This window comes from Callorhinus ursinus, unplaced genomic scaffold, assembly GCF_003265705.2.
Source record: "Callorhinus ursinus isolate GAN/ISIS: 27379988/994484 unplaced genomic scaffold, GSC_fseal_2.0 scaffold6, whole genome shotgun sequence".
Classification (NCBI taxonomy): Eukaryota; Metazoa; Chordata; class Mammalia; order Carnivora; family Otariidae; genus Callorhinus; species Callorhinus ursinus.
Genome location: NW_027397068.1, coordinates 7197078 through 7258983, shown reverse-complemented (window position 1 = coordinate 7258983; position 61906 = coordinate 7197078). Strand labels below are relative to the sequence as shown.

At 39.9% G+C, this 61906-nt stretch overlaps 1 protein-coding gene across 1 annotated transcript; it reads left to right on the top strand.

The window, feature by feature from the left end:
• The first annotated feature begins 3221 nt into the window (after positions 1-3221).
• TBX18 (T-box transcription factor 18) lies at positions 3222-32592 on the top strand. Its single transcript, XM_025862107.2, has 8 exons — positions 3222-3907; positions 5046-5250; positions 7435-7536; positions 10593-10764; positions 18384-18551; positions 22033-22097; positions 27939-28033; positions 29586-32592. Exons 1-8 carry the CDS (start codon positions 3601-3603, stop codon positions 30308-30310), a joined length of 1839 nt encoding a protein of 612 aa, XP_025717892.1. The 5' UTR covers positions 3222-3600; the 3' UTR covers positions 30311-32592.
• The last annotated feature ends 29314 nt before the right edge of the window (positions 32593-61906 follow it).

Below are 61906 nucleotides of genomic sequence, written 5' to 3'. Positions count from 1 at the left end.
ACAAAAGAAAGACGAGAAAGAAAAGAGAGACAAGAACCAGGAGGAACCAGAAATGCTTTTTAATCCCCCCCCCGCCCGCCCCCCCCCCCCCCCCCCGTTAATTTTGCTATCTGTTTGGATACAGATCCCACTAGGTACCATTCTCCCAGACCTGGATATGCAAGGCTCATATTATGCCCTTTCCCCTCTCTCCAAGTCTCTGAGACAGACCCACTCTGATAATGTTCTTCCCTGGGTGGCTTTTATTTGAAATAGAGCTTGGCTAGTCTTGCCAGAGGGCTGAGAGTTTAATTCAGTTTTAATCATTTCCTTAATGTAGCACAACCTGGGAAAAGACATTTTCTCTTAAAGTGACAGGAGGCGCACGCTCCCTGTACATACGCTCTCCTCCACGTTTGCACGTGCGCAGGTGCACACACGCGCATCCGCGCACACAAGCCCATACAGACAAGTGCACACATAGACAAGTGCGCACGATCGTACTCACGTGCACACAAGCACAGACATGTGCACACGCGCACACGTATCCCACCGAGCTTTTCTTCTGCCAATTCGCGTCCTGTCCCGTTTCTTTTGCTCTCTCGACAAGCAAAGTGCAAGGCCCTGGCTTGGCCCTGGCACGCGCAAGCCACGCTTTTGAGAAAACGCCTTGTAAGGGCGTTGGCTTCGCCTTCACTCCGAAGGCCGAGAATCCTCCCCGCCAGCGGACTCTGCCTTTCCTTCCCTCCCGCGCCTGGGGGGGGGGGGTGGTTGGTGGTGAGGCGCCCCCCTCTCCTAGAGCTAAGGTCCTGGTGCTGTGAGGTCTGCGACTAGCTGCTTAGCGGGGTCGAGTACAGCTGGTCCTGTTAGGTCCGGAAGCCTGAGCCAGATGCAGCGCGAATCCCAGGCGGCAAGCGGCGATGCGGCTTTATACCTATGGTTCCCAAAGCCTAGGCTGGACCTGTACTAAAAGGGACCAACGCTTCCTCCTGCCCTGGGCACCTAGCGCACACCTGGATTATTTGTAAGGGCCACGTTCAATCTGACATCCTGGGTGTCTGCGAGGCTCAGCTTTCCAGCTTGTAGTCTATGTGGACACAAGTACTCCGGTGTCTGTGGGTTCCGGGGTCTGCGCCCCTTTCTGCTCTGGGTAAAGGTGAAAGAGGAGGGAAAGAGGAGGCCTTTGAGTTGCATGATCCTGAGCGCGCCGTTGCAGGCTGTCTAGCCCCTTCTATATCAGTTTGAGCTGCAGAGCATGTAAATGGACAAGAACCCATCTACAAGGCAAGCTTCACGTCTGGAAAATGCGTTCGTCCCTGGCGGCCTCAGGTTTCTCAGGATGAGCCGCTCCTCGTCGGGCCCCTGGGCAGGTATAGACCTGAGGGTCCTGGTGACTCCACCCATAGCCCTCGCAGCCTTCTCCAAGGTCTCAAGGGCTGCCTGAAGGAGCTTCGCGTCACTGAGTCTGGGCCTGCAGCGAGGCGCTGGGACCTCGAAGGCTGCTGATGCGGGCTTCAGACGCCCAGCGCGCGGAGCTCGGGGAGCAGCCTCCAGGCCCGTTTGCACACACCCCCCCACCCCCACCTCCTTCCACTCCCACTCCCAGCCCAAGCCCTCCAGGTGGCCTCCTCTGCTCTCCTAGGCCTGCTTCCCCTTCCGCTAGGCTTCAAAAACCGGGTTTGCGCTTACATTTTAGGCTGTATTACCCGCCTGGGGCGCCCTCCGGGGTCTGCACAACTCCAGACTGTTTGCAAAGCCTTCTTTTACAAATGCAAAACATCTCCTTCCAGTTGAATCTGTTTCTCAAGAGTTTAAAAAGAGCCCTCTTCCTCGAGGGTGTTACCTAGGCGTTTTTGACTCAGGCAGCTGGGGCCCCGCGGGAGGCGAGTTCGTGGATGCCCGGGGCACCGCCTGCTCAGGTTCCGGCTCTTCTAGTTACCTCTCAGGAACGGCGCGTTCCCCCCGAGCAACGGTAAAAGGAACTCAGTCGCGAAGCTACTGCCTATCACTCTACTGAAAGCTTAGAGGGAAGTCAGAGGTAACAAGGAAGACTGCAGTTGTGGGGGTTGAATTGAGCGCGAGAAAAAAACAACCCTTTGTCGTGTCTTTTATACCAAAGATTTAAGAGTAATATGTATCAAAGTTTCTTCTACACTAGATTTGCTCTATTTACATCAAAACCATTTTGGGGGTTAATCCTGACCAAAAAAGTCGAGTTGAAACTATAAACTGTATGGATGCATGACTGGTGTTATTCAATTAAAACGCGTTTTTTTTTTTTAATTTTGCTGTAAAGAAACAAGTTGGCTCTTTAAAAGCCTGAGGAAAGAAGTGGCAAATTGTTTAAAGCAGGACAAATATGGAGCTAGGTTAAATCATAGAGATATTTTTTAAAAACCGCAATGGAAATTTTATTGTATCTTAAAACATTTCACCTTGCGAAGTTTTTAGGAGATTTAAAAGCTAAATCTTAATCACTGAAGACATGCAGGATTAAAATCCCACGATTTAACGTTTTAAAATTATCATGCTTTGAAAGGAAAGGGAGGCTCTGAAAAGGGCGTACTTTTACAGACTAGTAAATATGGGGGACTGAGCGATAATGTAAAATTTTGCTCCCCTAAATATAAAGGATTTAAATATGCCTTGATTTCCCACACCCTCCCCAAGAAAAAGCGACTAAGTAAAACATAAGCATAAATAAATAAGCAAGTCTAACGCCATTCGTGGCAGAGTGGGCGCTACTAAATACAGGGATGTTTAAATGAGAAAAGACGGGCCTGGTGGCTGTGACTTGTCCCCACTCAAAAATGTTCGGAGTTGTAGCAATATTAAGTGATAAGGGAGTGGGACTGGAGTTTAAAGTTTCTTGGAAGATTCTTGATATTCTAACTTGGTGATACCTCGCTTTAAGGCCAGGAGCCTCACCCTTTCCTGGCCTGGGTGAGGAAAACTAGAGACGGGGATGTGGCAGCCAGAGAGACTGACCGGGTTCAGCGCCCGGGCTGGCACTTCCAAGCCAGACGGCGGCGCTTTTCTCTCTCTCTCCCTCTCTCACTTTTTCTGAGACCTTGTAAGGAAGTGGGCGTGGATTGCGCTCAGTCGGCGCCACCTGATTGGCTGGACTTCCCGGTGATTGACAGGGCCCCAGACTCCACCCCCGCCGCTTTATTGACACTAATGAGCAAGTTCTTCCCACCGCTCTCCTGCCTGTAAGTGCTGACAGATCAAGGCAACAAATTTCAATTACAATCCCTAATTTGTGTCCGCAGAGTGTTTTTTACCCATGTTAGTCCTCTCTGGCGCATCAGTCGAAGCAGATCTTGGAGCAGCAGGAGGAGGTGGAGGGGGTGGGAACGAAGGAGTGCATCAGTGAGAGAGCGCGCGCGAGAGACTGAGGGAAGGAAACTTGGCGGGCGCGTCGCTGGTTCCTCGGATCCCAACACAAGCGAGAAAGAGGAAACGCCAAATTTGTTTTTGCCCGCGGCAGGGAAGGGGCCAGATCGGCCTGCGGGAGGCCCTGAGAGTCGTTCAAATTTTGGTGGGGGAGTAGAGCGAGTGTGTGTGTGTGCCCGCTTGAGTGTATGTGCGTGAGGGGCGGGCGGGCGCCAGGCGGCGGGGATGGCCGAGAAGCGGAGGGGCTCGCCGTGCAGCATGCTAAGCCTTAAGGCGCACGCCTTCTCGGTGGAGGCGCTGATAGGCGCCGAGAAGCAGCAACAGCTTCAGAAGAAGCGACGAAAGCTGGGCGCGGAAGAGGCAGCCGGGGCCGTAGATGACGGAAGCTGCAGCCGCGCCGGTGGCGCGGGTGAAAAGGGCTCCTCCGAGGGAGACGAAGGCGCTGCACTCCCGCCACCGGCTGGGGCGGCATCTGGACCCGGCCGGAGCTGCGCAGACCTGGAACGGAGCTGCGGCTCCCGCGGAGCCGCGGGTGAGTCGGCCCTTTCCCGCCCAACTTCCCGGCGCGTCCCTCCGGGTCCGCGGGGAACCTGAACTGCGAGTTAAGGGCGCGCGCGCGCGCGGTGCCCCTCCGTGCCTGAGGCAATTCAGCCACCAGCGCTTTGGCCTTGGGTGTCGGGGCGCGAAGCTCGCAGCCGCCCTGGCCGCTCTCGCCGCTCAACTCAGGTCGCCCTCCAGACGGTTAAAATGCAGCTCCTAGCCCCGCTTCTCAGGCTGCCGCCGCCCACTTGGCGACCCGCGTCTTCGGCCGCAGCTCTTTGCGGCTCTCCGCGGTGCAGGTCTGTGCCTTCCGCATCTGCCTCCCTTGGGGTTCCAGCCAATGGGTGCTCTTTTTTCTTTCCTAACTTTTAAAAGCAAGGGGGTGGGGGGAGCGACGGCATAACCCCCCCGAAACCGGAACGAATGCCCTAAACAGTTTGGGCAAACCAGGAAGAGGGCGGCGTATTTGCAAACGTGGTTTCGCGAGGGGTAGCTGAGCCCTTCCCTTCCCCTCTGGATTCCCTCTGCCGAGGCCGTCGGCCACCGTGAGCTTGCTTTTCGCGCTCTTCTCGTCCCTTCGCTGCTTGGCTAAGGGAGCTCAGGGCGGTCGGGGAGTTTGGCGGGAGCCGAGGCTGAAGAGCTTTCTTAGAGGATGCCTCCGCCTGGGCCCAAAGCGAGGGGCCTCGGACCCCTAACGCTAAAGGAGGCCCAGGCACTTCGGACCAGGGACACCGACGCCAGGCGGTTTTGCTGCGTGCGTTTTGGGTCGCGGGTGTGTCGGGGTCTGCAGAGGGACTCTGGACTCGGGAACCTATCTCAGGCTCAGTCGGGCACGTATCCTAGACCCCCGCGGCGGCGCGAAACTTATTTGGGGCCTTGACCTGGCGGAGGCCGGGAGGGAGGGGTGAACGCGGCCCTCTTGCCTCTGCGGGACTCGGTCCTTGGAGGCCTCGCTCCGTCGAGTCCCTTTGGCGGGCAGAGCGGGTGTTAAAAGAATCCGAAGGCACGAAACTTCCCCCTTTTCTCCTGGACCTTTTCGTCTCCCCAGCCGCCCTCCGGGGGTCAGTCTCCCCATCCGACTTCCTCTCTCAAGCCCTCACCGTTACCCCTCTTTGCCCTTTGCTGCCCAGGCGGCTGTGAGGACGGCTTCCTGCAGGGCGCTTCCCCGCTGGCGTCCCCGGGAGGATCCCCGAAGGGGTCCCCGTCGCCCTCCCTGGCACGGCCGGGAACCCCGCTGCCCTCGCCGCAGGCCCCGCGGGTGGATCTGCAGGGAGCAGAGCTCTGGAAGCGCTTTCACGAGATCGGCACAGAGATGATCATCACCAAGGCGGGCAGGTAAAGGGCGATCTGTCGCCAACGCCCGGGCCCTGGCCTCACCCTACCCCTTGATGGGTTAGGAAGGAGAAGGGCCTGCAGAGCTGTGGAGTCTCTGGTTAGCATTTTTGTGCAGACAAGACAAGGCCCGGGTTGTGGTTCACTTTTGAGACTGGCTTTGCCTGCCTATACCGGAGTGCGGTCGGTGAGGGACACAGCCCCGCCGCCCTCTTGGATGTTAGGGAAAAATCCCCGTCGCCGCCTATGCGGCTGCGGCAGCGGCTGCGGGTGATACTCTGTGTGCTGGGTAGTTAGAGATTCGTGGTTATGTATACATCTGTCCAGGCATGTTTTTAGGCTCTAGTTATCGTTTCTGGAACTACTGAACAGATGACTTCCCTTAACCCCCCTTAAAAAAAAAAAAAGACAACGCAGTTTACTCTTTAGAAAACTATGATTTGTTTTTTTTTTAGATTCCAGACTTCCAGGCTGGTTCTTTATCAAAAGATTTCCTAGCAATGTAAGAACGTGATGTTTTGTACTATTTTGATATTATACTAGAATGAAAAGTTACTGGAATCATCAGTAATACATGTATAATCCCTGAAAAAATAATTACCCGTTTTTTAAAAACCATTCTGATTGTAGATCCAGTTACGTGGTTATATATATATATATATTTTTTCTAAATGAAATCCAACACATTCATCTAAATTTGCTGAAGAATACTAAAAAAAATTGTAAGAAGTTACATGTATTTTTTGAAAGTGTGAAATTTGCACATCCATTAGTTAGTAAAATAAATAGATTTGTTGGCCAGATACTGTTAATTTGAAGGAAGCACAGAAATATTTGCATTTTAAAGTTTTCAGTTCATTTAGTGCAATGAAATCTATCAATAATATCTTCCTTAAAAGGAACTTTAAAAAAGCACAGAAACTCTTTCAGGGAATACACATGGCAAAAACCTGGATAGCATAAAAGTATCCAAACTTATTAGAAATTACAAAAACATATTTTATTGAATCCATATGCTACCTTCTACATTTTCACAGAGCTTTTATTAATGATCCAAATTCAGTCTTCAACAACACAAAGCAACAGTTGTCTTATAAAGGATGTAGTTAAAGACCTTTACTCTTTATCTTACAGGTGCACTGAAATAACACTAAAACAGCAGCATATTAAACTGTTCTCATGCCTAGTTAGGAATAATGGACTTTCTTTTCTCTGGAAGTGGTCTTTAATGGCATTATTGTTAAAGAAAAAATTTTTGGTAAATAACAGTGCTAAAATTTGTGTTACAAGGTTAAATTAGCAAAAATTAGATTAACTGGAAGGGTCCTAGACATAAATCATTAGATGAAAGTTAAAAAAAAAAAGAACTGCTCTATTTGTTTTTCATCTACAATAATTTGCTGTTATATTCTTGCTACTGTGTCCTTTTTTTAAAAGATAGCCTAGTGTACTTCAGTATCTCCTTTGATATGCATCTCTGGGAAGCCTAAAGAAATGCAGATTTTCATTTGTTTTAATTAGTGAAGTTTTGAGTAAGTGTGGTTAAATAAGAGTATTTCCAGTGTATAGTGGGGGAAGGAATGATTTGGTAAATATACATTGTGTTTAGTTTCTGCTTTCAATAAAGAAGTTTTACTATACCTTTCAAATTTAGAGCAACTTTTGCACTTCACCTTTACCATGCTGCAGACAGGAAGTCCTGTCTCAATAAAGAACATATTGTTTGGTTATAGCATGGCACATTGGCTCCTTGTGGTTTTTTATAACCCTTTTAAAATTTCACATTATAATATATTTTATCACTTGTACAAATTCAAATTTTCTCTTTCTACCTTCGGAACATTTTTGTCATTTGCATTATTAAAGTAAATATGCTCATTGATTGTTATTTAAAAAATAAACTGCTTTTTTTAGTGCTATTACTCCTTCAGTGTACAATTCTTTTCCTTTTAGCTGTAGTGACATTTCAGTAAACAACAGTGCACGACAGGGTACAACAAATTACATTTAAAAGCCTCAGTTTTGCTATGTCCTGTATTCTGATTCTTTGAATTAATGTTATCAAAGTGAACGCTATAAATTTGTCCATATGAAAAACAGAGAGGTTTCTTCGCTTATTCGTTCTCCATGCTTAATTACAAACAAAAACAAAACCCATACCCTGTTTCCTCCCCTCCATATGCATAGGCGCATGTTTCCAGCAATGAGAGTGAAGATCTCAGGACTGGATCCTCACCAGCAGTATTACATTGCCATGGATATTGTGCCAGTGGACAACAAAAGATACAGGTACCGTGATCAGATGGATACAGCAGGATTAAGAATACACTAGGATTTTACAGGCTGTGCCTGTTTCATCTGTGAGGACTGTGATGTTTGTTTCCAGAAGCCTGTAGAATTTCTAGATCTATAACCCAACTCCCCGACAGTTCCAGGAGACCGGGCGGTGCCTTCTCTTGCAGTAAATGTGGAAACTTAATTTTTGTTTTGCTTTTAGCAGAAACAGAAATGTCCTTTAAGTATTGAGAACTTAAAATAGGGACGAGTTTAGGGTTGCTAAACTGTGTCTTTTATAATGATTCCCTTTTCAATTAGAATTTGAGAGGAAATGTTAAGTTTGTAGGTATAGGTAATATTCAACGAAATGTTTCATTTCCTTTGTGATTATTTTGAGCTTTACATAAATTCCCTTTTTCTTGTTGTACTCAAAATCATAACTGTTGGCAGGCTTTTTCCCTTTAATTTTAGGAAATTATTGAATTTAGAAAAATAAAATCTCATAATTCATTAGGATGTTAGGACATCTTTAAACTGGTAATGAATTTGTTAATTTACTGTTGTTTTTGGTTAGTAGTTAACACAGTAGATTAAAAAAATATTGTAAGATTTAGATTTTGAAAGAGGGTATAATACCTGGATATCAAGTAAGGTTGGAAAAAATACATTCTTCAGTTTCAAACCAACCTTTGCTCTTTTTCTTTGGCAAATCAGCAGTTTTCAGTGGACAATGCTTTCTACTTTCCTGAGGAGTTAAAAATGCTAACATTTGAAAAAGGAAATTTTGAGTAGAAGACCAGAAGATGCTTGCTTTAAAATTTTGGTCTTGTTTCTATTTTTTTTTTTTTACTTTTTATAAACAGCTAGAGTACTTAGTAAGTTTTTAAATGAAGTCAGATTTGGTTTTTATCGCTTTTTAAAACTTAGGGAAGTACTTTTTTGAAACAGGCTTACCAGTGTCAGAAGTATTCAGATTTAATTAGTACAGGCACATACGGATTACTAAAAAAATGGGTAATAAAAAAGACAGTTTTATTGTTTTGTTTTGTATTACATTGCTTATTTTAATTAAATAACTCATTAGAGAGTTTGCTAAAATTATCTACTACATGGTAGAAACTAGAAGGCACTGTTTATTCTTTAAATATACTTGGTTAAAAATCCATATTCTAATTTGGGTTTTGTGTTGAGAAAGATAGTGTAATTCTTAATGGGCTTAGAAATTATTCCTTTTTCTTCCAAATTTCTCTCCTATTTCTCCAAATATCTTTCATGTATTTTGGGTGGTTTATTTTACTTAGTTGATTCTTATTCTCACATAAAGCAAGAAAAATTTCAAGTATTGGTATTAAGATGTCAAATTTTAAAAGATCAAACTGTTAATCATAAATTTGTTTTTCACTTATAATGCTTCCCAAGAAATTTGGTTTTCGTAATTATATTTAGAATGTTTCACAGAGAATATGTAACATGTAACATTTATTATCTTGGTGGGTGTGGATTTTTGAACTATTGGATATGCGTACTTTTCTAGGTTTTAATAGAGCATATTACTGTTTATTTTGGGAGTAACTATAGTGCAGTTTTTTTCTTGCATTTCTAAGGTTTGCATTTTATTTTCTAACTTTTAGCAGTAGTAGAAAAAGATTTTGGCTTATTCTCTGCTGTCAAAGAGTGGTTATTTGGTCAAATTCAAAATGCTTGTGATTTATTGTGATGCAAATTTAATATTCACAGAAGCCCATGCACTTAGGAACTTATTTACTGAAATTACGCTATACCAATTCAGGGAAGTTTTGAAAAAATTATTCTTAATTTTGTGATTATGTATTTTTTCCCCAAGGAAAGGAATTAAAGAATAGAAGGCATATTGAGCTCAAAAGAGAATGAAATATGTGACGTTAGTTGAAACAGAGGGCCTCACCAGAGATGTTATGAAAATGTTTCATGCTATTTTTAAAAGAAATTTGCATACTCCACAGGTAGAATTCTCTGAGACTATCCACAAATTATTGCTTTAAATTGTATGTCATATTTTAAGAAACTAATGGAAGGAAAACACCTAAGTATATAATTTCATTTTATACCCTTTTCTAAGTGAATCATGATATACTAGTTTCTAGTTTTTGGATTAGTGAATTTTAAATTAACAATTAATAAATGATAACCTGAATATAGGATGAAATATTATGATATTACCTGAAACATTGTTATTTAAATGTATCATTCTTATAGAGTCAGTGTATCTGACATATATAAGCAAACAGAAGAGGACGCTTGGTCCCTTAATTAGAAAAATAATATTAATTAGATATACGCTCATTTTCAAAATTTGATAAATATTTTCATTAGCGGTGTTTGCAAACTAAGGAATTTTCTTATAAAGTTTGGAAAAGAAAAATTAGGAGATAAAGACTTTTTTTATTATACAAAAATTTTAAGTTAAACTTAATACATTATCTGTAATTTTTAGTTTAATAGAATTAGAAAAATATTCTAAATGATCATAGCTAAAACTCTTTTTCTAAGAAAATAAAAGTTATGGAACTTTTGACAATTTCCCCTTGCCTTTCTACCATCTACGTAATCCGTCTCTACATTGCCTAAAATGGGAAATGGTCTTAAAGGAAGTGGGATACTTTAAGTTATAACTCTCAAGTATTTTTGAGATTTACTTAAAGGTGAGCTTGACAACTTTAAGCTTGACAACAGTAGTTTCTTCATGTCAATTGAATATCCAGATGTAAAATGGAAAATATCAGAATACAGATGGAATGTCTAATGTGAATAAATGTGATTCATAAGAATTAAGATACTTGAATTTAGGGGGGTGATAATGTGCATAAATCCTTAACACATCACTTACTCTGAGAGGTCAATAGGCCACTGCTGCCTCAGAGAGTTTTTGAAAAGTGCTTGAAATCTTATTTTATGTGTATTGGATGTAAAGAGTAAATTGTTGTTTTTTAGACTTAAAAATGAAAGATACACAGTTTGTCTGATTCGACGGACTTGGAAATTCCAAGAAAACAATAGTCTGTATACTGAGCCTTGTCATTGCCTTCTAGGTATGTTTACCACAGCTCTAAATGGATGGTGGCGGGTAATGCTGACTCCCCTGTGCCCCCACGGGTGTACATCCATCCAGACTCACCTGCCTCAGGAGAGACTTGGATGAGACAAGTGATCAGCTTTGACAAGCTGAAGCTCACCAACAATGAACTGGATGACCAAGGCCATGTGAGTAGATGGCTTCCCTAATGGGCCACCATGGGGTGGTGTAGCCACATCTATACTGTGTCTGACTGAAGGGCATGAATTTCTCTCCAAAGCTGATCAGCATGTGTCTAATCTTTGCAAAACCAAGGTTATATTTGCATCAGAGACTATGCCTGTTGCCTGAAGCGTATCCTATGAAATATTTAATAGGTTAAAACTAGGTATTGCATTTGTATTGAAATGATAGAATCTCAGGGAGCCATTTTAGCCAAAACATTTGTTTGAAACACTATGAGGTGCTAATTATTATGCTCTGAATGTGAATACTAGGGAGTTGGGTTAACAGGGATAATGGTTTATTGTGTCCTGCCTGGATTCAGCTCTTTTCCCAGTTGAAGCTTATTGCTTCTCAGTAATGGTTCAGGCTTACAGGAGTTGTGTATTCCATCTGCAAGTTCCCACTTGTTTTGTAATAGCATCTAATGTGTCAAAATATGTTACAACAACAATTCCTTTTAGTCTTAAAACTGCTGAAACATGATGCGTAAGTCAAAGTCAGTCATTCCAATAATATAGTGATTTTTAACACCTTATTGTTACGCAGTATTGTTCCTAGGCCAGATTTCTACGTTATTATTTTAATAAATAAGTAACTCTGGATACATGCTGATTTCCATCATAAGCTAGCATTTCTATTAGGTTTTTGTTATTTGAGAAGGTTTTGATTGAGGCAGGATTGAAATGCCTTTTGAAGAGTACATCATACATGCCAACTAGTTCATTTCTCAAAGGGTGACCTAAAGAGTATATTTATAAGCAAATCTTTTTTTTTTTTAAGATCTTTTATTTATTTATTTGACAGAGAGAGAGAGACTGCGAGAGAGGGAACACAAGCAGGGGGAGTGGGAGAGGGAGAAGCAGGCTTCCCGCAGAGCAGGGAGCCCTATGCGGGGCTCAATCGCAGGACCCTGGCATCAGGACCTGAGCCAAAGGCAGACGCTTAACAACTGAGCCACCCAGGCACCCCTATAAGCAAATCTTTTAAAACAAAAATGCAAACTGTCATAAACTAGTAACACAGTTATGATGGGAAATGATTTGCAAGTTGCTAGGCAGTATCTTAAGCAATTGACCTTAATAAAAACATTCAAGTATAAATTTTATTGTGGTACAAATTCAGTATCTAGATTTTTAAGATATATCTATCTTACATTGCTTTTGTTTGTTTGTTGCCTTTTATGATTTAAAACAAAATCAAATAAGTATCATAGTATATTTCATTTCTGAATCCAACTTCATGCCCTGTATTTTAGTGCATTACTTCATTTCTGTTCTTTTTATTCTTTATGTACACAGTCAAGTAGTTACAGTTATTTTTCACTTGACTTCAGGGAAGGAACACTAGTTTCTACTGTCTCATTGAGGGCACTGGCTGAAATTTTGCCAGCACATTCATTGAGGGGTCTTTTGTTTTTGGAGTAGAAAATTTAAAAATAATGCCATTAAGCGTGACTTGTTTTCAAAAGCTTAAATATCCTCTACTTTTCTGAGTTCTACAGTTTGAGAACATATCTTTTAAAGAGACAACTGGGTCTAAAAACTATACACTATCATATATAAGGTACACTTCTTTAAATAATTTAAATCTGGGTGCCTGGGTGGCTCAGTCAGTTGAGCATCTATCTGCCTTCGGCTCAGGTCATGATCTCAGGGTTCTGGGATCGAGCCCCAGGTCAGGCTCCCTGCTCAGCGGGGAGTCTGCTTCTCCGTCTCCCTCTGCTTATGCTCTCTCTCTGTCAAATAAATAAATAAAATCTTTAAAAAAATTAAATACATACAGAAATAAATAATTTAAATCAATGTGGTCACTTTCTAATTCTAATTCTTTCAGATGAAATTATTGGCTTTATATATAATACTCAATATATCTGTAATATTTGTATAGATAATTTGTTTCTATAATTTTAACTTTGTAATTTCACTAGACTTTATGTAAAACAGTATTTTCTAGAGGAACAGAGCCAGTAGAATGTGTATAAATATATACATAGAGGTTTATTTAAGGAATTGGCTCACATGATTGTGGGGGCTAGTAGGTCCCAGATCTACAGAGCAGGCCAGCAGGCTGGGGACCCAGGGAAGAGTTGATGTTACATCTCAAGCTTGAAGGTGCTCTCAAAGAAGAATTCCTTCTTCCTCAGGGGATCTCAGTCTGTTTTTCTTAAGGCCTTCAAGTGATTGGATAAAAGCCCACCCACATTATGGAGAGTACTTTCCTTTATTCAGAGTCTACTGATTTAAATGTTAACCTCATCTAGGAACACCTAGGGGACTCAACTGGTTGAGCAACTGACTCTTGATTTTGGCTCAGGTCCTGATCTCAGGGCTGTGAGATTGAGCCCTGCATTGGGCTCTGCACTCAGTGCAGAATCTGCTTGAGGTTCTGTCTCTCCCTCTCCCCCCCACCTGCTTACAAGCTCACTCTCTCTCTGTCTCTCTGAAATAAATGAATAAATAATATAAAAAATTAATGTTAACCTCATCTAAAAAATACCTTCATAGCAACACCCAGACTGATGTTTGCCCTAATACCTGGATAACATGGCCTAGCCAAGTTAACACATAAAATTAATGAGCACGCAGAATTTATTTAAACACAAAAGAATACATTGCAAATTGAAATTCAGTTGTTTATGCCTAAATAATCATAATATTTCACTTTTAGAAAAAATGAAAAACATAACAGAAAACAGGCAAAACCTAGAGAAATGTGTCATCTATCAGTTAAATTTTTCTTTTAAGGTTGTGGCACAGGACACAGGATGTAATACTTTAATACAGGGAGGTAATTAATGAGTGTGGAAACAAAGAGAAAGATATATACCTGTCCATTTTGGAAGCAAGAAAATTGCTTGGTAAAAATGTATGAATCAGTTGATACTAGAGGAGAATATAGGAGAAAAAAATGCTCTTTTCCATTATTTATTTAAAAAATATATTTTTTAAGACTTTGTAAAATGTAGTGTAACATAAAAAGCCATAGTCTCTGCCTTCAGTGATCTGGCCTAGATGGGGAGAGAAGACGTACACACAGATAATCATGCTGTTGGCTCAGAGAAGTACAGACACCACATGATTCCAGCCAGGAGAGATTGGGAAGGTTTCATGAGGATCGTGTCTATTGTATTTATTTACTCAGTTTGATGACCTCAAATGAGGTTAGTTCAAGATTAGGAATTCTTTTCTTAGTCCATTGTTGTTGTGATTCAGCATCTAGGAAGACAGTAGTACCATTATAGTGGGACTTTCTAATTCAGTTTCATCATTTCTTGATACAGAGACCTCTCAGGGACTCACCCCTCTACCATCATGTGGTTGAGGTTCTCCTGCCCCCAAAATCTAAAGGAAGTGACGCTAATTTCTAATTAATCAAGCTGTAGAGTTAAATGAGAGGTGATTTTCTAATTTACTTTCTAACTTGCTTTCTTATTTTTTTTTTGGCCTCTCAGTTCCAATTTTACTCTGTGAAAGGTATATAAGCATTCAACGTAGTATCCTGAGAACTGCATGTATGACTTGGGACTTTTATTAAACACGGTGTGTTTAATATAGGAATCATATCCTCACAGGGCTGTGGCTGGACCTAGACCTGTATGAGACATGAAATTATATGCCATTGGGTTTTCCTCAATGTGACTTCATCTTCCCAAATACAGGGATTGTTTAGAGAGAAATATTGGTGAGAATCTAGAGTGGAATGTCCTACCACTCCACAACTAATCTTTGAATGTTGTAAAGACTTTATAATCTCTACTTACTCCTTCGGGAATCTGTAGTCAGCTTTATGTTCGATTATATACAATCTAAGACTGGTGCTTGGGCTACCAATGTGCAAATGGTTAGCATGCTTGGGTAAGATACTTCCTTCCCATCCTGTGCATGTTTCCCTACTCATCTGGAATTTGTTATCTGGAGGGAAACATTTAGATGAGCATTTCCCTAAAAAATTAGAGGGGCACCTGGGTGGCTCAGTCGGTTAAGTGGCCAGCTCTTCATTTTGGCTCAGGTCATGATCTCAGGGTTGTGAGATCAAGCCTCACCTTGAGGGGGGGGGGTCTACGCTCAGCAGGGAGTCTTCTTGGGATTCTGTCTCCCTCTTGCTCCTGTTCTCTCTTTCTCTCAAATAAATAAATCTTTAAAAAACTAGAAGACATTTAACAGGTAATGGTGCCTTTAAACCTTGGCAGGACTCATACCCACAGTGCTGGGGTGCTTTGGAAGGAAGCATGGCCAGTCTGCCAGAGTCAGGGGACCTGTGGAGAATCTCTTTCTCAGCTGCTGAGGAGTCAGTGACATAGAGTCACCCTAGCTCTAAGTTTGTCCTCACCCTCTTCACATTTCTGCTTGAGAATCAGGTGGGGAGGCAAGGTGTTACAGGGGAGATTGCCAAGGTCTCCCTGTTGGAAGGAACTTGCAACAGCTTGGAGATCCAACATGTTCATGTTCATGAGCGTGCCAGTTTGGCTCTCTGAGGCTTGGTTTTCTCATGTGTTGTTAGAACCAGAGAATTTTGAGTGAATCAGATGAGCTGATGAACTTGAAAGTACATGTGTATAAGGAGTGTTTCATAGACCGTGTGTGTGAAACAAAACCAAGGCCATCTTGCTATGGAGCTTGTGATCTGGTGTTACTGTCTTGACCCCTACCATTTATAGTGAGTCAGTACCAGGTGTCATCAGTAATGCAGGGAGCCAAGGATCTGCTCCTCCTTGGCCCTTTGCTTGACTTGTTCCAGCACTGGCATTTAGGTCATCTAGAAAATTTCCAGAGTGAGCAGGTAATGTTTCCTTATTGAGCTGTTCTGTAAGGCACAGCTGGCTTTTCTGTCAACTTCAGGCACTGTAGGCCCTTCACATTAAACATAAATAATAGCATGCTTCTTTTGACTCAAAACTAGTGTCTTTAGAGTGGAAAAAACGAGGATTAACCTGCACATGGGACAGCATTCTGTGTTTATGAACGTTAGTCCATGTGACTATCTCTGTTACCAGGTAATGCCGAAAAGAAAAAAAAAATCCTCCTTTTAAACAGAACAGAGAGCATGGAACATGCAGATCAGATATAATTATTTGAGTTTCAGCATTATCATTGTGGTCTCCTTACTTATAAGGCCAGTAGTTCTCCTGGTTCTACTTGTTTTATTAAATAAGCAAAATGTTATTGATCACTCATCATTATAAAGTCTGATAGATCATTAAAAAGCAAATAATGCCATTTTATACAGAAGAACTGAGGCTTATTTAGCATTCCCTGAAAACATCTGGGGATATACTAAATTCCTATAGATAATATTGAAAGCATGTTATTTTGCTGGAAAGATCCCCAGATTACTATTGGCAGTTGCCCTTTAATGTGCAGACATAGGCATACATCAGCTATTTTTATACCCTACCCCAAAATACCCCACCTTATGTCATTTTGGAAATTCTGTAAAGATAGGAAGAAATAAATAAAATTTAAATATATATAGCTATATGGAGGAATCTGCTTGAGAGAACAAAGATGTCCTAAAACAAGAACCTATATTCATTGACTAGTAAACAGAAACCCAAATCAGTTTTTGTTTCCTTCAATCCAAGTCAGTTTATTCCAGTTTTCTGAAATTAGCTATGTACTTATTTTTGTTTGTTTGATGTCAAGAAGCTTTCTCCAATTTCTCTTCTACCCTGGAATTTGCTGATCACTAGAATCATTAGAATAAATCTTACACCTATGTTTTTCGGACTTTTTACCTGACTCACATAACTAGATGTACATGTTATGTTGTGAACTGGTATAAACACACGCAAAGAAAACAGACAATGTTTTGCAAAATAGTACTTATCCTTACTATAAGGATACACTATGTTTCTACTTTATAATTTTATTTATTTAAAAAATTTCCGGTTGCAACTGTTTAAATTGATTTTTGTGAGCCATTAATGGGTTACTGAAGTTCTGTCCTTTTTTTAGACCTGGAAAGAGACTTTTCCAGAGGTTGCAGATTCATGTGTGTATCTGCAGGTGACTATGAGGGCTATTGTATTCTCTTATCCTTTCCTTATACTTGTGTTTTACCCTCCCCGGCAGCCCCCATCAAGCAGGTCTGGTGGGCAGTGTCATTAGATCTGCCATCCAGGATCTCTTCCACTGATAGAAAATTTTACGGTAAAAAAACAAAACAAAACTGACCACCATGCTGGTTACTGCCAGCAGGGAAAGACATCCTCTGGTGGCTGCAAACATGCTCTCCAGGTATAGGGCTATTTGTTTTGGGGCTGACCAAATACTCTGAATTTGGCTTTGTTAAACTGCCCGTATCCTGAAAAACACGAGGCAGGTCAGCCACTGTGTTTTTCCAAGACTTTGTTTAAGGATTTCTCCTCTCAACTCTCAACTCCCTAAACCTGAATTCAAATCGTGTAACTCCGGGAAGATATAGCTCTCTTAACTAAACTCATTAACGAATACCTGAACGTGGCCTCCCAGCAGCAAATAGAAAAATTCACTGGGTAAGGCTGTTTTTTTGTAATTCCATCTCCTATACCTTGAAAGCATAAAACATAAAGAAAAAGAAAAAAATTCACCCACAGTCCCATTATCCAGAGATGATAACTGTTCCTATCTTTCTGTGGGTCCTTTTTACTGTCTTTATGTTATTGTGATTAGTTTATAAACAGCGTGGATCATTTAAGGTTTAAAAAGAAGCATTTTATTTTGTGGTGAAAAATGTCCTAAAGAGCACTTAGTAATGGCTGAATAACATCTATCCCATTGTATGGACTTTCATTTACTTAACCAGTCTACTCATGTAAGTGGTTTATAGTTTCTCTGCTGTTATATAATGGTGTGCTGCCCATCTCTATACATAAAGCGTTTTTTTGGGATTTGAAATATTTTCTTGGATAAATTCTCAGAAGTGGAATCATGAGGTAGAAAGTAGTTGAACCGTATTATCAGATTTCCCTAGAAGAGTCTGAGAGCACCAGCTTTTCTGTCCCCAGGTGCCTGGGTTTTGGAAGTTTCGCTCTGATGGAGACATGGACACTGGGTTCTCCAGGCAAACCAAGGATGTTGTAAGCCACACACAAGGCAGACTCTTGGGTACCCTTAGAATTCCTTTTGCCCTTGAATAGACACGTTGCTGTCACCAATGGAGGAAAAGTATTCTCTGAAGAAAACCTTGGTGTGCAAATACTTATTTTTAGGGGATGGGTGTGGTGGAATTTAAATTATCATTTCAATCTCATTTTTAGTTTTACTGGTTTGGACTCTTATGTTCCATTTGGCTCATTATAAATAAAATACTGCTGAATTTATTCTTGTATTTTCAGAAACAGAAAATTAGATGTTAAATTCATGGTTGTACACCGCATTCCACCAAAATAATGATTTTTTCCTTTTGTATTTTTATGCATATTTTACAAATAACTTCTTAGCCCTCCCTTGCCAATTTTGACATACTTTATTAAATTGGCACTTCTGCATCCTTGGACATTTTCATTTCCAACTGGGATTTATTTTACACATTAAATATTTAGTCATGGTGTTGAGATTGGGCAGAAGTTGTTGATATATTTGGCTTTCTTTCCTTGACACAGATTATTCTTCATTCTATGCACAAATACCAACCGCGGGTACATGTCATCCGTAAAGACTGCGGGGATGATCTTTCTCCCATCAAGCCTGTTCCATCTGGGGAGGGAGTAAAGGCATTCTCCTTTCCAGAAACTGTCTTCACGACTGTCACTGCCTATCAGAACCAACAGGTATTGTTCTCAGAATTGCTATCTTTCTAGACTTTTTGTTTCAGGTGTCAATAGAAAGCTAGCTATCCTTTTCACTGTATCTAAATGTTATGAAGTGTCATAAAGCATTTGCCGTATAAGACATCTAGGAGGTGTGTGTGTGTGTGTGTGTGTGTGTGTGTGTGTGTGTGTGTGTGTATAAACATTTTTTATCCATGATTCCCCAAGTAAGGCTACTTCTAGTGAGAATTTCTTTAGAAAAGAATGTGTCTCATGACTAACAGTGTAGGTTTGCTTTCCATTTTGAGATGTCAAATCATGATGTCATAATTAAAATAAAAAATCATGTGGGGGCTCCAGGGTTGTTTAGTTGGTTGAGTGTCTGACTTTTTTTTTTTTAAGTTTTATTTATTTATTTGATAGAGAGAGCACAAGGAGGCAGGGCAGTAGATAGAGGGAGAGGGAGAAGCAGGCGCTCCCCACAGAGCAGGGAGCTGGATGTGGGGCTCTATCCCAGGACCCTGGGATCATGACCTGACCCAAAGGCAGAGGCTTAACCGACTGAGCCACCCAGGCGCCCCTGAGTGTCTGACTCTTGATTTTGGCTCAGGTCATGATCTCAGGGTCCTGAGATTGAGCCCTGAGTCAGGCTCTGCACCGCGCGTGGAGCTTGCTTAAGATTCTCTCTCTCTCTCCCTCTGCCCCTCCCCTCCATTTACTCTATCTCTCTTTCTCTACCAAAAAAAAAAAAAGGCATGTATATTGCCTAGGAAATAGACATGTAGAATATGAAACCTGGATTGTATCATAGAGCATGGGATTTGATAATTCACATATTTTAAAACTATAATCCATGTATTATAGGAAATATTTCAGAAGCATTTATCTTATGTAGTCATTTGGCATATATACAAAAAGGGCTGTTTCTTTTAAGATATGCTTTAATTGTGACAGAGGGTGATACATATGCTTATAGCTTGGGAGATCAGCAGTTGTGGAGCAGTCTTTTCATAAAATTAGTAATAATTTCAAAAGTGAAATATTTCTCTTCAATATAGGTAAGTGTATGTATTTCTTTAAGGCTGTGTCAAGTAGGTGGAAAATTGATTCAAGGCGATTATTTAGTCCATGCGATTATGGCCAGTTTTCATAAAAAATAGTGATGTAGTTGAGGCTGATGTGGTCTGTGGTAGACTTTTTTTTTTTTTTTTTTTAATTTTAGTGGTCAGGAGAATTATTTTAGGTCTCCACTTCTCTTTACACTTATTTACATCTCGGTTAAATTTTAAGGCTTCATAATCTCCCAGTTGTGGTTTTTGTTGTTAAAACTTATGAGGAGATTTGGATCCCGTCCCTGCATCTTCCTTCAGGGCTGGGAGGTGCATCTGCTCTCACCCATGTGGAGCCACCAGTCCCACAGCTGAAGTCTTCCTGTCCTCTCACTCACATTGTCACGCTTTTGTATAGAAGTTAACCTTTATTCAACAATGGACTGTTTGATTTTGCTTGGAAGGTTGGGTCTATGAGGTTAAGAGGAGGCTAAACCACAAAACCGAGATCTGCAAACACTGGTAACTGAATTTAGGGCTGGCATTTTGTAGACCCTGCAGAGGCAATGTAAGTCTTTATATTTGTGAAACAATGAATAGTTTATTAAATTTTTGAATTAAAAATAAAAGCGATATAAATTTAAAAAAAAGAGAAGTTAACCTTTAGAAGGACTGGAGATAATTAGGAAAATATTCTTAAAATACATTAGATGCAGAAAATGATTTTTTCTTTTTTTTTTTAGGAAGAGTGTAACGCATGAGGAGAAAAGAGCAGAGACGTTTAGTACCTTTTAAGCAACCCCAGTTTATCTGTCTCTCTTTTTGTCTCAAACACCAGCAGATTAATAATGTCAAATGTGTATTTTTCTCCCAGCCTCTGTGATACAATAAACAAGATGCAGTGGGCTTTTGGTACGTGTTGCTGACTAATAGCAATTGACAAACTTTGACAAATCGATAATAGGGTAAAAAAAATTAGAGGAAGGGAAACTGATAATGACCAAATACAATGATGTTCATTTTTTAACTTCCTGGCTCCTATTTTAAGAACTCAGGGAAAACTGGTGGTTAACAGCATGGGGTTCTGAAGCCCAGGGTTCCAGCCTAGTTCTACAGACAAGTAACCTTATGATCATAGGAAACTTAAGCCTCAGTTTAAAAGCAAACATAAGATTGGGATAATAACTACATATAAGTTGCCGTGAGAATTAAATGAAATATGCGTATAAAATTCTTACTACAGCATACATAGTATGCCCTCAGTAATAAAAATAAAATGGCAATAGTAACATATCTCTATTCAGACAAGACACCATTATATAAATCTACTCTTTTTTGAAATAGTATTTTACTTAAATTATTTAATGTTATTTAAATATTATTTAAATGAACAAAGAATTAAGCTATAATGAACTATAAAGAATTCCTTCAGGACAGTATATAGGGGGATTGCAGATGAGTTTTCAGAGATGCCTTTCCTTTGCCTTCGTGTTATCCAACAGTGTTCATTTGTCCTTAGCTAAAATGGCACTGTCAGAAGTATGTTCCTTAACTTTGTAGATTCCACTAAACCAAAGAGCATAGAAAACAAAGCATGATGTGCTTCTTAGAAAATAGGCTGTAACTTCCTTTGGGCAAGGAGCAGATCTATTAAGAAATAGGTGAGATGTTATTAGTGTCAATTACAAGATGGTGTAGCTAAAAAAATTTTTTTAATGGAGATGATTACACCGTTTGTAAAAATCCTACTCCCAAATCTCTGTTAAAATTAAAACATTTATTTCTACTACATGAATAAGATTTAATCTCATTAGAGCCTTTTGGTAGTGGTTAGCTTTGATTAGACATTCACTGAAGGGCTCTGACCAGGTCAGGACTCAACAGAAAACAAAGGAAAGAATAAAATTATCAGATGAGAGCCATAAAGATGATTCAAAGAGAGACAAAGAAAAATACAGAGACAGAGAATTTAAAGAAGCAGATAATACCTAATTCTGAAGAAGAGAGCGATGCATAGGAGCTTGATGGCATTTAAGTGTTGTAAGTAACTTGACTAAATAGAAGGTGGATATTAGCTGTTACCCATTACCAAGAGGAACAGGATTAAGCCATGTCACAGAGTTAAAGGGAAGAGCTTTAGTTCTGAGGGATTGTCAAACAAAGGACTGGTTATCAACAGATGATTCAGAATTTCCTTCTCTAGTGATATTAAAAGCAAAAGATTTTATTTACAGAGTTTGAAAAGGGGTGGGCGATGTCTTTCTCATAGCAGATGAATGTCTAGGTGATTTCTGAAATTTTCTTCTAGCTTTGCAGCTAAGGCAATAAAATACCTGAGAAATAGGGGAGAGGAACACAGTCAATTTTGTAATTGTAGTTCTTCCACCATTTCTCTTTTTAATGACCTTACATGACATTTATAATATTTGATACGATTTTTTTGTACTCTGTAGATTACTCGCCTGAAGATAGATAGGAATCCATTTGCCAAAGGCTTCCGAGACTCTGGGCGTAACAGGTAAGACTTAGTGAAGAACATTCTGCCTCTGACAAATATATCTGGCTTTTTGTTGTGATTTTCCATGACAAGGTAAACAGTTAAATTTACCGACATGCTTTTGAAATAATTTTCTGATGAGGATTAAAATTTGTTGGTACCGCTGGGCCTTGGATGTAACTTATTTTTGGGTGTAGTGCTATGGCCTGCCCATTCCTAAGGGGGATTTTGATGTGGGATGCTGGCTGAAAAATGCAAGTTCTCAAGGTGCACAGTGCATGCCACCTCTGAAGGGACCTTGAGGAAACCTGTCTTTCAGACTCAGGGGCTTCAGTATCTCAAGTCAATAGCCTACCCTTTAGGCCCCAGGGCTTCAATATTTCAAGTCAATGGCCTCTCTGCATCTGCTGTTTTATAATTTGCTTAGTGATGTCCCAACAATCTATTGATTCTGTCTTTGGAATATGATGGGGTTCCGTTCCCTCAGATTTCCAGCTAGAATATGAAACTACTCCCCATTGCCAAGAGAGCTGATGTTCTTTACTTTCCAAATTTGTCTTGGCTGAGCTGACAGCTACACACTTGTTTATTTTTTCTGTGTCGTGTTTTACGGTGTTTGTACTAGGAGGGAGAGCAACAATAATGAATTCCACTCTGTTACTTTTATCAAAAAGCAGATCACCCTTGTGTGTGCCATGGACTTTTGAATTTATTGATATGATTCTATTCCAATATAGTTTGGTGCAACATTTTCTAAAATAAGTCCTGATAGTAATAGAGAGTAATAATAGACTAACATCATTCTCCAGATGCTTTTTCAGGGGAAGGCTTTGACTTAAATGTTTTTAAAGCTTTTAAGAGGAAATATTTGAGAAATTTTTCTTACTTTACTCCAGAAATTATTCTAATACTTCTTGAAAACTTGGTATTCTTGAAAACTTGGTCTAGGCTGCGTCTACAGGAAGTCAAAGTCCCCAATTGTTTTGTTTTAGGGACAGTTTGATTTAAAATTGTAGAGCAAGAACAATCAGGTGGTAGTCCAGATTTTCAGTTTCTCCCAGCTGATAATTTGGGCAAGGCTGGTGCAGAGATCTTTTCTCAGAATACAGTCAAGTGCTTGCAGAGTATACTCATATGCAGCGGCATTGTTTAAACACCATGCAACATGAGGACTAAAATGCAGCTGAAATGCTTTGAGAGTAGAGTAGCCTTTAATTTAGTGCAGGTACATCAACAAGATGGACTAATAATAGGACTAATAATTCCCTCTGAAATTCTTTATTCTGTAGGAAGATTTGCAGGTATTCCTATAATACCTATTGTCTGATACATTGAAATCATTCTGTCTTTTTAGATGTTTGTTTTAATGTGAGAACAGCTTTGCTTGGCTTTTGTTATGTTACATTGACAACTTTGCTGTCCAGAGGAGTTTCTAAAAGCTGAATAATTTAGTAACTGAGAAGGTCACTGGTGGGGACTAATGGGAGCCTTTGGGATGACTTCTTTTCTGCCTTGACAAATACTTTGGTGGAATTTTCTTGTGGTTTTGGTGATAGCAGTATAGTATTTATCCATTTAAGGGTCGTGCATTACTTTCATTTCATTATTTTTTTTAAGCAGAGAATACATTTATTAAAACTCACTGCAACTCCAGGGAGGCAGCACGAGGCTTGAGGAATGTAACAGCCAGAAACCGTGTCCAGGCTCTCCTGTAAGACTGACCTAGCAGACACCTCAATGCTATCGACACTGGGGGAATCACACTGCTTGGATACTGTCGGTTCATTTTAAATGTATTGCTTCACAATACATTTAAAAATATTTTTAAAGGTATATTTTGGATAGATACCAATAGTGAATAAACCTACAAATAGAAGTGAGATGATAAGATGCATGGGACAAGTTTTCAGGAAGAATTTTAGAAATGTCAGCATAATGAAAAGGCATTTGAATTTGGTCAGTGAAAAAAAATCAGTGGGATTGGTGAAAATAAACTGCTAAGTCCCTTGTTTGTTATCATGAGGTCAGAATGCTGGGTTTGATATGAATTTTTTCCTTCCTTTGTTTTACAGGAATATAGGTGTGGCATCCGTGGTGCTTGCTACTATTTCTTTCCTGACTCTATAACTTTTAAAGTTTTTAATGAACATAAAGGACATAAGGAATTACGTTTTAAAACTTTTTACATTTTGTTAAATTTTAAATTTTTTGTTTTGCTCCAAATGTTTAAACAATATCATAGTACAAGAAAATTATGTTGAGTCTATACATAGCTTTCTTATTAGTGAAATGAATAATTTCACATTTTGTCTCATTAAAATTAGTTTTCCTTCTTATGATAGATAGCTCTTAGGTGCTTATTTTGGAATACTAAATATTTATAAATCAAAATTCTCTATTTAGAAATCTAATTTTAACATTTTCCATTGATAAATGCAAAAACTCATATATGGAGAAGAGGGAATTTGGTCAGCTTTAAAGATTTCTAACTTATGTATTTTCCTTAAAAAAAAAAGTTTAAGTTTTATGTAAGACTTGGAGGGTGCATTGGTATTGAGGGCTTGGGGAAGGAGTGATATTTTTTCATATAAATTGAGAAGAAAGCCCATGAGAAAAAGTTCATTTTATTTCTTTAATGCCCCTGGTCTGTAATATATAAATTCTGTTTTTATTTTTCCCCATATATGAAATAAACAAATTAAGCAGGACAAGAAATAAACACGGACTTGATTTTTTTTAAACTTTATATAAAACAATTTGCTTTAATTAAAAATTATCCCTTCCTGGTTATTTATGGTTCTACAGCCTATTTTATAGGAATCAGTAGCTTCAGCCCTTAAAAGCTCTCCTGCAAGACATTTGCTACATGCAAGAGAATTTATGTGCTGAGAATAGTTTCATTCTTCAGTTAGGCCTTAGGTTTGACCCTATAAAATTTTTTACTCAGGAAGGTACAGAAATTTCTTTGCTTTAAATACTTCAGGAAAAACATAACCATTTTACTAAATAAACTTGGCCATTTGATAGCGTAAATTAGGGTGGTGATAAAATGTGGAAATTGTTCAAAGGCATCTTGTATAAATTATCGCCTTGGCTACACTCCTGCAGGAGGTGCCTTTTATCTTTTCTTTAACTAGATGGGAAAAGTCTCCATTACTGGAGAAAATGAAGGCCTTTTTTAAAAAGTCCAGATTCAGCTAATAAATATTTTATAACTGTTTCCTGCAAAATATCTGAAATCCTTTCTGGAACTTGCAGGGTGAAACAGCAGCCTCAAGAAAAATATCAATAGCTTCAAGTCAGATCACTTGTAGATATGTCATTTTCAGAGCATCTTTTTAAAGCTTAGGGTTATATGTTTGCGATGATCAATAATGTCTCCCCAAGAACTGGGTGTATGGATTTGTATCTGAAGCATAATAAAGTTTACACTGCTAGAACAAATGATGCAGTAATGCTCCTCTCCATAGTTAATAAATCTTTAAGTCCAGTGGATGCTTATTAATTACCTCTTAGCAAACTCCCCTCGAAACTACTCCATGGCCACTTTGGTATCTTTAATATTCAAATCTATGACTATTAAAACTCATCTATCTGATAAAAAAGCAATTTTATACAAAACTGCATTCTGACATTCTTTAGCATTTAAAAAAGCTTGTTTCTAGAAAATCATAAAACCTTGTACAAATGAAATATAGAGTAAGCAGATAAAGAGTACCCAGCATTCATTAGTTGAGTATTAAATGCAACCTGCAGGCAACATGGGGTTTTGGGACTGACCAAGCTGCCAAACTACCCCCAAATCAATACTTTAATGAACATAAAATATTACTGAGTAGATCTTGCTTGCATCTGGCTCATAGTCAGCCACAGATATGATGTCTGGTTTTGGAAAAATCACTTGGGAGCACACAGCTTTAGAGCTAGGAAAGGATGCAGAGCTTTCATAGTCTGATCCTCAGTTTGTGGGAAACTGAAGTCCAGGGAAGTTAAAACATTTACTTAGGGTCACACAGTGAATTTTAATGAGGTGGAACCATAGCCCAGTTCTTCTGACCCCCAATCCAGTGTTCTTACTGTGAAATAGTCCTCTCTCTGTAGAACACTGATTACATCCAAAGCTAGATTCTGCCCTTCACACTCAGTGCAGCCCAGGTGGAAGGTATGTGCACGTCCACTCTGCCCTGCTCTCCCCTTTGGCAGCCCTGTACTAGCACCTGTGTGGGGCTGGTGATGGCTTTTGGAAGTGCTCCCACAGCAGCACCCCCTGAACTTGTGACTTGAGAGATGAGTCAGGTTCATGTCTGGATGCATGTGAGGATGGTTCATGCACACAAGCCTGTGCATGCACTCAGTACCACCCATCCACACACACACACTGCTGTCTCCTTCTATCACTAAGATGGGATACTGATGCTCCATGGAGTCATGATAGACATCAACAAATCAATGGAGTCTACAGTCTGAACACTAAGAAGTAAATTCAGTGTGTAAAACCTTAGAACAGTAGGGCAAGTTGTGTAAGATGGTGTTTTCTGCACATATCACTTACTAGGAGTGTTTAGAGAGTTTTCACCATGTTGTGTAGGTGGTATGACTATGGGGCCAGTGGGTTCCTCTAGTCTTAGTTCATAGTTCTTGATTTGGGGATGCAAGGTATCCAGAGGAGGTAGCAAGTTGAGTGCAAGTAATTAAAGACCCACTCTTTAACATTTGCATTAAATACGGATTATCTGTGTTAAATAAAACCGTATCTAACAATCACAAGAGAAGTCTGAATATTGTTTGATACTCAGAAGGCAGGCATTTCCTACAATGGAGCTCTATGTTTCAGGAAAAGCACAGTGTTATTAAGATTAACAAATTGCTTAGGGCTTTGGTAGTTGAGGGAAGACTGGTGAGGTCTGAAGAATGGGCTAGTTGAGTGAAGCGCCTCATTTCCAGAATCTAGAGGACTTAGTTATCTGATTCAAAGAGAGGAGGACTCTGACTCACTTACAGTAGGAGATACATTTATGTATGTATTTAGATATATAATATATATATTGTTTTCAAATATATATATATTTGACATATATGTCATGCAAATAGTTTACAACCAACTTATCTTGTCTCTTTAAGTATCCGTTCACTAAGTGTATGTAGGGGCCTGAAAAGAATGTTTGATGCTAATCCTAGAGCCATATGTGGTACCGGCCTGTGAGATCACCTTTCTGTGTTCCTCCTGCATGTTGGGCTGAGAGGTCAGTGCTGCCTGCCAACCCCCTGGACTCCCTGTTGCTGAAGGGAGAGCCTACGCTGGCTGTACTGGGTGTGATGGAGATTGTGCCCCCCCCCCCCGCCCTCCGAGAGAAGTTGGTTTTCTTTGGATGAGTGCTCTTCTAAAGCTGGCTACCAAGGCACCAAATGATGGGCAGAAATGCCTCTTCAGAAAAAGTGTCTTTACAGGGTCAGGCTTTTGTGTCAAACCCTTCCTCATCAGAGGGAGAAGTAATGTTACAGGGGGAGAGGGTGGATTCCAGATCCCAGAAGAGCCTTGGACTCACATCAGCTAGGATGGACCTCTTCACCTGAGCTCCTTAGCACAGAGAGACAACTTCTTATTCTCCAAGGTCGGCTTAGTTTTCTGAGAATGTTAACAGCATATCTTGGGTGGTTTCCATCGTCCTGTGCTCCTGGGGACAGAATGGTAGCCCATCTCTGAAGCGTTTCTTTCTGCCTGTGCCAAGCTCCTGCCCTACCAATATGGGGGGACACTGTCAACACCAGCGATGTGTTCTGAGCTGCTTATTACTGGCAAAAGCTCCAACTGTTCCTAACGAGGCTTCTTTTGTCCACCTCCATCCCAATCCTTCCGTTTAGAATGGGTTTGGAAGCCCTTGTGGAATCATATGCATTCTGGAGACCTTCACTACGGACTCTCACCTTTGAAGATATCCCTGGAATTCCCAAGCAAGGTAAAACACAAAGTCTCCTGGGTCATAGATACAGCCGGTTCTTGACTGGAAGCTCGGGCACTGAAAAATAACACCTGTCGTCATTGCCATCCACAATGGCGACCTCATCACCAACATTCTCTTGTTACAGAATCCACCTCTTTTCTGTGAAGAATGGGGATGGGAACCAGAAAAATGGCTCTTGTGGTCAGAGGTTAAGTCTTGCATGTTGTAGGCTGTTTATGTATTTCACGACCTTTACTTCACCCTTAAATCTCTTGTTAAAAATAGAGCTGGACTGTGGGCCCTTGTGCCAGGCCCACCTCACAGGGAATTGCCAGTGCTGGTCCCAGTTCACCCTTCCTTGCCAGCTTCTTTCTGCACTTCCTTCAGCACAATGGCCTCTAGGCAGGGTTCACCTGTTGGATTTATGCTGAGGAGGTCAGGCACCTCAGGGCTCACCTCTGAGTGTTTCCCCCAACCTCAGGCTAGTGTTTCCTCAGAGGGAGCTGCTTGCAAAGGGATGATGCTTCCTCCTCTGCTCGGTAGGTAGGACTCTTGGCCCGCTCCTGCACTCAGCCTTTTTATGCCTGATCCTGCCCAGCACCCCAGTGACAATTAACATGCTGGGTTTTAGATAATTATCATTGACTGGATGGGTCTTTTAGATTATTTTGAGAAGCTATATAAAACACTGTTGCTGGAGCAATGAAGGCTTTATAACCTGTCCAGCCTGTTGGAATTCTCCTCTCCCCCTAAGTTCTGTCAAGTTTGCAAACATCAATCTGCCAGTGAATCCAGAGAGGGGGAGACGGCCACCACCACCGTTATTGATTGGACACAAGGTCAACCACCCTCTCCGTTTCACAGGACTGTTTATTTGGTGGGCCTCTGCTCTTGTGTTAGCATGTGATTCACCAACCTGTGTTCTGGTTGGAAATGAGATTTTTGAAGTTCTAGACTATTGCCTTCTTGTAATAGCCCCATGTGATACAGCAATGAATACACAGAAGCTTTCAGTTTGAAGCTGCAGATATGTTTGAGGCAGGGTGTGTCTTTGACCAATTTGGCTCTTTCCTTGGAATTTTTTTCCATTTTCATGCAAGAAAACATATTGATCCAGAGCAACGTCTGCTGAAAGGGTAAAATATGGAAAGAAGAGAGGTGATGGCTATACTTTAGGAACAAGATACAGAGTAAGATGAAAATTGTCAAGTTGCCAGGAAAATATTTGTAAATATTTATTATAGAAAATCAGAAAACTTGAGGAAAGCTAACGGAGGGAGAAAATGTGAAAATTCTATGTGGCAGTGTCCTGATCTCTTCTGCAATAAAAAAAGAAAATTATTGCCTGGGGAGATCATATGCCTTAGAAATATTGAGAGGATCTGTGTCTAAAATATTTCAGTCTGAATTCAGTTAAATTATAATTCCTTGAGAGTCAAGACCATTTTGTTTTCATCGTTCCATGTAGGCTTCCTTGTGACAAGCTGTGTCTAGCTCATGTTCACAAAATTGAAAGGAAAACATGGCAGTGGAGTCGTTGCTGTTTACATTTCAACTTCTTTTGTAGGAAATACAAGTTCTTCCACATTGCTCCAAGGCTCTGGGAATGGCGTTCCTGCCACCCACCCTCATCTTTTGTCTGGATCCCCTTGCTCCTCTCCTGCCTTCCACCTGGGGCCCAACACCAGCCAGCTGTGTAGCCTGGCCCCGGCTGACTACTCCACCTGTGCCCGCTCTGGCCTTACCCTCAACCGCTACAGCACATCCTTGGCCGAGACCTACAACAGGCTCACCAACCAGCCTGGCGAGACCTTCGCTGCGCCCAGGACTCCTTCCTATGTGGGCGTGAGCAGCAGTACCTCGGTGAACATGTCCATGGGCGGCACGGATGGGGACACTTTCAGCTGCCCACAGACCAGCCTGTCCATGCAGATTTCGGGGATGTCCCCCCAGCTTCAGTACATCATGCCTTCACCCTCCAGCAATGCCTTTGCTGCTAACCAAACCCATCAGGGTTCCTATAACACGTTCAGGTTACACAGCCCCTGTGCCTTGTATGGATATAATTTCTCCACATCCCCCAAACTGGCTGCCAGTCCTGAGAAAATTGTTTCTTCCCAAGGAAGTTTCTTGGGGTCCTCACCGAGTGGGACCATGACCGATCGGCAGATGTTGCCCCCTGTGGAAGGAGTGCACCTGCTTAGCAGTGGGGGTCAGCAGAGTTTCTTTGACTCTAGGACCCTAGGAAGCTTACCTCTGTCATCATCTCAAGTGTCTGCACATATGGTCTGATGAATCCTTGAAGTGAAACCATACTCAGATTGGTCTAATGTATTTTCTTTCTTCATTTTCTTTTTCTTTTTTTCTGAAAGCAATATGAAAAGAAACTATCAGTAGCTTGTAAGATTTACATATAATAGGAAATGAAGGCTCCCTGAGTGTTTTGACTTCCTCATGGTGAGATTGTAATTATCTATGGTATATATGTAAACTGTACATAGCATGTGGAGTTTTGCAGCCTATAAAACCACATCCTCCCTCTCCCCCTGCCCCATTTCATCTAGTTGCACAGAGTGTTGGCATAAGTAGGATGTTTAACCAAAATTCTCAGACTCCTTTAAAAACCAAACAGCAAACTTAAAACTTGTCAGTGATACTAACCAGACCAAGACTTATAACTTAATTTATCAGAAAAATGCTCTACACAGTTTCATACTTGAGTGTTGATAACTAACAGTAACCAGCACACAGAGTCTTGTGATTTCTGTTATTCTTGGGCACAGTGTGAGAACCTAAAATGCAAAAGCCAGCTGAGGTCTAAGTATTAGTTCTGAGGTATTTGTAATCATGAAGGATTAGCTTTTGTGTTCCTGCTTGCTCTTGTTTGTCACAGGTATTAGATGATCTCGGTTCTGTAAAAATCCATGACCTATATAATAATTGTTTACTTAGGTAAGGTGGAAGAGAGGCTTATACTTTCTTTTCACTTTCCATTGGGTATGTACGAGGTATTTATTCATCTGCAGAGAATAAATTTCCAGTATTTTGGATCTTTTGCTCATTTTATTTAGTCAAAGTAGACCATTAAAGAATGTTCTAGAAACATTTTTAAATTCCAGTTTTCACTGGGGAAGGACTATATGATATGAGTGGAATGCCAAAAAGAAAATAAACCCACCTCAAATTCTTTGATTCTGATGAGAAATGTCTATCTTTTTAAATCAAGAGGAATAATATTGTCAGCTATCCCTTAGGTTTTTATAGTGTGGTTTTTCATTGAGGATATTTTTTCCATTTTGTTTTGAGATTCCTGACCTGTGGTCTATAAGGAAGGAAAGAGGCATTTGTGCTACTTATTTATGTCTTGTAACTCCTACAAATTGAAACCTCCCCCCTCCTTAACCTTGTTTCTCTGTCTGGGTCTTTCCCGAAACAAATAGATTCTAGGCCTTTATGGTATTAAATAACACTGTAAGGAATTTCAGGGGGTTATCTCCAGCAATCTGTCTTTTGGGGGTTGTAGTGCAAAGGCCAAAGCCCATTACCATAAAGACCCTCTTAGAGGATGAAGGAGGAAGATACTAATTATGAGAAAGGATCTATAAAACTTTTAACCTCAACAGCATTTTCAGCCTCAAAACTGGAAAAATGAAAACAGGATTAGTTTTTGAAAAATCCCTAAAATAATGTGTACATGGTTTAAGATTTCAAAACAAGTAACTTTGATAGCACATTAGGAGATGAATAGGAAAGGCTAAGAATGCATGATGAGAATTACCATATGTCTGTTGAGAAATTAAAATAATATGTTTGTTCATTGACTCATTACCTTTCATATATTTGTCAGTCTAAAGCAGATTTCCTTTCCAAGCTAAGTGAGATTTCCTTTCAGTGCTAAACAGAGTTGCTTTAACTCATCCCTAGTTTAGATGGGGAAAGGGTGTAGCTCCTGACTTGCTTCTTTACTTTAAAACAGCACGGCTGTTAGATATTTAAGCAGATAACTGTTTGAAAAGTATTTGTATAGGATGTGACTCTGTTTATGGATGTTGATAAATTTCCTCATGGATTTTGTAACAGTTCCTCAAATCAGTATTGGTTTTTACACTGAAGATTAGCATGAAGGGACACAAAATACTTCCAGTAGGTAGATCTGTAGAAGATACCTGTGTATGGTATTAATAGCTGGACAGAGATTTGGCAGAAGTCCTCATGAGTACATTCCAGCCTTAGTGCTTAGTACAATTCAAGAACAAGAAAGTTGTCTCTCTTGAGAAAACATGGAAAGTAATGATCTATACTCATATGTATTAATAGGGAGAGCATTTTCCTTTTTGCTGTTGGTGATTTGAAATGATACAACAATATGAGTAGAATTTTTTATTAATTTTTTTGATTTAGCAATATTGTACAAATTGCTGTTTCCTTTAGGTTTTACTGTAAATATTAATCACCATGTCACTTCAAAGATTAGCCTTTTATCGTTATATTAAATGACATACATGCATTGATAATTATAATTATATATCTGTATTTTATTAAAAAGTGCTTAAAAATTATATATTAAAGTGTGTTACTAAACCCTTTTATGACTTTGGAGGGTAATCATTTAAAGTGTCTATAAATGTTGTTCCAAGAATAAGCACACATATGAACACCCCAAACACAGATTTTGTGGCTTTCGATGACAAGGCATGGAGAAATGGGTCTGGCATTCATTTTTCATGTGTTAAATATAATTTCTTGGGGCCCTGACCATGTCATTGAAGGTGAAGCCCTGACAAATGTTGAACACATGAAAATTCAAATGTAAGAAGAGGGGGCCATGGTGGTATGTTTTGTTTCTGGTCCGGGGGAGAAGGGCAAGGATACAAGAATGAGCTGCTTATGCCACTGACCAGTGATGACAGATCACTTCTAGACCCCTTGACTGGAAAACATTCCAAGGGGCATTGTCATGAGGTGAGGTTGCTGCTATCACAGCCAGTCACATTTTGAAAATTAACACTTGCTTCTATACAGGCTCCTTCCCAGAGGTCAACAGCTTTTCACAAGCAGGGCACCTACTTGCTGACCCCTGATTTCTGGAATGTAGGGGGTCAGGAGACTTTTGTGGCCCCCAGAAGAGACTGAAGCACAGTGTTGCTGATATAGCAAAGGGTCACACTCATTCCTCACATCAATTAGTGAAATTTTGAGCAAAAGAAACCTCACCTTTAAAATGTGAATCCCTTTCGAGACATCACTCCCCGGATTTAAACCTATCAGCAACTCACAGCTTAGTATGAATTAGATGAACAGAAGCTTTGGAGGTAGCCAGAGGTTTGATTAGAAGAAAAGAGTAATTTTTGGAGTAGGACAATTCTGGGAAGATTTGGATGGGGGGGAGGAGGTGCAAGGAGAAGGATCTCCAAGCAAACCTGGTGTAAAGCCATTAAAAATAATAATTTCATGAGCTGCTTTCAGGAGTCATGGTAGAGTTGGTGGATGCTATGCTGATGCTCTCTCTAATTAGACGGATTTGTAAAGAATCCTTTCAAAGTGCAATCATGCTGGGTTTCCTTATGGGGAATTTATTGACTCATCTACATGGAGGTTTTCTAAAGCCTTCCATTGGAAATTAAATAATGTTATTAAGTTATTGCCACTGTGTTTTAATATCCTTGATAATCTTTTAAAATATATGCTCAGACAGGTTGAGAGAAAGGTTGAATATGTGAACAGTTAAGTAGACATGCATGAAGGCAGCCTTATGGGAACTCATTCAGTGATGGAAATGAACAAATAATATGTATTTAAGTATAGAAACATCCAAGAGATATGTAAACTTAGTATCCATCTACATGCTGATAGACTTTCAAGTAATTCATTTTCTTTTCTTTTCTTTCTTTCTTTTTTTTTTTTTGAATTTTGGTATGGTGAGAACATCATTTTCTTGGGAATTAGGGAGGTTGGTTTCAAACCATGGGCTTCCCAATCATGATTTTGGACAAAAACTTAACCAGTTTAGGTCTCAGTTTTTTTGTGTGTGAAAGGAGTGTCTGGAATGAGGAATTTTACGTTATAAAATTCATATGACATTGTATCAATATCAGTCAGCTTAGTAGGAAAATAGCTTTATAAAAATATATCTTTATAAAAATAGGTCTTTTGAGATAGATAGATAGATAAACATATATACGTGTATATCTATTTTTACAAAGAACATACCATGACCTTGACCAGGATTATTGATTATTTTAAATTTATTGGATTACTTAGAATTTATCTTTTAAATGGAACTATGCTATATTAGTTATAATACGTAGGACATACTTTAGTAGTTGGGGGAATCTGAACTTAATGTATTTGCTACTTTATAGTGAACAGAAAAAGGTGTTAATAAAATTTCTTTTTCATGATGCTCTTATTGAATGGTATAAAATTATTTCACTTTGGAATAAGTATGGCATCTAGTAAAATATCTAGAAGTCATTCCAGGTACATTCAAAATACATTTAAATTGTCATCCAGAAAACACTTGACTTTGATTTTTTGAAGGGTTTTATTCATGCTGAGACTCAGATAACAATCATATAAAATAGTTGGTTATTCTGGAATTCACTGAATTTATACAAGGCTGGATCTTCATACATATCTTGTGTCCATATTTTATATTAATCAGGCCACTAGAATAATTTAATAAGGCCAAAACATTTTTCTGAATAACAGCTTTGTTGAGGCATAATTCACAAACCATACAATTCACCTATTTAAAGTGAGAAATTCAGTGTTTTGTGTTTTTTTTTTCGTATATTCAGAGTTGTGCAACCATCATCACAATTTTAGAATATTTTCATCACCCTGCAAAAACCTCTGTGCTCATTAACAGTCACCCCACTTTTCCCTCCACCCCTTCTTTACCCCAAAGTCCTAGGCAACCACTAATCTACTTTCTGTCTATAGATTTGCCTATTTGGGACATCTCGTGTAAATGGAATCATACAATATGTGGTCCTTTGTGATGGGCTTCTTTCACTTAACGTTTTCAAAGTTCCTTTGTGTTGTAGCATGGATGACTATTTAAATTTTTTAAATTGCTTAAATCTTTTTAAAAATAAGATTCCACTGTAGGTAATTTCCACTTTTTATTTATCCATTCATCTGATGGACATTGGGTTGTTTCCATTTTTTTGGTGTTATGAATAATGCTGTTAAGAACATTGGTGTACAGATGGTAATGTGGGCAAATGTTTTCCTGTCTCTTGGGTATATGTCTAGGAATGAAAATGCGAGGTCCTGTTGTAATGTTTTATAAAACTTCCAAACTGTTTTTCAAAGTGGTTGCACCATTCTGCATCCAGACCAGCAGTGTGTGAGGGTTCTGATTTCTCCATATCCTTCCTAATAGTTGTTAGTCTTTTTGATTATAGCCATCCTAATGGGTATGAAGTGGTATCTCATTGTGGTTTTGATTTGCATTTCCTTGATGACTGATGATGCTGAGCATCTTTTCCTGTGCTTTATTGGCCATTTGTATATCTTCTTTAGAGAAATATCTATTCAGATCCTTTGCCCACTTTTAATTGGGTTGTCTTTTAACTATTGAGGTGTAAGAGTTCTTTATATATTCTAGATTCTAGTGTCATCAGATACATGATTTACAAATATTTTCTCCCATTCCATGGGCTGTCTTTTAGCTTTACTGATGATGTCCTTTGCATTACAAAAGTTTTTAATATTGAAGAGATTCAATTTACCTATTTATTTCTTTTGTTGCTTGTGCTTTTAGAGTGAGGGCCAAGACATTTTAAAACTTTTAAAATTTGCCTTTTCACATTCTTAGTAGAAGTAGTAGTAACAGAAGTGCATTTTATTTTATTTTTATCTTATTATTAGTATTATTTTTACTTTAAATTCTAGTTCGTTTACATATAGTTCAATATTAGTTCAGGAGCAGAGTTCAGTTATTCATCATATAACACCCAGTGCTCATCATAATAAGTGCCCTCCCTAATACTCATCACCCATCTAGCCCATCCCCCACCCACCTCCCTCCATCAACCCTCAGTTTGTTCTCTGTAGTTAAGAATCTCTCATAATTTGTTTCCCTCTCTCTCTTTCCCCCCTCCCGAATGTTCATCTGTTTTCTTTTTTTCTTTTTAAGATTTATTTATTTACTTTAGAGAGAGAGAGAGAGAGAGAGAGGGAGAGAGAGCATGAGCAAGGGGAGGGGCAGAGGGAGAGAGAGAATCTCCAGCAGACTCCCCACTGAGCACAGAGCCTTATGTGGGGCTTGATCTCATGACCCCGAGATCATGACTTGAACCAAAATCAAGAGTCAGACATTTAACTGACTGAGCCACCCAGGCACCCCTCATCTGTTTTGTTTTTTAAATTCTACACATGAGTGAAATCATATGGTATTTGTCTTTCTCTGATTGACTTATTTTGCTTAGCATAATACACTCTAGCTCCATCCATGTCATTGCAAATGGCAAGATTTCATTCTTTTTGATGGCTGTGTAGTAATTCATTGTGCATGTGTATGCCACATTGTGTGTGTGCACGCGCATGCATGTATGTGTATATGTATGTATGTATGTGTATATATATATATGTATATATATATATACCACATCTTTATCCATTCATCATTTGGGGATTTGGGCTCTTTCCATAGTTTGGCTATTGTTGATAAAGCTGCTATAAACATTCAGGTGCACATACTCCTTTGAATGTATTTTTGTATTCTTTGGGTAAATACCTATAGTAGTGCAATTGCTGGGTCATAGGGTAGTTCTATTTTTAGCTTTTTGAGAAACTGCCATACTGTTTTCCAGAGTGGCTGCACCAGTTTACGTTCCCACCAACAGTGCAAGAGGGTTCTCCTTTCCCCATATCCAACACCTGTCGTCTCCTGTGTTGTTAATTTTAGCCATTCTGACTAGTGTGAGGTGGTATCTCATCATGGTTTTGATTTGTATTTCCCTGATGATGAGTGAAGTTGAACACCTTTCCATGTGTCTGTTAGCCATCTGGATGTAGAATTACATTTTAGAAGTGATTTTTGGGTGTATAAATTTAATAGTTTCTTGATAAATTACACCTCCTCCCAACGCACCTGAAGTGTTGTTCTTGAGTAAATATTTATACATCCTTCAATATCTTAAGAGTAAGGTAAAATGATCCGAAAGCATCATGAAATTTTTATTATCATAGCAAAAGTTTTGCACTTTCCGAATGTTTTAATCATTTAGTATTTATTGAGCATCTCCTATTTGCTTAGCATTAGACATCGGCTATAGCAAGCAGTGGAAAAACCTTTGGTGTCTTCAAATGCCTTGTAAAAGTTGAAATGCTGGTTTCCTGGAAAACCCTTCTTACTAGAATATATCAGAGTTGGCAGGAAGAAAAGTGTTGCCTCTTGGCTTCTCTATGCGCTTGTGCCCTTGCCCTTATTACAGCGTTACATATCCCAGACGGTCACTGCAAAATGCTTGCTCCTGTGCCAAGGTACAACAGGGATGCATTATCGCCTTAACTCTGAGTTTGTTTTGTGGTTTTCTTTGGAAATCCTAACATCATTTAAATGCAACTTTTTCAATTTGGCTCTGTTTACAGAACTGTAATGAGATATTTCTCTATTAATAGCAGGAAGGGAAAACCTTGCTTGTTTAGGGTTTTGGAAAACTCCTGCACATTTTTCTTAAAGGCATTTGGTGAAATGGATTGCAGGAGATTTGCGGATTCCTTTTTCTTAATTTGCCTAAATGAATTTCAAGGGAAAATTAAACTGTATGTTTTTCAAACAAAATAGAAGCTCTCACTCCGCAACAATAAAGAGAATCTTAAAGGAAAAGTGCCTTCCCTTAGGGAAGGTTGGTTCAGAATGAATGAATATCAAGGTGGGTCCCTTATAGCTTCTGCTCCTTTTGTCTTTCTGAAGTTGATAACCTTGTTGTGTGGGGAAGAGAGGAACTAGAAATAGTGTGTGTTTAAATGTCTTCTGTCTGCTCAGGTTTACCTTAAAGAAATATACAAATTTAGAGCCAGAAGTTCCTGAGAGATCAAGTAGGAGAGTTGTGTGTGGGGAATAAGTGACCTTCAGAGGTAACCCATGTTGATCCACCCACAAGTTTTGGACAAGATATTCAGCAAATTCAGTGGTAGTCTCCAATGACATCAAACATTTTCAGACTTCCTTGTCTTTTCTTCATGTTTTTCCCTCAGTCCTGACTGTTGTTCAAACCTACATTCTCATTTTTCAAAGACTTACTCAAGTCCTTCTTCAGTGAAGCTTTTCTAATTTCCATTCCTTCCATCTTCCTTTCCCCAGTGGAAATGAACTCTCCCTCTAAAATATTTTCACAGCACTCTGTGCATACTTCTTTTAAAGGACTATACCTCAACATCTGCTTTCACGTAGGTCAACTAGACCAGCTACGATGTGAGAGCCACAAAGGGAGGAAGCTGTATCTCATTTTTTTATTTTTTTTGCCACAGCATATAGTAAAGATAAAAAGTGATTAATGAAGGAATGGATACATGAATACATGTGTCAATAAATGAGTAAAATAACAAATTTTGGGATTTTATAGGCCTAGAATGGAACCTCAAATTTGGTAGATCTAGGGGTTTTGTTTGGTGAGCTGCCAATTTTCCATTATCAATGGAGATGCAGAGGACTGTGCCTCCCTCACAAAAGATAAGAAAGAAGACTTCTCTCCTTCTTTTCTCTCTTTCCTTCTTTTCTCTCCCTCCCTGCCTCCTTCTATCCCTCCCTCCCTCCCTCCCTCCTTTCCTTCCTTCCTTCTTCTCTCTCTTCTTTCTCTTTCTCTCTCTTCTTTCTCTCTTTCTGTCTTCTTTCTCTCTCCCTTTCTCTCTTTTTCTTTCTCTCTCTTTCTTCCTCTTTCTTTCTTTCTTTCTTTCTTTCTTTCTTTCTTTCTTTCTTTCTCTTTCTTTCTTTTACTTCCTCTGTTTGAGCTGAATTGTATGAAGAGAGGATTGTAGCTAACACCTAATTAAAATGCCCCTCTCCAAAGTGTAGGCATTTTATTATGAATATCTCTGAAAACTATTAGGATGTTATGTGAATTCAAAGGGGAGATACTACTAAGGAAAGAATGTGTTACATGCAACTTGGAGATCATTCAGTGTGGGGAGCTTTAGTGGGCTGAAGCCCTGGTTTCAGGAATTGACTGTTTCTGTTGCAGGCACCTCCTAGAGTCTAGTCTAGAAATCATGGTTGGGGGGGGGTGTAGTGAGGCTTTCTACATCCTGTCATTGAGCTAGCCACAGATGTGTTGTTGATTGTAGCAAGATAGTCAGGGTGATAGAGAAGTCCAGGCTTCACAGGAGATGGGCCTATTATATCCTGGGAGTCATGGGCCCAGTGGCTCTAAAGGGATTGCTGTATTAGGTTACTAACATGCTTACTTACAGGTTATTAGTTGTATATCTGTGCAAGTGAGTTGATATTGTGATAAATATCGTTTCATCTAGAAAAAGTGCTTATTTTATAACATAAAAAATAAAATTGCAGAAGAGGACCTAGAGATCTCTCCATCTCCCATGGATTAGAGGTGCTGTATCAGGAAAAAAAAAAAATGTTTTCTCTCTTGGTGGAGACCCAAGACACTTTGGAGAAAATCTTTTTTGCTGAGAAAAACCATAACAATGGCTGTTGACCCAACAGCTGGTGCCATCTTAGGGGCAGGCTGCTTAGATGAGTGGGGCACTGCATATTGGGACACACGTGCTCCTTCTTGCTATCTGTCCATTCCTTTTTCTCTGGAATATAGGATAGTACTTTGGTGTGTTTGTTTGTTTTCATATTCTAGTGGTAAGATCCACCTAAGAGGTTGGGGATGAAATAGGAATACATGGGGGGAAAGAGTATCCATAAAGAAGGAGCCCCTATTGAGTTCACAGAGTATCTGTACCTAGCTCTGCTTTGGGGCTATCAGGCATCTGCCCAGACTGATAAAACTGTATTTCATGTCTATTTTTTCCTATTTTCCCTGTGTGTGTATGATGCATCTTTCAGAACCCCAGGGAGAAGGTTGTGAATGATAGCCTGAGTTCCTAACCCATTTGTTTGATTTTTTACATGAAGTTTACTCATTCATTCATCTCTGGATTTAGAATTTGTTTTTTTAATTTAATTTTGTTTTACTATGTTATGTTAATCACCATACAGTACATTATTAGGTTTTGATGTAGTGTTCCATGATTCATTGTTTTTGTATAGCACCCAGTGGTCCATGCGGTATGTGCCCTCCTTAATACCCATCATCGGGCTAACCCATCCCCCCACCACCCCCCAAAACCCTTAGTTTGTTTCTCAGAGTCTCTCATGGTTCATCTCCCCCTCCAATTTCCCCCCTTCATTTTTCCCTTCCTTCTCCTAATGTCCTCCATGTTATTCCTTATGTTCCACAAATAAGTGAAACCATATGATAATTGACTTTCTCTGCTATACTTATTTCACTTAGCATAATCTCCTCCAGTCCCATCCATGTTGATGTAAAAGTTGGGTGTTCATCCTTTCTGATGGCTGAGTAATATTCCATTGTATATATGGACCACATCTTCTTTATCCATTCTGTCTATTGAAGGGCATCTCAGCTCTTTCCACAGTTTGGCTTTGGGAAGATTGTTGCTATGAACATTGGGGTGCATATGGCCCTTCTTTTCACTACATCTGTGTCTTTGGAGTAAATACCCAGTAGTGCAATTGCTAGGTCATAGGGTAGCTCTATTTTTAATTTTCTGAGGCACCTCCACACTGTTTTCCAAAGTGGCTGTACCAACTTGCATTCCCACCAACAGTGTAAGAGGGTTCCCCTTTCTCCACAACCTCTCCAACATTTGTTGTTTCTTGCCTTGTCAATTTTTGCCATTCTAACTGGTATAAGGTGGTATCTCACTGTGGTTTTGATTTGAATTTCCGTGATGGCTAATGATGATGAACATTTTTTCATGTGTCTGTTAGCCACTTGTATGTCTTCTTTGGAGAAGTGTCTATTCATGTCGTCTGCCCATTTTTTGACTTGATTATTTGTTTTTTGGGTGTTGAGTTAGAGAAGTCATTGGAATTTTGATCAGGATGACGTTGAAGGTATAGATTGCTCTGGGCAGCATAGACATTTTAACAGTTTTTATTCTTCTGATCCATGAGCATGGAATGTTTTCCTATCTTTTTGTGTCTTCAATTTCTTTCATGAGTGTTCTGTAGTTCCTAGAGTATAGATCATTTACCTCTTTGGTTAGGTTTATTCCATTATATCTTGCAGCAGAATCAGTCATGGGGCACTGAGATGTGGTGATGAGCAAGAAAAAGTTGTTCTTTTGGTGGTGGCTCAGAGCCTCATCAGAGGGTCACATGTGCAAACACATAGTCAAGATACAACATGGTAAATGTTAAAATAGAGGTAGTACCAAGAGTACCAAGAGGTAATAACAAGTACCAAGGGAACATTGGAGGATGTGACTAAGATTATATGGCAGGGAGGAGAGGGATCAAGGAAAGCTGTGAAGACAAGGCTCTATTTGACAAAAGTCTGGAGGGCTGGGGAAAATGGGGGATGTAAGTGATGAATCACTAAATTCTACTCTTGAAACCAATATTTCACTGTATGTTAACTAACTAGAATTTAAATAAAAATTTGGGAAAAAAATGGGGGGTGAGCATTCTGGAATGGAATACTCTAATAGTCCAATGGAACTTTCTGTGACAATGTAAATATTCTCTATCTGCATTGTCCCATACAGGAGTCACATGTGGCTAGCACTTCAAATGAGGCAAATATGAAAAGGGACTGATATTTTTTATAATGTTATGTTAATCACCATACATTACATCATTAGGTTTTGATGTAGTGTTCCATGCTTCATTATTTGCGTATAACACCCAGTGCTCCATGCAGAACGTGCCCTCTTTAATACCCATCACCAGGCTAACCCATCCTCCCACCCCCTCCCCTCTAGAACCCTCAGTTTGTTTTTCAGAGTCCATCGTCTCTCATGGTTCATCTCCCCCTTCGATTCCCCCCCTTCATTCTTCCCCTCCTGCTATCTTCTTCTTATTCTTTTTTTTAACATATAGTGTATTATTTGTTTCAGAGGTACAGATCTGTGATACAACAGTCTTGCACAATTCACAGCACTCACCATAGCACATACCCTCCCCAATGTCTATCACCCAGCCACCCCATCCCTCCCACCCCACACCACTCCAGCAACCCTCAGTTTGTTTCCTGAGATTAAGAATTCCTCATATCAGTGAGGTCATATGATACACATCTTTCTCTGATTGACTTATTTCACTCAGCATAACACTCTCCAGTTCTATCCACGTCATTGCAAATGGCAAGATTTCATTCCTTTTGATGGCTGCATAATATTCCATTATATATATATATATATATACCACATCTTCTTTATCCATTCATCTGTTGATGGACATCTTGGCTCTTTCCACAGTTTGGCTATTGTGGACATTGCTGCTATAAACATTGGGGTGCACGTACCCCTTTGGATCCCTACATTTGTATCTTTGGGGTAAATACCCAGTAGTGCAATTGCTGGATCGTATGGTAGCTCTATTTTAACTTTTTGAGGAACCTCCATACTGTTTTCCAGAGTGGCTGCACCAGCTTGCATTCCCACCAACAGTGTAGGAGGGTTTGAAAAGGGACTGATTTTTAAATTTTATTTAATATTAATTATTTCAAGTTTAAATAGCCATATGTGGCTAGTGGCTACCATGTTGGACAGTGAAGCTCCAGGAAACTCAGCAAAGCAGAAAGTGACGCACGTCCTAAAAGAAGTATGGATAATGGGCAATGGACAGAACAGCTTCTTCAGTCAATAGTTCACCTCCTGTGTGGATGATGCTTCTGGAGGGTTATTATGAGTAGGCGGTGACTTTGTGGTCACTAAAAGCTGACTAATGCTGTGTGACTCTGCCAGGCAACTCATTCATGAACCCCTGTGCAGTTCTTCTTCTGTCCTCCAAACAGTTGGTCATATTATACAAGCACCCAGCGATGACCCAGGCCTCAGATGGTTTCCCTTCTCTCAGGCAGAGAGGCCAACAGGGTATTTTCTGGGGAGTGTACACACTGTAATTCCCTTTGACAAGGTTTGCTTTGGGAAAAGCAGTTATTAGGTCTGAAACAGGGAAGGTTGTTTGCGGGCTCAGTGGTAACCTTCCTGGCTGGGGTGACTGCCGCCCTGGCCCCTTTCTTGCTCTGCCCGCCCCCCTTCTGTGCAGTACCCGCCATTGCTGGTGTTACCTGGTGTCGCCTCGTTGTCTTCTCTTGTCAAGCCAGACTAAAGCCCAGATAATCATTTAGTGGTGAATGTGATTCTTTCTCTTGCTTTACTCCCATTAAATGAGTTAAGAAGACACTCTCAGGGAAAGGTGGGGACAAATTAATTCAGGATTTTCCTCATGTGAGGAATAAAAAAACAACTAGAGTTTGTGCAGCATTTTCTAGTACATACTTCATATTCACATGCATGATTTCAGTGAGTCTTTACAACAATCCCGTGAGATGCTTTGCTCCTCCCTTTATAAGTAAAGAAACCGGGGCTTGCAAAAGTTGAGGAGTTACCCATAGTTATCCCCGTCAAGTGACAAGCTGGGGCTCAGCCTTAGTCTTCTGATTCTTAAATGATGTCTGACAGATGTGGAAGAAAGGAAATTAGGGCAATGATAACAATTGGGGAAAAATCCTGACTGGGAGGTGAGGAACAGAGAAGAGAAGAAGGGGAAGGAAGGGAAAAGAGGTAAGAAGGTGCTTCTTGCTGATTTTAACTAAAACACAAAGCTCCTGTCAGAGAAAGCAGTTGGTTGGCAGGAGCAATCACCAAAACATAACCCTTCAGCACAACTTCCTCTTTCTACCTGCTTCCCATGGACAGCCCCCACCATGAATGGGTAGCCAAGGGATTCAGAGCTGGGGTGAAACCAGTGGGAAAGTCTTAGTTATGTTAAGTGTAGTTAAAAAGGTAAACTGAAGCATATTAAATATTTTAAGAGTTTATCTGAGCAAAAACCAATTCTAAATGGACATTACCAAATTGGAAATGGTTAGGAGCACTCCGTGGACAGAAACTTGGGTACACACTTTTATAGAGGAGAGGCAGAAGCCCAGTAAGGAAATTATTGATTGAATGTAGCTGAAAGCCTTGTTGGCTGTTTGTGGTTGGTTGTCCTTAGCGTTTTGATTTCCTAACTGTAGAGCTTTACAGGCTCAGATTTTGGTTTGCTTATGTAGGTTGCCATGGCATGAGAGCCACATCAGTCCAATGGCCTCTTTAATTAGCAGAGTTTACTACTAGAGATTGGAAAGAGGAGACATGAAACCGTCAGCTGTCCCTCCTATGGTCTCCCCTGGAAACATGTATCCAAAACTTCAAAATGCTATGGGAAATGATTGCCAAGAGTCAGGTCTTCATTTGAGAAGATCATTTTTTCTACGCCTCTTAAAAGAAGGAGCAAATATATCAAGATAGTGAAAATCAGAGAAGAAGAATGATATCAACTTGTTTCTTGAAAGAGAAGTTTACTTTGTGCCAAAGTTCTCTGATCTTGGAGCTGTCTTAGCTGAAGGAAAATCCCACCAAATTTAAATCTTAAGATTGTTTGATGTCATTGCCTAATATTCTTTTAACATGAATTGTGATCCCAAATCTCCTTTACATATTTTACTTTCCAAATTAACAAATATTTACGGGCATCATTTGTGAGGCAGGCATCCTTCTAGGCACTAGGAACACTGGTGAATAAGACACAGAACTGTGCTGCACACATAGTGTCTGATCTAACAGAGGAAACAGGCATTCAACAATGCAAATGAATATAAAAATCACCACAGAGTAAATGTTCTCTGTGAAAGGGGCATTGCTGGTGCTAGGAGAGCATATACTAGGAAGAATGTGATTGAAGGAAGAAATACTCTTGGTCTTGATTTTAAGTTTTAGGCTGAGACCTTCAACACACACACTTGTGTGCTGGGCACACTATATTGCTGCCCCTCATTCAGCGTGGGTTGTACTGGCTTCCCAAGTCTCTCATTTCTGCAAACCAAGTACACTTGTGAGATTGCTCTGCCAGGAAAGGATGGGGAACGTCTCTTCTGCAACTGCCGGAGAGTGGCATTAAAAACACAAGCCTGCTCAACAAATGAGCCTGACACACAGATGCAACTGGTGTGTGTTTGCTTCTTGTCAGCTACCTAACAAGCCTCTGATTCTCCTGACAATCATGACAGCCTATCAAGATTATTTGGTAAATCTCTGTGGTCTGTTAGACCTTATGTAAGGAAGAAGGGAAGATTATTTTATTTACTGGCAAGAGGGTACGTGGAGATTTCATCATTTCTGTAACTGAATGTTGTTCACCTATAAAAAAACCAAGTGATTCATATTTTATATTAATTTTTTAATATTTTTTATTTATTTGACAGAGAGCTAGAGAGCACAAGTAGGCAGAGCATCAGGCAAAGGGAAAGGGAGAAGCAGGCTCTCTGCTGAGCAGGGAGCTCGATGCGGGGCTCTATCCCAGGACCCTAGGATCATGACCTGAGCCGAAGGCAGCTACTTAACTGACTGAGCCACCCAGGCACCCCCCAAGTGATTCATATTTTATTTTATTTTATTTTATTTTTTTTTTTAAAGATTTTATTTATTTATTTGAGAGAGAGAGAATGAGAGACAGAGAGCACGAGAGGGAAGAGGGTTGGAGGGAGAAGCAGACTCCCTGCCGAGCAGGGAGCCCGATGCGGGACTCGATCCCGGGACTCCAGGATCATGACCTGAGCCGAAGGCAGTCGCTTAACCAACTGAGCCACCCAGGCGCCCAGTGATTCATATTTTAAAACGGTTATTTAAATAAGGAAATACATAAATTTCATCCAAGCATCCTCTGTGTTAGAAGGGAGAGCAGGGGACAACTTACTATTTACCAAGGACAAGGAGCATATCCCTGGGGCCCAAAATAAACTGAGGACACAAGCTCTTTACTATCAATGTAATTTTTTGGAATCAGACGTGTTGTCATTTTTGGAACCACTAAGAAAGAAACATGATGCTAATTAAACATGATACAAGGTCTTATCCATGGTCTTGTGCAACACATGAGTCGATCGCACCAGTCTCTTGTTGCTTTGCAGTTTCTTCTGTCATCCATTGCATTGTTTGGCATGCAATAGGCTATTTTCCTTTTTAGAGGAGGAGAGAGGGGCAGGGGAGGGGTAGAGGGAGAGGGAGAGAGAGAATCTCAAGCAGACTCCATGCTCAGTGCAAAGCCTGGTTGCGGGGCTCAGTCTAATGATCCCGGATCATGACCTAAGCCGAAATCAAGAGTTGGACGCTTAACTTACTGAGCCACCCAGGCGCCCCTTTGAACATGTCTTCAACAGACTATAAGGTGACTTCTTGTACTTGTTTAGTCCCGTAAAGCACTTGGTTGTTGCTTTGTAAGGGCAGGCGGAATTGATGTCATTTGTCCACTAATGAGTTTACCACTGTCAATTTATGCCCCACCTTTCTGTCCCTGTGCCTTTTTATATGCACAAGAGCGTTTTGTTTCAATATTGTATCCTTATGTAATCTCCTTAAAGACATTTTATTTTGCAGTTAAACTCAACCCTTGTTGTACCAACAATGCACAGAACTCAAAAGAAAGTGATTAAAATAGGACCGGCATGGCTGAATGGGCACACAGAGCTCAGGCAACCTTATTACAGCAGCTGCCTATAAGATGCCATCGGCTCTAAAAAACATTTCTGTTTGGAAGATGTTGAAAATGAAACAAAAATGTTACATATCCTCATATCTTTGAAATATGGTACATTATAAGCTACTTAAAATATTTTATAGAATCTTTATGGAAAGTCTTCTATCTATCTGGCTGAAAGTTCAATGGAAATGAAATTATTTGTGGTATCTGCTCTCAATTTGCTTGTTCCCCCCTGCCCCCGGCCCCCATGCCCTACCTCCACTTTGCCTCTCAATCTCTCCAAGACTTTTCTTGCCTCCTAAGAAAGCAGAGGCTTTGCAGATACCTTAGAGGTGTTGTCATGTCCTTAAACCTGTTGCCCAGATTTTTAACTAAGCTCAGTGAAAAGAGGCACCTCCAGTAAATGCTGAACAGCTTTCCTTCCTGCTCTGTGAACACTTGGCAGAAGCGTTGATGACAGTTGCAAGAATGTGATGCACAGCAGTATTCTTTACAGCAGTTTAATCTGTGTCATCAAATCCCCAGAAACCATGATTAATAGCAGTACTTGAGTTTGTTCTCAAGTTGTATATTTGGCAGTAGTGAACTTTGATCTACGGTTTTGCTTTAAAGAATCATTATGACACAAACTTTTCTGTAATCCTTCCATCTAATTAAGCTCCACACAGATACCATGTAGGGGAACACTAGTGCCATTGTTGTAAGCTGTGTGTTTATTAGACCGTTTTAAGCACATTCGTAAGGGGAGGGGGTGTGTGTGTCACGTCCAGGCATTGAGTAGCCAGGGTCTCACAGAGCAATCTCATCACTCTGAAGTAGCCAGTGCACTGTTTTGATTGGGAATGTAGAGTAGAAAACGAAACCTATAGGGAACTGTGAGCCAGTGATTTGATCTCAGATAAAATTATTTTCCTTTCGTATAGTTAGATGGGCTAAATTAGTAGTTGCTCATTTTTCCCTTCTCTATCCTTCTCCCCCTGCATTTCAGTAGAAACTATTGTGGAAACTACTCCTTTTATTCTGTTTATAATTATTTTCTAGAGCATAGTTGCCCAATAGAAATATAAAATGAGCCACATATGTAAATCTGAATTTTTCTGGTGGCCAAATTAAAAAAAAAGAAACAGGTGATCTTAATTTTAATAAAATATTCTATTTAACTCAGTGTATCCTAAGTATTATTATTTAAACATGTAATTAATATAAAATTTATTAATGGGAGATTTTACTATTTTTTTTGGACTAAGTCTTTGAACTCCAGGGTCGATTTTACACTTAACAGCACATTTCAATTTGGATGCTAAATTTTCAGTATAATCCTCCCAAAACAATAAAGTTTTATAATAATGGAAAAATATTTTACATTGCTTCTGTTTTTAAATTTAAACCTGATTAAGTTTGAGTAAAATTAAAAATCTACTTCTGCAATAACATTAGCCACATTTCAAGTGCTCAGTGGCCCCAGGTGTCTACTGGCTACCATATTAGCATAGTTCTCAATCAGTGAGAGCCAGAGCCCTGTGATTTGGGGATTTAATTTAATTCTATTAAACACTTGAGCATATGCAGTCTTATTCCTGAATTATTGGAAAAATGAGAAGCATGAGCATTGAGATCCCTAGGAGGACCTATATGGGTCTTGGAGCTAAGAGGGCATTTTTTTTCTTTAGAAAGTAAGGACCGAAAAGAGAAGTTCATAGAAGGAACACAGGATCACTGTAAGCACTTAGAAAGTAGTAGCCATTATTATGAACTTATTAGCTTTATATTGACCATATGAATTAAAATCCTTGAAGTCACAGAATGGGACTAACACATAACAGGTACTTAGTAAGTGTTGACGTCCTTTACTTCTTTCCTCATATCCATTGTAGTAGCCATATAATACTTCATCAGTTAAAGGATAAAAACAAGTCATTTATCCTTATGGGCAGCTAATGGTTGTGACTCAGGATGGATTTCCATAAAGACAACCATTGGATAATTGTTGGAGAAAAGAGGGATTTCTTTTATACTTTATGAAAATGATTATTGGTTTATGATAAGCCTTAGGTATACCTGGTATGCTACAGTTGAATGTATTTTGCACAGACGGAGTTGAAATTGGATTTTGGATTTATCTGTCACTGTAATAGAAGTGGAGGGGGTCAGGACGGGGCAAGTGGTATAGAGGCAAGTAAAACTGATCCTTGGGAGACTTGTGGGCTGGCCCGTAGAACAGTTCTGAGTGGGGCTGGTCCCCTATTGCTTGGACAGTAGAGCTTTGTTCCCAGCCTGAGTCTTCCCAGGATGGATGTCTTTGGCTTCTCTCTCTGCCACATGGTTTTAGATGCAATCCAGGCTTTCCGAGAGGGCACCATGCCAAGGTTTCTAGGCTGAAGGACAAGATAGCAACTTCTGATGGAAATGTCCCTGGTCTGCGTGATGGAGTGAGTTAATTAATGGTGTTCAAAGTACTAAACTACCATCAGCTGTAATGGCTACAGAAACTGAGTCTCCATGAAGAACACTGAAGTAATGGAAATCCAATAAAAAGCAAAGCTGAGTTGGCATTAGATAAGGGGAAAAGGGAGCTATATCAGAGAGGAAGCTGGACTTCATGTCTGCTTAGCTGACCCACCATAAACTTCAAGAAAAATCTGTTGGGCCCTGACACCATCTTTCATCCCAAAGTGAAAATAGGTTGGATAAGGAGGATTATCACTGTGAATTCCAGAGACTCTGATCTGTTTCTGCTATTGCTGAATTTAGAAGAAGAAGAGAAAAAATGTGATGTTGTGGAAGTGACTCATTTATGGGCTTCTGCATCGAGACGATTCTGTACGTTCCTGAAATATGTGAACTGAACGGTTCCACCAGGATGAGTGTCACTTTGAGACATTGGAAAAAATACACTAGCCTCTGAGGATTATGGGCCTGTTACAGTTATTCTTTAATTTCTCTTGCTCTGTTGGCCTGTTTGCCTTGTCTTTTTCAGGCACAAAGAGCTGTGCCCATGGACTTTTAAGAAAACAGTATTTTCTTCCTAAGTTCTTTGAAATTTGGTCTTCATGTTGATTCCATTATAGGTATGTCTCTGTTTTCCTGAGCAAACCTGAGCCTGGGGTTTCTTGTTAGCCCACCCCTCTTCTATCAAGCAATGAGGAGTAGGCTTTTTCGGGCACTGTTAAGCATCTGTGGCTTGGAAGGAAGGAAGGCAGAGAGCTGGGAGGTTTCTTGTCTTCCTTCTTCCTGGTGCAGGCCATTCCTTCCCCACCCTCCTCCCTAACTCCTGGGCGGCCAGTGTTAATCATCACAACTGCTCTTTGTTGCACACTTCCGATGTTGGATACTCTCTTAAGTCCTTTACTTACTTTACACGGTGTTGTTTGTGTAACTGTACGAAGAAGGAGGCAACATTATGACTCCCATGTTACATCTTAGGAAACTCATACTCAACCAGATTAAGTAATTTCCCGAAGTTACACAGCTAGTGAGTACTCAAGGCAGAACTCATGTAGCAGGTCTGATTTGGCCAAAACCCACTTTATCAAGGGTTCTTAAATGTTAGTTGGCACTAGTACATCAGAGTCTTAACTTCAGGACCCTCAGCCCCAGCCCTTCCTCTACCTAGTGACTTCTCTCCAGGTTCCCAGGCTTCCTTTTCCTTTTCTATTTTACAGGTACAACATGCCTTTTGGGTTCTGCTGCTGCTTGTATTTTGGGAGTAGAAAGCTTCCAAACTTTATAATACATAAAAGGTTGGCAAAGGAAGCTTATGTTGATTAAAAGTTACACACAAAAAGTTGGAAAAACAAAGGGATCAGGGAGTCCAGGACAGAGTTTGGCCAAGTGAGGGCTGAGAAGAGAAGGAGGCAGAAATGAGAGTGGGAAGTTTTTGTTTTCACATTTGATGGGCTTCAGTTCTGAAATAACACCTTGTGTGTGTGTGCGCATGCGCGCGTGCGCACGCGTGCGCACATGTGTGTTTTAAAAAGAAGCAATTACTTATAAAATACTTTTTCCGTACCAAGTAGAATTCTAAATGAATCATACATAATTTAACACATTTGCTCCTAACAACGAACCTCTGTACTAGGTTATTAATACTATTATTATCACCTCCATCCTATAGATGTGGACACTGAATATCAAAGAGGGATTAAATAATGTACCCAAGGTTACCCAACCTGTGAGTGGCAAAGTCAGGATTTGTACCCAAGGGTTCTGGCTCCAGAAACCATGTTCCTTGTCACCCCGCTATTCTGCCTCTCGTACTAGGCTAGAGAATTTTAGGGTTTCCAGAGCACCTCATAAATGCTTTCCAAAGCATCTGAGCAGTAAGTGAGGCTCCCTTACCGCAGTTCATTCCCGGACCTTCTCTTTCTCCAGTACTCTGTTCTATGTCACGCGTGGTAGTTTCACAATAATATTTGTTGAATAAATGAATCTTCTAAAAGGGAAACGGAAAAAGTTGTTTTTTTTTTTTTTTTAACATTGTGATCCTGGAGATCGGCACTGGGAAACTATGATACTGAGAATGGATAGTCTTCATTCTCAGCTGTAGGACACAACCTTCCCCCTCCCTTGCTACACACACACATGCACACACAATACACTATTTAGTTTCCAACTGGCATACTATCCAAAACCAACTGATAAGTGTCAAGTTCTTGCACAAATGCATCCCTTGAGAGTTTCTTGCTGAGAAAGAGTAAGTGTCATGTTCATGGCTTAGCAAGAGGTATTTCTTATTCTTATTTTATCCTGTTTTTGGGGATCACTGGCCCAGGCCCCAGTACAAACCCTCAGAGCTCGAGTGGACAGAGAATGACGGTCCCACAGTGTCCCTCAGATTCCCCAGCTGAGTGGGGCCCTCCACAGTGACCGAGGACAAAACGTGTGAGCCAAAACACATGAGCTCTTGAATGCAGGCTGTTTCTTTCCCCACAGCTCTGTAAAATCAAAGTTTGAGGCACTGCAGGAGCTCTTTTTAAATGTCCTGGCCAGCTTGCTGCAGCCCAGATGTTGTTCCAGTCACTGCACTGCAAGCTCCAATAATCGCAGGACTCGTGCCCCCCGGCTGCAGACCCGCTCGTCTCCACTGGCACTGCTCCAGAGATGTTACAGATGCCACAACTCATTTCTTTGAAGTTGGTGTATTTTTTAAAAAAACACCTCTTTCGACAGATTTGGCCCAACTTCTCGTTATATAAGCTGATCTGTTGGAACATCTGTCACCATTGCGGCTCCGGCCCCCATCCTCCACTGAAGTATAATAACTTGACATTAATAAATAATGAGGCAGTGCTGAGTTTAACGCACATATTATGAGGCATTGAGGCTAAAATGGCAGCCTTTCATCTTTCAGGAAGACCGAAAGCCCAGATTAAGCAAACAAGGGAAACACAGCTAGGGCCCATATGAAAACTTCCAACTATTGCTCGCTTAAAAAAAAAATTTATAATGTACACCCCATAATTGACTGTCTCTTAATAATGCAGATTGACACAAGGTTATTGGGAAGGGCTGGAGCTTCGTAGCTGGATGCATATTAACACAGTAACTTTCCTTCTGCACCCTCTTGGCTCCCACTTCTCTAAGTGCTTTCTTCTCCCAGAGAAAGTGTTTTCTTAGCAGAAATAACCATTATAATTCAGTCTCACATTGACCTCTACCATAAAGAATAATGCCCTAACTTTGGTAACACCAACACATGAGAATCTCGCCGGTGCTATGAAGGTTTGCTCCGTGTTCTGAGGTGGTTATCTTGTGTACCTGTTATGTGAATACCTTCTGGGCATATGGTAGTAAATGTCCTTTGTACAAATAGAAAAGGAGGCAGAATCTGGTTATGCTGTAGTGTGAAACCCAGAGGTTTTGAAATTCAAATATAGTTCCATATATTAATGGCCAGAGATAACTTAAAATCAAAGAAAGATGGCAAACAAGATGTGGTTCCAGCTTTTGTTCTTTAGCGCGCATGTGCGCGTGTGCACACACACACACACTCACACACACAAATATTCATGCTCCTGCCTGTACGTATGTGCCGAGAATCCGCCTGTCTTTTGCATCATGAAAGCTCTCCAAAGCTAGAGACAGCGTCTGTCTGGTGGAGCCCATATAGCTCCAACTTTGTGTCATGCATGTGGATGCCTAATAAATATTTAATGACAAAGGAAACGGTGCTGTAAGTGTGGACGGCTGCTATTATTCCTACTTCAGAGATGAATGAATGGAAGGAGAGAGATGTATTGCCTTGAAGCCCACGCGGCAAGTCGGTCTCAAGATGTAACTTGGAAGGCTGAGTCGCTGGACCGTGCCTGGACTCTGCCGTTTCTTCAGATATGGGCATGGAACACTTAGCTTTGGGGTTGGCTTAGAAGCATGCCAAACTTAAAACAAAACCCACAGAACTCTGGGAGCTTACATTTTAAACAGAAGATGGTGCAGAAGCCAAGAGTAAAATTACCAAAAAGTGACACCGGCCCAAATCGGTAGATACTGGTGACAAAGTGGAAGAAGGAAAGGAAGCTTCTCTGCTGGTTCCAAGCCCAGGAGAGACTTTTCCTTAGTTCCTTTAAAGAACACTGCCATATAGTTCGCTGTAGTTATGAAAAAAAACTCCATTTCCTTCTCCCAGCAACACTCCAGCCTCATTTACCAGAGTTCTTTGAGAATGTGACTCACTCAATTCGCAGGCTGGATCACAAAGACAATTGTTCCTGCCCCTCCTCATCTCTAGAGTTGACTTGTCTGAAAGCAGTTGAGATAATTTTTTAAAAAAATACCACCCTTGCGTTTATTTTCCATTTTCGTGAAGATTCTCATGTAGAAACGGATTTATATTAGTTCTGATTCTTTCCCTTCAGACTGATGCTATGTAAATATTGGTGTGATTTTTGCTTGACTCAGTGCAAAAATATCAGTCACCTTAATGTGCCTGGGCTCAAGCTGTTTGTTAAAGTGCTTTATAATTTTGATATTCATTTTTTCCCTGAACTAAGTTAATTGGAAAGAATAGAGTAGTCAAGGTTCTGGTACCTTAACCCATTTGGTATTATCACCTTCCGTTTCTTAACAGCTCATGATTTGGTCTCAGAACTCAGAAAGGAGAGCACAAAGATTACAAAACATATTTATATCTAGATGTAATGATTTGGTATATTTTATATCCCATCTGTCTAGAATTGACTTCCTATAACAAAATCCTATGGAACTTCACAGAGCTTGGCCCTGCATCATTATGGTATTTGTCTAACTTTTGTTACCAAAATACATTGTACTTCTTTGAAGTATTGGCTTGGGGCTCTTTGGGAGACCCTGCGAGTTGCCTACACAATAACCATCCTTCTTTTCTTCCTTACTATCAGAACTTCAGTTGTCTTTTGGGAATTATTTGCCTTCCCAAATGCCTTTGAGGCTGTTGTGGTGACAATGTGAATACTTCAGGCCAATAAGATATAAATTAATGTACTTCTTGAAAAGTTTTTGTTTTCCTGGTTACAGTGCCACCTTTCATTTTTTATTCCCTTCTACTTTTCTTCTTCTCACTTATAATACAGATATAATCCTACAGGTGGAAGAGCCATTTTGTGAGCATAAACATTGAGGCATAGTAAAGGTAAGTTTGAAATTGAAGATTTGAGCCAGATGCAGAGGGCCTTGTATGTCAGGTCATGAACTCTGAACTTTTTCCAGTGGGCCAGGCAGAGCCAGCCACTGGCAGGTTTTAATCATAAGAGTGGCAAGAGTAAAGTGGAGTGTGGGGTCAGTTGTAGAGAAGGAAGATTCTCTACAGAATTGCAGATTAGAAGCAGGAACATGAGGGGACTGGGCTTTAATCAAAAGACTCTAAAATAGTGTCCTGAACCATATGACAGTGAACTACTGAGTCAGTATCTAAAACTGGGCTGGGGTCCATTTGACATGAAATTGAATGTTAATGGAATCTGGTATTGGACTTTAAGGTAGAGATGAAGGGTTTAGCTAAATAGCCATTATATATGAATATCCTGTTTTTAATTCCTGCCTTCTCCCTTCCCTCTCCCTTTCCCTATCCCTTCCTCTCTGTCTCCCTCTCTCCTTCATTCCTTTTTACTCTCCCTATTTATAGCTTTATTCCACTCCGGAAATGATCATCTTTGGGGAACATAGAGGTTTCATTTTGTGTGTGTTGGCACATGCACACATCTAGCCATTGAGCTAGGGAAAAATCAATGGAGAAGGCAATTGAAGAGCTACTATCCCAGGGCAGTAGTGGCTTATGTTAAGGAGCTCATTATTTTTAGCCGGCAGTCCCCAAATCCCTCTTCTTTGGCTAAAAGGTATTGCAAACCTCATTGTTAGAGGGATGCATAACCTCATGACCCCACAGTGGCAAAAGCTTGGCAGGCTAACTGGTAGATCTTGTAATCTACTTTCTAATGCTGCTGTCTGGTCTGGAGTGAGTTTTTGATGGGAAATAGCCTAGATGTGCATATACTAAACTGAAATCCACTTCCTGCCCTCACTCTTCACCCTCCAAATTAAGGGGAAATCACAGTTTTTTGTTTGTTTGTTTGTTTGTTTATTGCCTGCTGCCTATTTGGAAGGTATTCAGCTCCTTCCTGGCGAGCATTCAGTTGATCATTATTTCGGGGGGGTGGGCTTGGAAAGTGAGAACGTTGCTGTTGCTCTTTCTGTAGACAGCCAGAAACAAACAAACCAAGAAAATCTATAGGCTCCTAACAGATGGGTTTTAAAAAGTAGGTCATGTTTTGAGCCCACCAACTTTGATGACATCCCTGTAACAGAAACTGGATTCCTAAGTGTCAGGACAATACAAATGAGGTTCTAAAATGGTCTCTGGATCTGTTACAGCTTCCAACTACAGCTGGGAAAAAAGTTGTGGGGGGAGGTCTCTAAGGATTCAGGAAAGTAAAAACCATGCTGGGAAACCCTGAATTCATTGCTCTGTCTCACCCCCCACTACCCCCTTCAAAGAGATTGAGATTGACTCAGTCCTGAAGGAATTAAAATGATTTGGAGATTTCAGGAAAAAAAAGTGTGTGTGTGTGTGTGTGTGTGTGTGTGTGTGTGTGTATGTGTGTTGGATGGGATGAGGACCATTTTTCTTCTTTTTAGTGAGAAATATACTCAAACAAAGCATATGAAGACTAAATAGACAAAGAGATTGTTGCTGCTTTACTTCAAGATGGTCTATTTCTGACACCTGAGAAGCTAGAAGGATGAGGTGTGTGGCCTATGAAAAGAAAAGAAATCCACCTATCTTCTTCCTGGCCTGAGATGTATATACCAGGGAGCTCTTTTTGATAATAGAATTAAGTACAGATCAAGTTGATGAAGTTGAAGCTCAGAGGAAGAGGGTTATAGGTCTCTGAGAACTTATAAGACGAAGATAAAGTGCCCTTGTGTATTTTCCACTCTACAGCCCTGGAGAGGGGAAATAAAATACCTTCTTAGATCCAAATATTTGTGGTTTCCCAGGCTTCATGCCTCATTGCTGAGTGAGAACAACAACTGGAAACCAGGAGGCACATTTATACATCAACACAATTTTGCTTCCAACAGAATGAAGGACGAAATGGCCTCCCCTGATTACCTCTTGTTGATTGTTTGGCTGACCCAAATACTAGTCCATCAGAAATCTGTTTCCTGAGCTCAACTCCCTCAAAACATTGTTGAAGTAGAAATACTTTTCCGTTACTTTTTGTCTTGTCTAAAGAGTATTTGCCCTTCCTCCCTCCCTCATGATCCATCTGTGGCTGAGATCCATAAATATTTCTTCTTTAATAGCTTTGTCATCTTGACTATAAATTTTGTCTGATGTAGAAATTCAGCATTATAAGCTGTTTACCAGGCACTGTTCACACTTGTTGCTTATATTTTGATTTTTGCACTATTATCTTCTACCTTGATTCTTTAGTAGACTAAGTCCACACTGACAAAGATTAGTGATTTGAGCCTTCCTTCTCCAGGCAACCTAAAGATTTCATGTTCATATGGGGTGAGGAAAGAAAAGACAAGTCAGTATATAACATTAGCAATAATAATGATTGCATTTAGTTTAAAAAATATATACATACTATATCTTGATGGTATTTGAATGCACTGGCATTATTCCTAACATCACCCATTCTGCCTCTTTCTTCTTATGTAAAACTATCGTGGGACAAAGCTTTATCTGGTGTGGGGAAGCTATTGTCCACTTGAATGGAGGTAGTCAGTCATACCTGAAAATCTTAAAGTATAACTGCAATTGTGTCAGGGGCTCTTGAACTATGAACAACAAAACTACTCTTTATGCAATAAGAATGCCAACAAGAGGAGGTCAGCAAGAAAATCACTGTCTAGCATATAGATAGCTTCTGGGCAAACTCAAGCTGCCCACCCATAGTGTATCTTGTGACTTTTTATGAAGAGAAAGAATCTAGACTGAGGGTGTGAAGATTGGATGCCCAACAATTATCCATTGGGGGAAGCTTCTTTATGCTATTCAATATGCAGTCACTCAGGATCCATTCTGTAATAGTTCAGTTGGAAGAATAACAATGATATAAGATATTTGATTTTACCCCAGCTTTTAATAGGGAATGCGTATTTTGTTTTTAACATTGTATGGAATCTTTCAGCTTTCCTAGTCTTATAAATAGAGAATAGAAATCCCTACAGAGAAGGAAAACTGAGGAAAGTTGATAGGCTGCATAACTTAAATTCTAAGCTTTGACTTCCGTACCTGTCTTTAAAATGAACTGAATTACCATGTTTTTCATCTGACATTCTCAGATAGTTCTTTTGGTTCTATAGGTACAGAAGAAAACATTTGGTTTCTGTATCACATTCTTACGAAAGGAGCTTTGTGCTAAATTTTCAAGTGCACATCCGGGTCCTAACACTTTCTAGGTTTTAGGCTTTGCATAAGTTTGCTAACTCCTCTGAGCCTCAGTTTCTCTATCTGTAAGAAGAGGACAATAATAGTACCTACTTTAGAGATGTTGTGAGGTTAAATCATCTCATAAATGTGAAGCATTTAGAAGAGTGCCCGGTACATAAGCAGCACTACGTAAGTGCAGCATTACTAACTTACGTGTATACACTGACCAATATACTCTGACCACTGGATTTCTATAAAGGAGAAGTTTGGCTGCCATTAGACATGAAAAGTGATTATTGAGTTTTCTAGGCTATCTGACTAACTAGAATTAGGGGGGAAAGCTGCCATTATACCAACTATAAAGTATACAGTATGGAAACTCTTATATCTGAGGCCATTGTATCTTCATTATAAAGGGTATTCATTTGTATATCAATCTTCATTTGGGCATTCAAATATGGAGTGTACTTAAACATTATGTAGGATGGCTTAGACTCTAAGTATAGGTAGTTCTTAAGCATGGGAGGTGGAGAAACATAGAACAGTAACCATCTTTCTTACATGTCCCATGGTCATATTTTCTTGGGGTCCAACTGAGAGATTATGAAAAAAACCTCAGATCAGTCTGATAGGCTGCTCCCTCATCATCTCTCACTCCTTCCCCCCTGACTCTAGTTGAGAGTCTCTGGGAAAGGTGACATGCCCATTAGATCTCACCAGATCTGTCTCACTACTTTACTTATCACTCCACTCACCACCATAAAACATGAAATGGAATTGAGTTTTAAAAATAGAAAATTACCAGATCCAAAAAATATTTGGCTGCTGCTTCCCAAATGGATTTGTATCTGATTCTGTCATCTTTGCCGACGTTGGTACAAAACAAATGGGTAAGATTACTTCAGTTTCTTTCTCTTTCTTTCTTTCTTTCTTTCTTTCTTTCTTTCTTTCTTTCTTTCTTTCTTTTTCTTTTTTTAAGATTAATTCAGTTTCTCTTTCACAATTTATTCAGCCACCTTACTTATTTTTAAGAATGGGATCAATATGAAATTAAGCTTCCTCCACTCAAGGGGTTGGACATTTCAGTATGGGAATGGTCACATATCTTTTAATGAAATACACCCAGATATGGTCACTGGCCATACTTGTGAAAATGTTGACATCAAGTATAGAATCTTTGCAGAATTAGAAATCCAAATCCATCACTATTGGAGGTGATAGACAATATTTGGAGGGTCCTAATTACTAGGTTCAGCTTTTAATGGCTTTTGATAGAATGCATACGTTAAATTGTTCCATGCAATACATCAACAAAATCAATATGAATGAAGACTGATATTCAATTCAGTAAATAATTTATTGAGATACATTCTGGAAAAAATAACAATCTCCTCCATTCGTTCCTTCTCAAAAAAGCATTAATTTAAGAAAACTGGCAACAAATCAGTTAAGGAGGATTTGGTAAAGCAGGTGCAATATGATAAATCCCAAACCTTAAAATTCATTTTGATATTTTTTGGAGCTTGACAGGTCATTCTTAGATTCATCCCACCAAGTTCCAATAGTTGGTGGGGTTTATATATTTTGTAATAAATAATTAGGTAGATTGTAGTCCCTGGGAAGGCAAATCTGGGTGAAGTAGAAACCAACTTTCTTTCCCTTGGGTGCTCTCTTTTTTTTTTTTTTAAAGATTTTATTTATTTATTTGAGAGAGCGAGAATGAGAGAGAGAGCACATGAGAAGGGGGAGGGTCAGAGGGCGAAGCAGACTCTCTGCCGAGCAGGGAGCCCGATGTGGGACTCGATCCCGGGACTCCAGGATCATGACCTGAGCCGAAGGCAGTCGCTCCAAAGGCAGTCGCTTAACCAACTGAGCCACCCAGGCGCCCGGGTGCTCTCTTTTGTAAAAACTCTGAACTATGCAAATGACCATGGTTTTAAGTTTTGCGATCATCATTTTCACAACAGTCCAAAAACCTTTTATACATAAACAGTTATTTAACATTAAAACATGCATCCAACTTCATAAAGCATAAACAGTAGTGTACAAAGCTATTTGCTTACAAAGACCTTAGGGTTAGCATACTTTGTTTAGACATAAAGGGATTCTTCTGTATGTTATTTATTCATTACTCTAATCGTATTAAATGAATAATGAATACTAGGCTTTCAACTATGGGCTGGGAATAGAAGGAAATGGGTACTGCCTCCAAGAAATGTATAATTTAGTACTCTAGGAAACAACTACAGAAATAAAAGTTTGGAAATACTATGAAAAAAATGCATGTGGGATTTAGTAGGGTTCAAAGGAGTAAATGATAATTTGCTCAAAAACAGTTTGGTTGAAAACAAATTAAGTGCGTATATAATAAAATAATGAATTGGTCAGAAATTAATATTCCCAATTGCTTCTCTTTAATGTATTGGTAATTTTGTTGCACAAGGGAGCAGTTTTTCAAATTTGTTATTAGTTAGCCATAGTTGCCCATAATTTTTTGAGCATTTCCTCTTCTAAAACAAATTAAAAGTAAAAAAAAGAAATAAAGAAAGGAAAAAAAGAAAGAAAAAGGAAAAGAAACCACCTCAGAGCAAGGAGAGAGTCAGTCCTAAATCCCTTTGGGGTAGGTAGGGACACAAATAGAGTATGGTCATCAGAACCTTCCTAGAAGGGATGTTTAAGCCGAGTTTTGAAAAAAGGTAGGTGCTTTCCAGGTAGATAAGAATCAGGGATGGAGTGGGGACAGGAAACCATTTTAGGCAGAGGGAGTTGCTGTTTGTCCAGTTTAATGCATTTTTTCCTTATATTTTGTTTGCCTTTCTTGAAACTCATAGCATGAACACCCTGATCTTGGTTCAGGGCAACCAGAAGCCTTGGTGAGGCTGACCAACCATGGGTGACTGAGATCAAGAGTCCTGAGGTAGGGGGGCACCTGGGTGGCTCAGTCGTTAAGCATCTGCCTTCTGCTCAGGTCATGATCCCAGGGTCCTGAGATTGAGCCCCGCACCGGGCTCCCTGCTCAGTGGGAAGCCTGCTTCTCCCTCTCCCACTCCCCCTGCTTGTGTTTCCTCTCTTGCTGTCTCTCTCTCTGTCAAATAAATAAATAAATAAATCTTTAAAAAAAATAAAATAAAATTATAAATAAAAAAAAAGTGCAGAAGGCCAGAGCAATGGGTGAGTTGGAGCAGCAGGTGACTGGGCAGTAGGGAAAGTGCCAGATTCTGCAGATGGCCTGGAGGGATGCATTCCTATACCTTTAAGGCTGTGTTACTATGGCAACACTTTTGTAAGGCTAAAAGCCTTGGAATAGTAGTGAGAAGAAGTTGAATCTGTATCTTTGGCTCTGAGCTAAAACTCTTTAAAAGGCAGAGGTAGTTCTAGGTCATATGTACCCACTGATGACCAGTTGAGGTAGAATCAAACTTTCTCTGGAGGAATGTTTCCCCAAATTAGGACTACAGAAGTTTCAAAGAATAATATCAAGCTGTGAATCCACATGCTAAGATTACCAAACACACAAGAAGGAAGGCCACGGTGAAGGAGAGTTGGTAGAAAGAACAAACAACAGATTTGGACCTCCATGGGCTGCTAAGTTTTAGATATTTAAAGAAGAATGCAATTACGAAGCTAAGCATGCAGCAAAAGACAACCAAAGAAGGATAAATGTTTAAGGATACATTAATTTCTAAAATCCCAATGGATTGGTAAAATAGCTTAAACACAATTGAAGAAAGAATTAGTGAACTGGAATTATGTGAAAAATCTACTTAGAATACAGCAGAAATACAGTAATATAAAATGTGTTAGCAAAATTGAGAAATGCAGAAGATGGAAATAGAAGGTCTTACACATGTTCAATAGGAGTTTCAAATAAATTAGAGAGAATGGAGGAGAGGGAATATATAACAAGTAATAACTATAAATTTTCCAGAACTAATAAAAAATTATGACTGCATACCTCCAAGGAGCACCATATAGTCCAAAGAAAATATAGAAAAAGAAACCTATCCTGAACACATCCTAGTAAAACTTCAGAACACCAAGACAAAGAGAAGGTACAGAAAATAGCCAGAGAGAAAAGGTGGGTCATCTATATAGGAACAACAATTAGAATGACATCAGCCTTCTCAACAGCAACAAAAGAAGCCAGAAGAGTGTGGAATGTTGTTTTTAAAATGTTGATAGATAACTATAATTCTGCCACCTCACCCCAAAAAATTATCTTTCCAAAATGAGGGCAAAATGAAATTTTTTACAGATAAACAAAAATGCAAGAGAATTTACTACCAAGGATTTTGCT

Excerpts from the sequence above, each read along its gene's own strand:
- TBX18 (XM_025862107.2), top strand. The coding sequence starts at position 3,601 with ATGGCCGAGAAGCGGAGGGGCTCGCCGTGCAGCATGCTAAGCCTTAAG. Across the intron at positions 3,908-5,045 it reads CGGCTCCCGCGGAGCCGCGG|GCGGCTGTGAGGACGGCTTC; the intron begins GTGAGTCGGCCC and ends TTTGCTGCCCAG. Across the intron at positions 22,098-27,938 it reads CGAGACTCTGGGCGTAACAG|AATGGGTTTGGAAGCCCTTG; the intron begins GTAAGACTTAGT and ends CCTTCCGTTTAG.